The sequence below is a fragment of the Zingiber officinale genome, chromosome 9A (genome assembly GCF_018446385.1).
Source record: "Zingiber officinale cultivar Zhangliang chromosome 9A, Zo_v1.1, whole genome shotgun sequence".
NCBI classification, from domain to species: Eukaryota; Viridiplantae; Streptophyta; class Magnoliopsida; order Zingiberales; family Zingiberaceae; genus Zingiber; species Zingiber officinale.
Genome location: NC_056002.1, coordinates 63,156,136 through 63,228,224, shown reverse-complemented (window position 1 = coordinate 63,228,224; position 72,089 = coordinate 63,156,136). Strand labels below are relative to the sequence as shown.

The 72,089-nt window shown below is 34.9% G+C and overlaps 1 protein-coding gene across 2 annotated transcripts; it reads left to right on the top strand.

The window, feature by feature from the left end:
* The first annotated feature begins 15,724 nt into the window (after positions 1 to 15,724).
* LOC122018730 (RNA polymerase II C-terminal domain phosphatase-like 1) lies at positions 15,725 to 31,240 on the top strand. Of its 2 annotated transcripts, XM_042576126.1 has the most exons (18): positions 15,725 to 15,981; positions 16,079 to 16,510; positions 18,303 to 18,779; positions 19,005 to 19,215; positions 19,408 to 19,565; positions 19,650 to 19,720; positions 19,816 to 19,921; positions 20,005 to 20,088; positions 20,180 to 20,746; positions 20,826 to 20,886; positions 26,261 to 26,394; positions 26,511 to 26,564; positions 27,093 to 27,189; positions 27,589 to 27,812; positions 27,894 to 27,980; positions 28,760 to 28,825; positions 29,543 to 29,616; positions 30,508 to 31,240. In XM_042576126.1, exons 2-18 carry the CDS (start codon positions 16,253 to 16,255, stop codon positions 30,614 to 30,616), a joined length of 2,838 nt encoding a protein of 945 aa, XP_042432060.1. In that variant the 5' UTR covers positions 15,725 to 15,981; positions 16,079 to 16,252; the 3' UTR covers positions 30,617 to 31,240. The 2 variants fall into 2 exon arrangements, with proteins under 2 accessions (XP_042432060.1, XP_042432061.1); XM_042576127.1 differs by having other exon boundaries at positions 15,725 to 16,510.
* Positions 31,241 to 72,089: the final 40,849 nt, after the last annotated feature.

Sequence of the window (72,089 nt, the reverse complement as noted above, 5' to 3'; positions counted from 1 at the left end):
CTACTTACTCATCATATATTACTATGCTAACTTTAGTTTACAAAAGTATTTGTTTAACTTTGTTTTATAGGAATCAATCTGATCGGTTGACCAAATCCATGGATTAGTCGACCAAACTAGGTTGATTCAGATCAAAGATCAAATCATGCTAAAGCAAACATAGAAGCCAGACCAATCGATCGACCAAACTCAGGGATCGGTCGACCAAACAATTAATATATTAATGTAGACTTAATGGTGAATCTCGGCAAACAGGGAAACTACTCTGTTCGATAGACCAAACAAGGTGATCGGTCGACCGAACAATAAATGTTATTAATGAGGCCGTGATAGGATCTAGACGAAGAAAGAAAGCTGAGTCAATCGATAGGGAAATTTGTTGACTGAAAGGATCAGTTGACCGAACGTCTTTTCGGTCGACTGAACAAAGCTTATAAAAAGACATCGAGATCCGAGTCGACGACAATACCTTTTTATAATCCTCTGCTCGTGCCTCTGGTGTTCTATGCTTTAAACTACATGTGCAAGCTGTTACGCCAAGAAGTGTCGACGATATTTATCTTTTACTCTTTGTCACTATACTTTTATTAGTTTGCATTATTTACAAGAAGATAGTAGTGTGTTACTATCTTCCATTTTCATTTGTATGAATTACTTCTTTCTGAAGATTTCGGAAAGAAGAATTATAGTGAATTACCCTATGGTACGATCAAGGATCGCAAGTCTTAGAATATAAGTCGACATAAGCTCCAAAGTAAGTAACCACTTGAGTCACCTGTCTTTCTTTTGTTATCTTATTTTCAGTTGTCTTACTTTGATACTTGTTTATGAATCGATACAAAAAGAAAAATTTTTAATGTGATATTTCCCCCCCCCCCCCCCCCTTCTTCCCTTCCTTTCGATCTATCAATCGTAGTGGTCAGAATACGTATCCTTACCATTTAATTCATAATCAATTAGTACCCTAAAATTCAATAATGATAATAAACAATAATTGGTAATAATAATAGTGAAATAGTAGTATTTTGGAAAAAATAGAAAATAAAATAATTATTTTCTTTACTATAAAACAAAATCATAATTTGAATAATAAACTCACTTACAGTAATCCTTAGAAATTGATAAAATGATGGGAAAGGGAAAGGTGGGATCGTGAAGTACACTTCTCCTTCCTTACCAAAGTAATTCTGACGAGAATATGTTTTCCCTTATTATGAAAATTAGTAACGTTCCCTGCACGCATAGACGATGTCCATGGTGTTGTAGGTCACAACGTCAGGGACCACGTTCTAGAGGAAGATCTTGAGGATGCTACGTATCTCCTAGTAGATCAGGTTGTCCATTCCTCTTCCAAACATCACCGTCAAATCTAGTGCTCGATCTACTGATATCTGCACAAATTCAAGGCCATGTTACATAAATCAAACAAGAATTTGAAACTGAAAAGCTGAGAAATGTTCGATTGAGGAAGGGAAATCAAGGATTTGGTGCATACATGAAGGCTACAAGATCTGCGAAACTTGGTGCAAAACTTAGATCTGCCCTCTAAGACATAGATTCGGCGGTCCATCGGTGGACCACTTGATCTACATAGCTCTATAAAGTTGCATAAGATAGATCTTGCAGCCCAGTCGCCTGCCCTCCATGACACAAATCTAACAACTGGGATGCTGGATTTGCGCAGCCTCATAGAGCTTACCTCGTGTTGTCCCTGCTCGATGTCGCGCTCACGACTTTGCCTTGCCTCATGGTGAAACAGAGATTAGTTGGCAGTAGCATAGGGTTAAGGGTTGAGGAGGAAAAGGATAAAATGGGGAGTTCGCCAGATGGGGAAGCTTATAAAGGCAAATTTGCCATGAATACAGATTACCCCTAACTTAGGCAAGAATTTGTAATTCGTCACAATATTTAGGGATGAATTTCAAATTCGTAGCCAAATTCTTCCTAATTTTTTTTTGCTAAATTAATGTTTTTGCAGTGCAGAATTTTAATTTTTGTGGCAAAAATTTACGTTGAATTTAGTATTCGCCCCTAAATTTAGGAACTAGTTTCATGACAAAAATTTATTTTTTATGCTAAATTAATGTTTTTTTTACTGTGTGGGAATTTTAATTTTTAGGATAAAAATTTAGGATGAATTCAATATTCATCCCTAAATTTAGGGATGAATTTATAATTCATCATATAGTTCATCCCTAATTAGGGATGAATATTTGTCCCTAATTTTAATTTTTTTCAATGAATTTTGTAACAAAAGTTGATTCGTTACTAACTTATTATAAAAAAATTTTTTTACTATGATCTTTTTCCATCGCTAAATTAATATTTTTTTTATAGTAATAAGAGGTTGGACTAAAATTCACTGATAAACTTAGGTTTATCAGAATTAGTTCAAATTAAAACCAACACATTCATAGGAGTATAATCATGTCATCAAAACATAGTTTCATACCCTAGATAACTTCTTGTGATTTTCTAAAATTTATGCAATCTTGAATAAATTTGGTACAAACTCATTATTGTACTTAAGTCTATCATATTCACTTAACACCAAGATTAATATGTTTTTGGGACTCTTCTCACTCGGTTGAAAATTTTAAATTCTTAATATTGTATGATGATTAGTAAATTTTGATTTAAACTCATTTATTCTATTTAATCCAAATTAGGATTAATGTATTCTTGGTATCTCTTGAGTGAAATCATGTCCTCTAATCTTAGTTTCATATCCTATTTAACCCATTATGATTTTTTTAAAATTACAGTCTTATGTAATTTTATCATAATATTATTGATGAACTTAGACTTATCATCTCAATAACAATATTTATATATTCCTAATACTCTTGTGATTTTCATCATGTTTAAAATTATTAAATCTAAAACTTATATAACCAAAAAATGAGTTTTGATTAAAACTCCTAACAAACTTGGCTTATGATATGCAGCCAAAACCAAAATCAATGTATTCCGGAGACTTTTTTTTTTAACTATAACTATACTTTCTAATCTTGATTCAATATCTTATTTGGGCTACTGTGAGTTTTTTTTAAAAAAATTTGCTTTTATTCCAAGAAGACGAATAATAGTTTTTAAAAACCTTACAAAAGTAACTTTTTTTTGTTGTTGAGATTTTGAATGTATTTCTATGGTTCGGCAGGCTCACGTGCATGAGTACAGACGGAGAGATAGTTTAAAAAATATATAATTTAATAAATTTAAAAGTATAATTTGCTTAGGATATATATTTTACTGAACCACACCTCTAAATTTTGTGATTTTTTATTTTAAGTACCTAATTTTTATAATATATATTTCTGAAATGCTCTTGTTCCTCCTTTCGTGTCATCAGATTCATGAATCTAGAAAATTTAAAATTATTTTAAATTAAAATTAATTTATTATTAGAAGTCTTTTTATGTATTTATATATACAGATGTAAATTTAATAACGTAAATTAAGAATAATAAAATTTTAAACTTGTAAAGGCTTAATCAAATTTGTCACAAGTTTATTATAAAGTCTAAGATAATGATATTCACTAACCAACATCTACTACACTTCTAATTTAAAAGATACTAAATATTTAAATTTTTAAATGGTATAGATTCATTAACTAATTTCGAATTAAATTAACTGATAGATATACAAAACTCTGAATTATTTTAAATTAAAATCATGTACTCTCAAAAGTTTCCTTAATGCATTTATATCGTCGGATCTAATTCAATAGAATAAAATGAGAAAAGTGAATTTTTTAATGGATAGAATAAAAATATAGATCCATGGACATAAATATATTAAAGAAGCTTCAACAATTATATTGATTTGGATTTAAAATGATTTACAATTTTCTAAGTCCATTCATCAATTTCGAATGAAATTTATTTATGGCATGAAAGAAAGAAAAAGGGTATATCCAAAATAAGTCGTGAGATTTGAATATTATGAAAGATAGCTAAATGATAAATTCTTAAAGTTACTTCCATTATTTATTTCAGTAAAATGTCATACATTAAACATACCCTCACATAGGAGCGTATTTTTGTCGTCTAAATGGAAATTTAATTCTTGTTTATTTTTATAAATCTATTATTGGATAATAACTCATGCCCTAACTACCTCTGTAATTTATGAAAGTTGGATGGATGATTCAAATAAAATACAGTACAAATAATTCGTAGGAAATAATTAACTATATCTATTTTTTATCGAAAATTTTTAAAATGATCAAATCGTGTAGGTCATTTTTAAAATTATCAAATTATGTATCTATTTCTAATTTTACCTTTATTAGTTGATTGATTTTTTAAATCAGTCGAATCGATTTTGATGTGTACCAAAAAGTCAAAAAAATTAAATAAATCAGTCGACTCATTTATTTTTTTCATAAAAGTATATTTTAAATAAAATTGATTAATGAACTAAACGACGTCGGATTGATATGAAAATAGTTCCTATGTATTCAGCTATCTCTCATGATTATATTCAGACCTTTAAACGTCAATTTAACATTTAATACATAAGTCGATTTTGTCTAAAATAGGCTAATGGACCAAATGACCTTGGATTGACACGAAATTATTTCCAATATGTTCATCTACCTCTCCTACTTATATTCATGCCCTCAAATGTCAATTTAACTCAATATATTGAGAGCAATAATTTTTTGAACATGAATATATTTGAAAATTTTAATTCGTGTTTAAAAAATCTAGCTAATGGACAAACGACTTCAGATTAACATAAAACTAGATCCTATGTGTTTGGCTAGTTCTCCTAATTATATCTATACCCTCAAATATCAATTTGACCCAGTATATTGAGAGCAATACTTTTTTAAATATGAATTAAATTTTTTAAATATTTTTATGTTAAAAAATTATTGATTTCAATATATTGGGTCAAATAGACGTTTGAGGGTATGGATATAATCAGGAGAGGGAGACGAACATATAGGAACTAGTTTCATGTTAATCTAAGGTCATTTGATAAATCAACCGACAAAATCAGCTGATTAATCAAATGACATCAAATTGACATGAAACTAGTTCCTATGTGTTCGTCTATTTTTTTTTATTATATGCATATCCTCAAATATCAATTTGACTAGATATATTGGGAGTAATGATTTTTTTAACATGAAAATATTTGAAAATTTTAATTCATGTTAAAAAAAATCCGTCTAATAGATCAAACGACCTCATATTAACATAAAACTAGTTCCTATATGTTCGTCTACCTCTCCTAATTATATTAATGCTCTCAAATATCAATTCGACTTAATATATTGAGAGCAACGATTTTTTAAATATGAATATATTTGAAAAAGTCAATTCATGACCAAAAAATCATTACTCTCAATATATTGAGTCAAATTGATGTTTGAGGGCATATATATAATTAAGAGGACTAGAAGAACACATAAAATTTATTTCATGTCAATCTGAGTTCATTTGGTCTATTAGTTGGATTTTTGGACATGGATTATTTTTTTAAAAAATATTTTTATATTTAAAAAATTATTACTCTCAATATATTAAGTTAAATTGGCATTTAAGAGTATGTATATAACTACAAAAATACTGCCATTTAGGGACAAATTTTGCAACAAATTTTAGAAAAAAATTCGTTGGAAATTGGATTTGGGACGAAAATTGCGACAAAATAAATTCGTTGCAAATATGCCGTCGCAAAAATTTGCGACGAAAAAATATAATTTCGTTGGAAATTTTGCAACGAAATTGAAATTCGTTGCAAAATTCGTTGGAAATTTTGCAACAAAAATCAATATTTGTTGAAAATGTCAGCAGAAAATATCTCCGACGAATCCTAAATTTGTCGCAAATTAGCAACGAAAAAACGTATTCGTTGCAAACAGATTTGCGACGAATAACTATTTGTTGGAAAAGTTACAAAATACAAGATTTCCAACGAAAATATAGATTCGTTGGAAATTTCCAACGAAAATATATTTTCGTTGGATGTTTCCAACGAATCCGCATTTTCGTTGGAAATTTCCAACGAATCCACATTTTCGTTGGAAATTTCCAACGAAATTCATATTCGTTGGAAATGCCCAACGAATTTATATTTTGTTGGAAATTTCCAACGAAATTCATATTCGTTGGAAACTTCCAACAAATCTATAACTTCGTCGAAAATATCCAACGAAGTTATATTTTCGTTGGAAATTTCCAACGAATCTATATTTCGTTGGAAACTTCCAACGAAAATATAGATTCGTTGGAAATTTCCAACGAAAATACATTTTTCGTTACAGTATTTTGATAAATATGATATTTCCAACGAATCCAATTTCGTTGCAAAATTCATCCCAAATTTAAAAAAAAATATCCATACCCATCTGATTTCAATATTTTTTCCTATTAAAATTTTTTTCAAACAGATTTAACATATATATAATACACCACTAAACACAATAACACAAATATAAACAAAAAATCAACCAACATATTAATGTACAACAAAATAAATACAAACATCAATAATATAAACTCAAACACATACATCATTAAAACATGTTCCATATACAACCAAAACTAAGAGCATAAAACTAACAATACAACATAAAAAAGTTACAAGAAAACTAACAATACAACACACATCATCATCCAACAATACAAACTACAACAACATACAACTACAACTAACACTCTAAACCAAACACTATAATAAAGTTACAAGAAACATGTCATAGTATCCAAATTCCAATGTCATACAAAAACATGAAAAAGGTAGAGTAGAAGATAATCTTATGGAGATCCTTCTCAATCCAAATCCTTCTTCTACCTACATCAAAAGATAAACAAACAAAAAGAAAATCTTATAAACCAACACAAAAATAAATTGGTAAAAACTTACATATTTTTACGTCAATGCTATCATCATCTTCACCTACCAACTTCTTTCATTCTGTATGTTGCCTATTTCAAATATATTATAGTAAGAAAAACTCTTAGAACATAAATACTAATGGCTATTATTACTTAGTTCACGTACAACTACAAATAACATATAATAGAAAAAAATAAAAACATGTAAATATCATGTGTAAATAAATATAACTAACAAAGGTAAATAAAACTGAACGCCTCTCCCAGCCACGTCAAATCCAAACTTGCACATACAATAATATCAAAATTACAATAAAATAAAAAGGTCTACAAATTATCAAATATAATCTTGGGCTCAGCGGTAAAAAACTGACCCCCGGACAGCTGTGCCGCTGTAAGGCACAGACACCCCACGGCCAACCAAGGACAATGACCCTCTGATTTACAAACAGAGGTCATCCAATGCTGGCCACGGCCAGCCTACGCTGCCAGCGGCCAGCATCAGTCACCAGTGGCCAGCCGACAGTGGCCAGGTGAGGCTGCTAGTGGCCAACCTCGGTGCGTGGTCAACCTCGTCACCGGCAAGAGGGCCAGGCGCGGCCGCTCGTTACCAGGCGCGGCCGCTCGCAGCCAGGCGGTGCCACTCGCGGCCAGGCGCGGTCGCTCGCTGCCAGGCGCGGCCGCTCGCGGCCAGGCGCGGCCGCTCGCGGCCAGGCGCGGCCGCTCGCGGCCAGGCGCGGCCGCTCGCGGCCAGGCGACGCTGTCTCGCACGAAACTCGCGCAGAAATCGCGCAGACATGAGATCGAGGGAGGTGGCTTACCTGCGAGAGATGGGCGGAGAAATCGCGCAGCCGCCGTCACGCACGAAGAGAGGAAAAAAATTAGGTCAAGGAGGAGGAGAAAAGAACGGGCCGGGTTTAGATAATATTTGGGTTCTTCCAAATAATTTCCAACAACTCTAAAATTTGTTGGAAATTTCCAACGAATTTTATTTCGTTGGAAATTTCCAACGAATCAGTAGATTCGTTGGAAATTTCCAACAAATTTTAATTCGTTGGAAAATTTATAATTTCTTAAAATTACGGTTAGCTGACCTAGAGACCTCCGAATTGGATGAAATCGGTTCCTGTGTGCTCCTCTATTTATCCTGACTTCATATATGTCCTCAAATATATTTTTTACTTCATATATATTTTTTTTTATTTTTTCAATCCCCAATGTGTTGAAAAAATTAAATTCAAGTTTAAAAATTCACAAATCAAAATAAATTATCTCCGTAATTATTTTTAATTCATGGATATAATCATGAGAACCTTACGCACACCAACAAACTGATTTCCCCTAGTTCTGAACACTCAAACATCATTTTTTAAATCTACCAAGTTAAACTAAACTCCAATTTGATTTAAAACTCTAACTCTTTCATGTTCAAATTCAAATTCATCCAATTGACCTTGATGTTAAAAATTCATCTTATTTCAGAAAATATATTTGAGCTCATCTATAGAATCAGGAGACCAAGAGAAGCACATAGGAACTTGTTTCATCCGATTCCAAGGTCTCTAGGTCGGTCAAACGGATTTTTAAGCCACATCATACTTTCCAACGAATCTGAAATTCGTTGGAAATTTCCAACGAATTTCAGATTCGTTGGAAATGTTTCCAACGAATCTGCCAATTCGTTGGAAATTTTCAACGAATTTCAGATTCATTGGAAACCCTACATATTCTTAAAATCACGGTTGGCCGACCTAGAGACCTCGGAATTGGATGAAACCAGTTCCTGTGTACTCCTCTATTTGTCCTGACTTCATATATGTCCTCAAATATTTTTTTTATTTCATATATTTTTTTCCTTTATTTTTTTAATCCCCAATGTGTTAGAAAATATAAACTCAAGTTTAAAAATTCACAAATCAACATAAATTAGCTCTGTAATTATTTTTAATTCATGGATATAATCACGAGAACCTTACGAACGCCACCAAACTGATTTCCCCTCGTTCTGAGCACTCGAACATCATTTTTTAAATCTAGCAAGTTCAACTATACTCCAATTTGATTTAAAACTCTAACACTTTCAAGCTCAAATTCAATTTCATCCAATTGACCTAGATGTTAAAAATTCATCTAATTTCAAAAAAAATATTTGAGCTCATCTATAGAATCATGAGACCAAGAGGAGCACACAGGAACTTGTTTCATCTGATTCTGAGGTCTCTAGGTCGGTCAAACGGGTTTTTAAGCCATACCATACTTTGCAACGATTCTGTAATTCGTTGGAGATTTCCAACGAATTGGCAGATTCGTTGGAAATGTTTCCAACGAATCTGCCAGTTCGTTGGAAATCTCCAACGAATTACAGATTTGTTGGAAACCCTACATTTTCTTAAATCCACAGTTGACCGACCTAGAGACCTCCGAATTGGATGAAACTAGTTCATGTGTGCTCCTCTATTTGTCCTGACTTCATATATGTCCTCAAATATTTTTTTTATTTCATATATTTTTTCCTTTATTTTTTTAATCCCCAATGTGTTAGAAAATATAAACTCATGTTTAAAAATTCACAAATCAACATAAATTAGCTCCGTAATTTTTTTTAATTCATGGATATAATCACGAGAACCTTACGAACGCCACCAATCTGATTTCCCCTCGTTCTGAGCACTCGAACATCATTTTTTAAATCTAGCAGGTTCAACTATACTCCAATTTGATTTAAAACTCTAACACTTTCAAGCTTAAATTCAATTTCATCCAATTGACCTAGATGTTAAAAATTCATCTAATTTCAAAAAAAATATTTGAGCTCATCTATAGAATCATGAGACCAAGAGGAGCACACAGGAATTTGTTTCATCCGATTCCGAGGTCTCTAGGTCGGTCAAACGGGTTTTTAAGCTATACCATACTTTGCAACGAATTTATAATTCGTTGGAGATTTCCAACGAATTGGCAGATTCGTTGGAAATGTTTCCAACGAATCTGCCAGTTTGTTGGAAATCTCCAACGAATTACAGATTCGTTGGAAACCCTACATTTTCTTAAATCCACGGTTGACCGACCTAGAGACCTCCGAATTGGATGAAACTAGTTCCTGTGTGCTCCTCTATTTGTCCTGACTTCATATATGTCCTCAAATATTTTTTTATTTCATATATTTTTTCCCTTTATTTTTTTAATCCCCAATGTGTTAGAAAATATAAACTCAAATTTAAAAATTCATAAATCAACATAAATTAGCTCCGTAATTATTTTTAATTCATGGATATAATCACGAGAACCTTACGAACGCCACCAAACTGATTTCCCCTCGTTCTGAGCACTCGAACATCATTTTTTAAATCTAGCAAGTTCAACTATACTCCAATTTGATTTAAAACTCTAACACTTTCAAGCACAAATTCAATTTCATCCAATTGACCTAAATGTTAAAAATTCATCTAATTTCAAAAAAAATATTTGAGCTCATCTATAGAATCATGAGACCAAAAGGAGCACACAGGAACTTGTTTCATCCGATTCCGAGGTCTCTAGGTCGGTCAAACGGGTTTTTAAGCTATACTATACTTTGCAACGAATTTATAATTCGTTGGAGATTTCCAATGAATTGGCAGATTTGTTGGAAATGTTTCCAATGAATCTGCCAATTTGTTGGAAATCTCCAACGAATTACAGATTCGTTGGAAACCTTACATTTTCTTAAATCCACAGTTGACCGACCTAGAGACCTCCGAATTGGATAAAACCAGTTCCTGTGTGCTCCTCTATTTGTCCTGACTTCATATATGTCCTCAAATATTTTTTTTACTTCATATATTTTTTTCCTTTATTTTTTTAATCCCCAATGTGTTAGAAAATATAAACTCAAATTTAAAAATTCACAAATCAACATAAATTAGCTCCGTAATTATTTTTAATTCATGGATATAATCACGAGAACCTTAAGAACGCCACCAAACTGATTTTCCCTCGTTCTGAGCACTCGAACATCATTTTTTAAATCTAGCAAGTTCAACTATACTCCAATTTGATTTAAAACTCTAACACTTTCAAGCTCAAATTCAATTTCATCCAATTGACCTAGATGTTAAAAATTCATCTAATTTCAAAAAAAAATATTTGAGCTCATCTATAGAATCATGAGACTAAGAGGAGCACACAGGAACTTGTTTCATCCAATTCCGAGGTCTCTAGGTCGGTCAAACGGGTTTTTAAGCTATTCCATACTTTGCAACGAATTTATAATTCGTTGGAGATTTCCAACGAATCTGCCAGTTTCTTTGGAAATCTCCAACGAATTACAGATTCGTTGGAAACCCTACATTTTCTTAAATCCACGGTTAACCGACCTAGAGACCTCCGAATTGGATGAAACCAGTTCCTGTGTGCTCCTCTATTTGTCCTGACTTCATATATGTCCTCAAATATTTTTTTTTTATTTCATATATTTTTTTTCTTTATTTTTTTAATCCCCAATGTGTTAGAAAATATAAACTCAAGTTTAAAAATTCACAAATCAACATAAATTAGCTCCGTAATTATTTTTAATTCATGGATATAATCAAGAGAACCTTACGAACACCACCAAACTGATTTCCCCTCGTTCTGAGCACTCGAACATCATTTTTTCAATCTAGCAAGTTCAACTATACTCCAATTTGATTTAAAACTCTAACACTTTCAAGCTCAAATTCAATTTCATCCAATTGACCTAGATGTTAAAAATTCATCTAATTTCAAAAAAAATATTTGAGCTCATCTATAGAATCATAAGACCAAGAGGAGCACACAGGAACTTATTTCATCCGATTCCGAGGTCTCTAGGTCGGTCAAACGAGTTTTTAAGTCATACCATACTTTGCAACGAATTACAGATTCGTTGGAAACCCTACATTCTTTTAAATCCACGGTTGACCGACCTAGAGACCTCCGAATTGGATGAAATCAGTTCCTGTGTGCTCCTCTATTTGTCCTGACTTCATATATGTCCTCAAATATTTTTTTTATTTCATATATTTTTTTCCTTTATTGTTTTAATCCCCAATGTGTTAGAAAATATAAACTCAAGTTTAAAAATTCACAAATCAACATAAATTAGCTCCGTAATTATTTTTAATTCATGGATATAATCACGAGAACCTTACGAACGCCACCAAACTGATTTCCCCTCGTTCTGAGCACTCGAACATCATTTTTTAAATCTAGCAGGTTCAACTATACTCCAATTTGATTTAAAACTCTAACACTTTCAAGCTCAAATTCAATTTCATTCAATTGACCTCGATGATAAAAATTCATATTATTTCAAAAAAAATATTTGAGCTCATCTATAGAATCAGGAGACCAAGAGGAGCACATAGGAATTTGTTTCATCCGATTCCGAGGTCTCTAGATCGGTCAAACGGGTTTTTAATCGATACCATACTTTGCAACGAATCTGTAATTCGTTGGAGATTTCCAACGAATTGACAGATTCGTTGGAGATTTCCAACAAATTGGTAGATTCGTTGGAAATGGTTCCAACGAATCTGCCAATTCGTTGGAAATCTCCAACGAATTACAGATTCGTTGGAAACCTTATCCTGCAAATTTTTTTACTGTAGAATTGCGATAAATTATATATTTGTTGGGGAGTTCCAACAAATAATAGTTTCGTTGCAATATTTGCGACGAAAATACTATTCGTTGCAAATATTTGCAACGAACAAATTATTCGTTGCAAATTTTATTCTTTGTTGCTAACTTGCAACAATATTAGTGACAAAATATATTTTGTTGCTAATTTGCAACGAATTTATTTTGTTGCTAAATTCGTTGCTAATTCGGAACAATTTATTATTTTGTTGCAAATTTTGTTGGAAAGTTTGGAACAAAATTTAAATTCGTTGCAAACTGTCGTCCCTAATAAACTGTTTTTTTGTAGTATAATCAAGAGAGATATACGAACACATAGAAACTAATTTTATATCAATCCAAGATCATTTCGTCCATTAGTCGATTTTGTCCAAAATCGACTAATGGATTAAACATCCTCCTCAGATTGACATGAAACTAGTTTTTATGTATTCGTCTACATCTCTTGATTATATTTATACCCTCAAATATCAATTTGATTCAATATATTGAGAGCAATAAGTTTTTGAATCTGAATATATTTGAAAAATTCAATTTATGTTGAACAAATAATTACTCTCAATTTATTTGGTCAAATTGATGTTGAGGGTATGGAGATAATCAGGATAACTAGCCGAACATATAGGATTTAGTTTCATATCAATGTGAGGTTGTTTGGTCTATCGACCAGAATTTTTAAATATAAATTAAAATTTTCAAATATTTTCGTGTTAAAAAATTCATTACTCTCAATATATTGAGTCAAATTTATATTTGAGAATATATATATATATATATATATATATATATATATATATAATTAGGAGAGGTAGACGAATACATAAGAATCATTTTTATGTCAATCCAAGATTGTTTGATCCATCAACCGATTTTGGTCAAAACTTGTTAATGGATCAAACAACCTCGAATTAACATGAAATTAGTTCCTTTGTGTTCGTCTATCTCTTCTGATTATATCTATGCGTTCAAACGTCAATTTGACTATATTAAGAACAACAATTTTTTAAACATAAATATGTTTAAAAAATTTAATTTATGTTAAAAAAATTTAATTTATGTTAAAAAAATGACTCAATATATTAAGAACAACAATTTTTTAAACATAAATATGTTAAAAAATTTAATTTATGTTAAAAAAAATCATTGAATAGAGGTAAACAAATATATAGAAATTAGTTTCATGTCAATTCAAGGTAATTTGATTCATCAGTCGATTTTGAGCAAAATCGACTGATGGACTAAATGACCTCGGATTGACATGAAACCAATTCTTATATTTTCATTTGTCTCTCTTGACTATATAAATGTCATAAACGTCAATTTGACTTAATATATTGATAGCAATGATTTTTTGAACATAAAAAAATTTGAAAAATTAATTTATATTTAAAAATGACAGCTCTCAATATATTGGGTCAAATTGATGTTTAAGGGTATAAATATAATTAGAAGAACTAGCGAATACATAAGATATAGTTTTATATCAATCTGCGGTCATTTGATCCATCAACTAGATTTTTTTTAACACGAATTAAAATTTTCAAATATATTCATAAAAAATCATTGCTCTCAATATATTGAGTTAAATTGATATTTGATGATATGAATATAATCAGGAGAGATAGAAGAATACCTATGAACTAGTTTAATGTCAATCCGAAGTTAATTTATCTATTAGTTAATTTTGGATAAAATTAACTAATGTACTAAACGTTAATTGGCAAGGCATAGATATAATCAGGAAAGATAGTCAAATATATAGAAATTAATTTCATGTCAATCCAAAATTATTGGATCCATCAATTAATTTTATTTAAAATTAACTTTGATAAAAAAAATAAAAATTAAGGACTGATTTAAAAAAATTAATTGACCGATTTATTTAAAATTTTAATATTTTGATATAGAATAAAATTAATCCGATTGCTTAAAAAACTAGTCGATGGATAGAAATAAAATGGAAAATGAATATGGAATTTAATAATTTTAAAACACCCATAAGTGATATGGTAATTTCGGCTGATTGGTTCGGTAAGAAGCGGTACCTGTATCAACGTAAAATAAATTTGCCCCGATGAAATAAGTTTACTTATCATTTTCGCACCCCAAGCCACCTCATTGTGATTTGTGGAAATCATTGGGCACCACTACCAGGCAACAGATAACCTCATGCTGTACCAAATTGGGGGCGCACCTTCTATTTACTTTTCATCTAATGCATCCTCTTTTATTTATTTTTCAATATTTTAATTTTAATTTTTCTATAAAAAAATGAATATGTATATCATTAAAAATGCAGGCACATACACTAGTCATAATTTTTATTTCTTTGAAAATATTTCTATGGCTGCAAACGAATCCTGCTCACGGGCTTTGATTTTAAAAAAATATTTAATTTATATTTGAACTTTTCGAATTTGAATTTAAATATATTTGATAATTTTAAATAGTTAAATCGTACTTTATTTATTTTTATATAATTTTAATTTAATTATGTAACTTAAATTTATTTGGTATTGTAGTTCGATTTTGTTGGAATTAAAATTCAAATAATTCATTTTAAATCAGATTCTTACCAAAATTGTTTATATTTTTAAATTTTAAATCAGATTTTAATATCACATTATTCTATTCAGTCTGATTCATATGTCTGCTGTATATCTGATTGCTATGTTTACTTTAAAAGAGGGAATGAGGAAGGAAAAAATGTTTCAATGGAAAAAAATTAATAGGAAAATATAAAGGAAGAGAATCATGAAAGAGTCGGTGAGCTTGTGCGCTCGAGCGAGGCAACCTCGCGTGAGTGGGGCTGGCGACAACGAATGCACGATGTTGTCATATGTGCAAGGTTGATCTAATCATAAGTTATGTTTGAGAAATTTGACTAACATAGTAGTTGAAAGGGTGAAAAGGTGCTTTCCATCCAATTTGGATCTGAATACGTAAATTCATGTGGCCATTTAGTAAACAAAAGAAACAAAAATCATTCGTCAAGTAAGCAAGGGGAAGTTTCCCATTGGAAAATCCTTCCATGATTTTTTTTTTCATCCGTTTAAGTAAACAGAGCGTAAAGTTTGTCAGCCATTTTTAATGTGTGTTATTATTTACAAATAACAAAGTGGGGCACGTCACCCCTAAACTTGATAAAGACATATTCAGCAATAATTAATTAATTAATTTATTTACACCGTTTAATTAATGGTATTTGGTTTTCCCTTTAAAGCGATCGCTTTCGTTCGTCACGCTCTCTATCCATCGATCTAGCGCTAGGGTTTCAGATTCCCCATCGGTGGCTCCAACGAGTCACGAAAAGAGACGGGGAAGAACACCCAGAAACCCTCGAATCGCCTCCCTCGCCAAAACCAACCATAAATTTCTGATCCCGAACGGCGGAGCTATTAAACCCCTCTTCTTGTAATGAATCCGAGCACCGGCGTGAACATCGCCCCTCTCTCCCTGCAGGACAGATTAAAGAAAACCTTTCGTAAGAACAGATCTAACCTCTGAGAAACTCGAATTACAGATTTGCACCACTTGACAGATGAACTCGGACCTCAGAAAGTTTTGATCTTTTCTTACAGGAGTGAAGATCTGAACTAAGTTTCCCTTTTTTTAGCTGCTGAAAGATCCTGGACTCACTTTTTTCTCTATTTCGAATCCCCATACTGTTTGCTGAACCATCAGGCCTAGATCTGTTGATCTTGTTGACGAAATTTTCGTTTTGACCATCAAATTCTCATCTTGATTCTGTAAAAATGGTTAAATCGGCTGTTTACTACGAAAATTCTTTCCTTGGGGAAGCGGAAATCATTCCCCAGAACTCGAACACTGGTTCATGGATCAGGGAGATCCGGATCTCCCATCTGTCCCCTCCCAGCGAACGATGTCTGCCTCTCGCCATTCTGCACACTGTCGCTTCTGGTGGCGTCTGCTTCAAGATGGAGTCGAAGTTGCCACTGTCTAACGATTCGCCGTTGCTCTCTTTGCATGCCAGTCTTGCCACTGAGAATAAGGTAATATTCCCCAAATGGAAAAATAAAGAACACATTAAAATGTTTCTATGGCAACTGCAGGATGATTAAGAGTGAATCACGCCAGAATCACTTCTTCAAAATATTACACATATGAACTTGTTAATTACTGTTCATGCTTTTGGGGGAGGGAATATGCTGCTGAGTTCACTTTTCATGGCCTGATTAGACTCTGGCTGAATAAAATGTTGTTCTAGCAAAACTTTATTGGATTGGATTATTTCAATGAAATAATGAGATATGATAATGAAACGAAGAATTGTATCATGATTTTATTTAGTTTCTGTCTCTAAACTGGGGGAAAGGAAGAGTTCCAAAAGAAAAGTTTACTAATAAGTAATAATCACTTAAGTTCATTGTTTGATCTGTCAGGTGCTTTGTTAATTGTCTAATAGTTGCAACCAATTTTGTCTTATGTTTTGCCACAAGTTTGAAAAATCAAGTCCATTAGTTACTATAGTTAAAGGCTATCTTTATTTTGAAAAGTTATCTTTTTTAAATTCTTTTCTATTTGTTGTATGCACACTTTAAGGAGCTTTGCATGTCATTGATAAACATGAACCGATCATATATATGCTATGAGATTTAAGCATTTGTTGCTAGCATGTATCTAGAATTTTGTACATTTAACTTAAATGAGATATAAAATTTATTAGTTGTATGTAAAAGTGAAGATATAATAGCTGCTAGAGAAATTCGATCATATTCGCTGCAACTCTCTGTTCAGAATTTCTATTCTATCTAGTTTTTACCCCCTTTGAGAGGCTATCTTGAGCAATTATCATACAACTGCTTAGACCGGGTAAATCTTGCTAATGTTTATACTTCATTTCATATTAACTTTAACCTTCTTAAAGGTAGGAGGTATTGATTTAGTTTATGCCTTCCTTGGTTGTGAATTTCCTTTTATACCTATTGGATGTATATATTGTCTTGTATTAAAATTTGAAGCATGAGACGACTTGAACATACGAAGTGGATAAATTTCTCATGGTTGTGTAAACCCGAATTATGACAAGTGGTGGTTATTCAGTGAAAGCATTCTTAAATTTGATTAAAACAATGAAAAAAAAATTAAATGATAGCATTGATTTGATTGATTTGAGTTTTGTAGATCTTCATTGTCAATTGAAGATTGTCCTTGATATAGATTAAACAGTTCAAGAGATTGTTTAAAATTATTTTTTATTTCCTTATCTTGCCTAAGGCAATAATTTGTTAAAATTTGCAATCTCATCAACTTCTTCTCGCTGTATACTCCATGTGAATAAATCCATGTTATTGTTCGCTACATATAAAAAGGTTATACATAAAAAGCTATATTTTGGAAATATATTTTCATATATCTTTCCTTGATTTCAAAACCCTATATTGTTTGTTCTTCCGCCAATGCAGAAAAACAAAAGTACTGGCCTAGATGGCTGCAAATTTTACTCTTAGATTTGTGTAGAAACCTGTTGCTTTCCAAAGTAAACTTCATATGTAAGCAAGGTCTTTTTGAATGTACGTATCCTTATTCAAACTTCATATTGCTTACATAACATGTTAATATGTTTTATGGCAGTTATGCTGAAAAACTATGAAACATTACTTGTTTGTGCTTTCATTATTTTGATCAATAGACATTTAGAGACTAGCTTAATTTTCCATGTCACGCTTATGATTAATGCTTGTGAGGAGAGTAGAGGAAGACCTAAGAGACTATTCAAATTAATCAATAATGTTTACATTGCAATATTTCATATTCGTTTATTCTGTGTTTTTGTCCTTGTAGACTGCTGTTGTTCCAATTGGTGAAGCAGAGTTGCACCTGGTGGCTATGGCTTCAAAAAAAAATCCTATGCCAGTACCCTATTTCTGGGGATTTATTCTTCCATCAGGATTGTATGATTCTTCTCTTACAATGTTGAACCTAAGGTGCCTTGGTATTGTGTTTGATCTTGACGAAACACTTTTAGTTGCTAATACAATGCGCTCATTTGAGGATCGAATTGATGCACTTCAACGAAAAATAAACAATGAGACAGATCCTCAGCGTATTGCTGGCATGGTAACTGAGATCCAACGTTACCAGGAAGACAAATCTATCTTGAAACAATATGCAGAAAATGATCAGGTTGCTGAGAATGGAAAGATTCATAAGGTTCAAGCGGAGATGGTTCCCCCACTGTCTGATAGTCATCAATTGATTACACGACCAGTAATAAGATTACAAGAGAAAAACATTATCCTCACACGTGTAAATCCATCGGTATGTTTCTTATACTGCCATTGAAATCCAATTGCGCGTTCTTTACTTTAGCCCTTTCCCGACTTGAAACATTTATATAAATGATAGTAGTTAAACATGATTCATAAGCACCATTTATGCTTTGGAATGAAATCATTGTATCATTTTATTTTAAAGTCTCCTACATTCTCTGCATCAATTATATCAGTTTGATTTAAGAGCACAAATTTGCCTATTCTATTTTAGATAAGAGATACAAGTGTTCTTGTACGGTTGAGGCCTGCTTGGGAAGATCTTAGGAGCTATCTAACAGCAAAGGGTCGCAAGCGCTTTGAGGTCTATGTGTGTACAATGGCTGAACGAGATTATGCTTTGGAAATGTGGAGGCTTTTGGATCCAGAGTCTAATTTGATCAGCTCATCAAAACTCCTTGACCGCATAGTTTGTGTGAAGTCAGGTATGCTACACACATCTTGCTAGTGTATAATACATGCTTTATTATTTTAGTATGCTATCATCTGCAATCTCCTCTACAAACAATACCTGTCAAACAACTGTTTAGGGTTCTCAGCATGTATCTGTTATTTTTCTCTGTTCCCAAGGCCTAGTATGATCGATGTATTGATGTTATTTGCTTATCTTACCATAGGCTCAAGAAAGTCACTGCTTAATGTATTCCATGATGGTATATGCCATCCAAAGATGGCACTTGTAATTGATGATCGTCTGAAAGTATGGGATGAAAAAGATCAACCACGTGTTCATGTTGTTCCTGCTTTTGCCCCATATTATGCTCCTCAAGCAGAGGTATGGCGAATCCCTTATGACTAGGTGGTTTTATAAATTGTAACATCTTTTTTATGAATTAATAAGTGATTCAACCTTTCATAGACAAATATCACCATCCCAGTTTTGTGTGTTGCAAGAAATGTTGCATGTAATGTTAGAGGAGGCTTTTTCAAGTAAGTTCACTAAGTTGATCTTGTTATGCTTCCAGCTATTATACTATTTGTTCCTTCATTTATTATTTGACACGACAAGTCCTTATTTTTCTTAGGGAATTTGATGAGGGTATACTACCACGGATAGGTGAAACAACATATGAAGATGAAATGAGAGATTTTCCAGTGGCTCCAGATGTAGGCAACTTCTTGATATCCGAGGTAAACCCGGTTATGAATTTGCAATGTCAAGACTCATATTTCCTTTTTTCACTTGTATTTTAGTTTTTCTTCCTCTGGTTTAGGATGATTGTTCAACATTAAATATAAACAAAGACCAGCTAGGCTATGATGGTACAGTGGACACTGAGGCTGAGAGGAAATTGAAGGTTTCTTTTTTTTTCTCTTTTAGTTTTGAACTTCTAGTATTTCATACACAAAGGATGTTATTGTTATGTTGTCAGCTTGAATATTTTTCAGGAAGCAAGTTGCAGCCTTCAAGTTATTCAACCAGTGGTTACTAACTTTGTGCCAATGCCAGTATCTTCTATACCACATGTACTTCCTACATTTGGCACCACTTCTTTGGGAGCTATGCAAATGATGGTGCCTTTACCAAGTAATCAAGTTGCGCAGCCTGTTACAGTAGGTAGGCCTGTAGGTCAATTAACTTTTCCGGAAGCTAGCTTCCAAGGTTCTCCTGCCAGAGAAGAGGGTGAAGTTCCTGAATCCGAATTAGATCCAGACACAAGGAGAAGGCTTCTTATATTGCAACATGGTCAAGACACAAGAGAACCGACAACTACATTTCCCTTGAGCCCCCCACTTAATGTCTCAATTCCTTCTGCGCATCCACAAGGAAATTGGTTTCCATTAGAGGAAGAGATTAATCCAAGGCAACAAAGAAGGGCAGCTAAAGAATTTAGCAGAGACTCAGATCCTGCAAGATATAGGAAGCGATTTAAGCATCCATCTTTCATGCAAGGAGGAGAGAGCTCTGTTCCTTCAGATAGAGTTCTTCCTGAAACTAGAAGGTTTCCCATGCAGGTAGTCTGGTCTTGACCTGGCAAAAGTTTTGTTGAACTATACAATTCAGTCATTCATATTTACTGCTTTGATGACTCAGTTGAACAATGGGGGCAAGCGTGTGCGCTCAAATAACTCACCAAGCTTTAATTCCTTCCAAGGTATTGTACTTGTTTGAAGATTGCATTGTTAGTTCTCTGATTCATGAAATACTTGTTATATTTTGACAAAAATGATTTGATGCTACTACTGCACTTTTAGCTTCAAATGCTCTTCTTGTTGCAACTTCTGTTGATTTATCTTTCAGATAGCTTTCTACCTGTTGCAACTTTCTACTTAGAGTTAATTATCCATGCGTAAGAGTTAAGGGTATATATTTGGACATACAAGGTTGTCTAATTTAAATAAAAAAAATTTAATTTTAAGAATGTATTGCTTCTTGTTATGCCTATCTGTTCTCATTTAATAATTTTTTTACCATTTTTTGTATTTGCTTTTGAAATTACTGTATCGTTGTCATGCCTATCTATGGACCAATATGCGAGTATTAGTTGTTAGATTTGAATTTTGCTTCATGAATACTGATTTGTCTTTCCCTCCAAATAATTTTGAAGGAAAAAAGCAGGACCTTATTAGTTGGAGCAACATAGAAACCCCTAAAACGTGATTATGTAAATGTATATTTTGAAAGTGTTCACAACCATAGAGTCTAAGTTGAATTTGTTTATGTCAATGTTGCATCAGATTTGCCTTTTTTTAATCATATATTAACAAGTATTTTCTTGCACTCAGTGTCTTGTGTAGTCCTTTTCTTATAGTAACATGTGATGGTAGATTGATTGAGCATTGATCTATGTTGTGAGATAGGATCAATGTAGCCAAACTCAATTAGTATGGCTTGTTGTTGTATAGCTTGGATAGTTGAGTTCAAAGGAAGGGTAGTGATAGATGTAGGACTGACATTAAAAGGAAATTGCTGTAACCTTAAGCCTCACAGCCACTTAGGTTTTTCATGTATCCTCTACCTTTAATTATTTTTGAGACAATACATCGAAACAGGTTTCTTTTTCTCAACACAGTGAGTTAGTCATCTCCCATTGCTCGATACCTTCTCTTGGAGGGGCAGCTTGTGCTGTCCAGTCCATTTTAGAAGCACAGGCTAGGCCCAAGTTGGTGGACATTTTGAGGTTTGGATGTGGAAGCATGATTTCAGATCTTTGTTGAGGTGGGCCCAGGTTGTTACCCTGATGCTTATTTGGGCACATGGATTTGAAAGCTAAACATGCTAAGTGATGCAAGCATGTCTCTCTCATGCCAATTGCTAAGTCCCAATGGGGATGCAGGGATTTTTACTTCAAATGGGGCTTGCAGGCTGGGCTTTTGGGCCGCTCGCTGCGAGGCTGGTGTGAAACTTCCGTGGGGCCTGGCTGGTTGTCTCAGCTTCGGTGTTAGCTGGTTCATCATTTTTTCAAGTCCCGGTGGGGATACATTTTATATGGCATTTAGTTCACCAAACAGGCTAGTCTAGTCCTTTTTTCTGGATGCGCCTATTATACCAGTCAGGATTATGCCCTTTTCTTTTATGTATTATTTTGTGTGTTCCTTGCCTAACATGCATATTCATTCGTCTCTATCAAAAAAATGTCTTGCTTTAATTTCTGTTAATTGATTGAGCAATTTTTCTTCCACCTGAGTGGTGATAGACATCATAGAAATCCATTTGCTGGAAATACATTAAACCACTTATCCCAAAAGCTTAGATTAGTGAATAGTCAATCAGACTTTAGCATGGTATCAAAGCAGGAGGTGAGGGTTTGAAAACCAATCATGCATGAAGACAAAGTTCTTTAGCATGGTATTAAAGCAGGAGGTTAGGGTTTGAATAGCACCCATACATGAAGCGAAGTGCTGACAATATAAGTATATATATTGGTCCATTTCTAATCGAACACAAAAGCATCTTCCTGTCAAAAATTTACAGTCTTGACTCATCAATTAAGAAAATATCGTAAAGTGAAAGATAATCAATTTCATAGAAATCCATTTGCTGGAAATACATTAAACCACTTATCCCAAAAGCTTAGATTAGTGAATAGTCAATCAGACTTTAGCATGGTATCAAAGCAGGAGGCGAGGGTTTGAAAACCAATCATGCATGAGGACAAAGTTCTTTAGCATGGTATCAGGAGGTTAGGGTTTGAATAGTACCCATACATGAAGCGAAGTGCTGACAATATAAGTATATATATTGGTCCATTTCTAATGGAACACAAAAGCATCTTCCTGTCAAAAATTTACAGTCTTGACTCATCAATTAAGAAAATATTGTAAAGTGAAAGATAATCAATTTCATGGGATTTTAACCTCTTTTAAGTGATTACAAGACCATTTTTTTATTAAAACAATGACCAAATCTCTAACAAATCTCTCTCTTTTTAATTTAAAAAAATTTAAACATCTAATATTAAACCTCATTAAAATTCTAAAAAAACTAAAACCACCTAAAATTTAGTGGAAACCCTAGTTTTTTCTCCTTGAGCAAGGAGAATTTGACTCCATGTAAATTGTTGGCTTTGTCTTTGATTGTTTTTTCAAAGAATTAACAATGATTGTCTCACAAAGTTTGCTAAGCATTATTTTATATTTATACTTTCTTGGGTTACCTCTCCAATGCATGAGAAACTAATAGATCTTCATCTTTGCTTTGCTTCTTTCTTTTTGGTCATCTCTTCTAATGAGTCAGGAAACACTACCTCTCTTCTAAAGTTAGAGATATTATTTGTAGCTCCCTTGTGACAAAGTCAATTTGTAAAGATGGAGGCTTGAATGTTGCTCAATAATTTAACATACTCTAGTTTGAAAATTGACTAACGTTTAAATAAGTTGTTAAATTAAATAAACATACAATAGAATCAACTATTCTACAGTAATAATAATAATGAAAGCTAATGCATTGGTAGAACTTAAGGGAATTTTAAACGTAATGAATAAGCATATCCTAAAACATATATTTGTTAATAATTATTACTTAACTCAGTACTTTTCCTAATAGTGACATGAGTTTTCTATTGGACCAATAAGACTGTTTGGTTTAGAATTCCCTTTCCCTTTGAGTATTATAATTGTTTTTTTAACCTTTTAAGTGTGTTTTTTTTCATTCAAGTGATTTATTTTTTTTACAGTCAAGACATATGAGGTCAAGTCATCAAAGGAATCTTCTATCGTTAGGTCATTAACAGTGTCCTTTAATGTGAAATATATGATGAAGTCAATAACGGTGTTTATAAGGTTTCAATTATAGGATCATGAATTTTAGTTTGGGTGGAAGCTTTGGATGTTGTTACCTTTTAATAATTACTTCACTATCAAGATTGGCATTGTGTGTTTTTGATTCATGATGTTAGATGTTTAATAATCTCTCTAAAATGTTCTTATGATCAAGATTATATTCAATCCTTTTGGCTTTCTAATTCAGATCCTCTACTGAAGTAAATGAAAATAAGTTGCATTCCTTTATATTTCTAGTCTAAATCCATTAATGAATTTAACAGTCAAACTAAGTAAAACAAGGTTCTTTTGTAATATCACAATGACTACATAAATTTATAAATTGTAATAGGTATTTTGCTGCACTTAAGTATGATCTTTGTATCTTGATAAATTCATTATATAGTTGATCATCAAAGTACAGAGGAATTTATCCTTCTTTAAGTTCACGTTTCATTTTCGAACCAATGTTTGATGGCTTCTTGTCCTTACCGATCGCTAATGGCCTAGCACATTGCCAATATTTTCTAATGGATCCAGTAGTCTGAATTGAGTGAATAATACTCGTTCAATTGAGGTCATGCATTGATAGTAATACGAAGTCTTATTTCAATTAACTAATTAAGTGAAAATGGCTTTTGTTCTAATATGTCTAGGCTTATAACAATTATTATTTTTAGTAATGTGATTTGAGTTTTCTTTGCACATAAGATGAAGTGATAGTGGGTAGGATTTCTATAATCCATGCAGCTATATGTGCATAAAGGGTGGTATTCCTCAAAGTTACTTTGATGGTCCATTAAATATATAAAATTAAACTATTAACTTAATAAATAAAACAATTCGCAGATAGAAAGAAATTATATCGAGTCTGCAAACAAACGTAATGTTGAAGATGTCACAATATTTTTTAGTCTCCATCAATAGATCCCATACAACAATTCCGGTAAAGAAGGCCCTCAACTTTTTTTTCCCTACATATTTCTTTTTTTAAAAACAATCGAATTGGATTAACTCAATTTTGAACTGGATATCTAACTTTTATCCATCCTAGACATGATGTGTACGATACTTGCCTCTATTATGATTGCATCATGAGATTGCTTGAGCAGAAGGATGGGCTAGAGGTGCTTAACTTTGGTTTGGTGGGGATGACAAAGTGAGTCATAGTGTGGTCGGGTGATGAGATCACTACTACAAAGGCCACCAACCTGAGCAATTGCAAGATTGTGGGTGGGTGAATGGTAATTGTGGAAATTGTGTGCTGGTGAGGAAGCTTTGTGCAGGTTGAATAACATCAAAGATGGGGCTTTCAAAGTTTTGAATAGCAGACCTTCCACTGTTACAGGCGATGCATGCAATGGCCTCATCACATGGTTGAGTGGTTCTATAACTGGATTGTGTGCCCATCAAGAAAACTCACTGTGAGAGCATGTGTATTTACTGACACTGGTTGGTTGTAGGCTGTTAGTGGACAGTGAAGCATGTGGGCAACAAGTGTTTTTGCTGATTGGTAGTGCTAGAAGTAAGTCACGACGAGGTTGGGGCGACCATGTGACAAGAAATATCTTTTTGCATAGGTGTTGAGGGCTTAATGAATGAGTTGGTAGCATTGGAGAGTTGAAAGGCAAAGGTGTAAAAATGAAGGGGGTGAAAGAATGAGATTCAAGGAAAAGTATTGAACCCAAAATAAATTTTGCTCTAACACTACTTAATGCAGCACAAGTAAATCATACCTCCAAAAACTCTTTAACTTTCGACTCAACAAAAAGGAAGATATTATGAAAATGAAAAATGCTCAATTTTATAAGATCTTAACCCCTTTTATCAAGTGACCATAATACTAATTCTTTGTAAAATATTATCCTAGCTTATTCCAACAAATCTCTAGTATTTTTTGAATCTAATCATCTTTTAACATTTAAAACAACTATTAAAACTCAACATTTAAACAATTGTTAAAACTCAATTAAATTACAGAAGTTTAAAACAAAATTCTAAAGGAAATTCCTAAAATTTGTCCCCAAATTTTTGACTTTGTTACTCTCCTAGTAGATCAAAACTTTTAGGATAAGTGGTTATCCAATGAACTTTATCATAGCTCTTGTTGTTTTTGTAGCTGAAATTGTTTGACTGTCAAAGTTTGCTCTGCTTCCCAAAGATCATTTTGTTTGTGGTCTTTCCTGTTTCTGTATGATAACCAAGTTGGTGAGATTCTTCTTGGAATTAATTGGCCATGCTGTGTTAATCAAACTTGCAATATTGAAGGTGAGGAGATGCCGGTGGGACAAAATACTTCAAGTCACAAGGATGCCCAATTTGAGCATAGACAAGCTACCATAGAGCAACCAGAATCTCCTGCTAGAGTTTTACAAGAAATAGCAACAAAATGTGGAAATAAGGTATTTCTGAATGACTTAAGTACCTTCTTATTTTAATATTCAATGTGTTGAAAAGAAGATATTGTAATGTTAAATTTTGATATCAATGTTAACTATTCTTTACCTAATTTGTCTAGATGGAGTTTCGGACCACCCTTTGTGATACGACAGAACTGCAGTTCGCTATTGAGGTATTGAGAATGTGGTCAACAATGTTGTTTTTGATATCCAAATGCCTCTTTTCTTTTCATTCATATCCTCTTGCACTAATTCCATTTGGGTAAGCATGATCCACATGAAGATTCAGGATATCTATTTTGGTGCTCTTTTATCTTCTAGTAGGGGCAAGTTGTTCCATTTGATTTTTTATCATGCATTTGTTAGCATGATTCCTACCTTAAGATTTAGGAAATTGATTTTGGTAATATTATCATCTTCTAGTAGGGGTATTGTTCCATATAATTTTGCCTCTATTAGGCCTTGGTTTTATCTCTTTTAGGATACAGTTTGGCTTCACATGTGAATTATTGATGGCAGTTGATATGTACAACCACCAATGGTAGCCTAAGATCAATGTCGCCATTGTTGCCAATATGGTTGAAGAGAGAAAATTGATTTTGTATAATATGCATTTATGACTGAAGGATTTTATTGATGATTCTTTGTTTTTTTCCTAAATATCTCGAGATGGTAATAATTTGTGTTAATTTTCTTTCCAGGTTTGGTTTGTTGGGGAAAAGTTAGGCGATGCGGTTGGAAAAACAAGGAAGGAAGCTCTACATCGAGCTGCTGAGATATCCCTTAGACATTTGGCTGGTACATCTTTTGCCACAGTAGCTATATTGCTATTATTAAAATCAAACTTAGAGTTAATAAACAAGGGCATTCAATTTCCTGATTTCTTTCCAGATCATAATACCTTCAAATCCAAATAGATATATCTATCAGTATCTGTTGTTTCCTTTTTGTTCCCTTTTCATGAAGCCGCCCTTTTTTTAGAGTGAATTTTATTAGCCTTTTGAAATTCTATTTGTTAATGCAATTTCCTTTTATTTTTGATTTATTCTCTAACCTATGCCCTGTAAGAAGTTGGTTAAGTCACACAAATTGTTTCTGAAATTATTTACACTTCTTTTCTATTTTACTCTTTTGTAGTTTTCATATGTTAAAGAATTCTTTATGTGCATGTAATGACATCAGTATTTTTTGTTCCAGAGAAATACTTGTCGACTGGCGCTAATATTGCCCAAGGAGATATATATAAATTCTCTGAAAGCAAAGAAAATGGTGTTATAAATGATTCAGGTTCTTTTGGCTTTCTGTCGTGCCCCAGAAATGATGTTGTGCCAGTAGAAAGTACTTCAGAAGATTCTCGTACGATGGATCAGAGATCACTGGGTACACAACGACCATCTTTTGTCACTTCACTAAAAGAACTAGTATGTATCACCACTTTTGATGGTATTTCTCTGCATATTCCAGTATTTCCTCTCATATATTTCATTGATCTTTTTGTTCAGTGTGTTATGGAAGGTTTTAGCCTTGTTTTTAAAGATGAATCTCTACCTTCAAATGGTGCTGTTAATAAAGGGGAAGTCTCGGCACAGGTGATTCTCCAACCTTTAACTTCATACTTTATATGCTAGTCTGAGGTAAATAAGTAATGGATTAATTATTCACCTGCATTGTCATAATGACTACCATCTTATGTCAACTGCAAATCACATAGTAAATACACTTTATCTCTGTTCATTATCTTTATCCCTTCTATCCCTCTTCACTTTTTTTGTGGTTCGATGAGGGCTAGAAGATAAGGTGAGACTGACTTTCTTACTGACTTGTTTCTTCGGATATCTTTCATAAAATTAAGTCAGATCTGCTGCATATCATTTCTGAGGTTGTAGTATTGGCAAGGTATAAGTGGGAATGTGAACCATTTTATTTGTCCGAGGCTATTAAACTCATAAATTTCTAGTCGAACATTTTCTGAATCTATACTCTTCTAATTGTTATGGTTTTGGGATACATCCTTTACGAGTTCATGCATTAAATTGTTATTATGGGATTGACCAAAATGATTCTTTTTCTGGGTCTTGGTAGCTAGGAAGAACGATATCTATCAGATCTGTGTGAACTATCTGGGCCATTTTGTTACTATCTGTGACCTGTGATAGAGTGGACCCAAATCTTCAGGGTACACAGTAAACGATGTTTTTATTGTAAACTTTGATTCCTGTGTGAACTATCGGGCCATTTTATGGCATAACTTGAAGGGTGACATTTATTTTCAAAATCTTCTTCAATCACGATTTATAGACAATTTTCTAAAGGTTTGTGTGTTTGTGAAACAAGCGTGTTTGAGTTCAAATGTGATTACTTGTTTCAGGTAGAAATAGCTGGTCAGATATTGGGAAGAGGAGTTGGAACAACCTGGCATGAAGCTAAGATCCAGGTATTATACTTGCTTTTTCTTCATCTCATGCATTGTGATATAAAGACAGTAATGTCACATAGGATGAAACCACACAACTTGATGATATTGCTGAGGTGGAAATATTACTGCAAAATCCTAACACATTCTTGGATAACAGTTTCTTGTTCTTCCAAGGATCAATTGGTTCAATTCTTCATTTCTTCAGCATTTAACGTGCTATTAGCTTAATGACAACGAGTGCCTGCTTATAACTACTGTTGTTTACCAGTACATCTAAGAAAATTTAAGTTATTTACATAATTAGACAGAGTTGATGATTTTATCAGGGTTCAATTTTTTTTTGGTCGAGTCTGATTAAACATAATCCTGATGGCTAACCTTCTATTGGTTGGTAGCATTTGACCTGTCTAGTTCTTGTTCAACTAATTGTATAGATAAAACTAGTCTCTTGTTTAAGCACCCAACCTTGTCACTCTAATCATGTCTAGGCCATGTGGGATTAGTTTCAGTATGTATATGGATAACATACTTAATACCCTTTTAAGTTGCTGATATGGACTGGCGAGTTGGGGATAAGGTCTCCTATCATAACCACGGAAGATTTACCTCTTGGTATGTATTAATAGGACTAATTTGCTAGTATGGGCAGGTGTTTGCATGAGATAATACTCTAGTTTTTTTTTTTCATTACTGTACATTTGTGTTTCCGATCTTATGATTGCATCTTTCCTATAGGCTGCTGAGGAAGCCCTTGGTATGTTGAAGTCCATGCTTGGTCAATTTACTCGTAAATTATCTAGTTCACCAAGGTGAGAAATAATATTTTATGTTGCTGATTCTAGATTTTTTTTTTTTTAACTTTAGTTATTGAAAATTTTAATAAGATATTAGGGTTGGGTTTATTTCATATTGGGTTCCCAAAAAAGATGCTAACTCATTTGCACCTATCTCCAGCAAAGGAAGGTGGCGATAGAGTTACAACCTTAGTGGGACAAGGCTAATTGAAGCAGCCTTTTTTTATGCTAGGGGAAGGTGGTGTTGCAACTCCGAGGTGGGTTCGTCCAGTATAGGCATAGTTGTTGCCATTGATGCAATTCGTTGGTCCAGTCTTATCTCATAGTAGGGTAGATAATATGTCTCGGCTGTCATTGGCAAGTGGTGATAGCAACCAGCGACTTTCTTAATCCTAGTATGGGCGAAGGGCGACAAACAGTGTTCAAATAGATTCTTCAATAGGTGCTTCAATTGTGATTGTTGTTGAATTGAAAGTGTAGTCTAAGGCTCGATATGGCGATTCTACATAAGCAATGAGATGATGAGCAGTGCAGGGGAGGGGGATAATTAGGACTTGTTAGAGGAAGGATAGTTCGGTGAAGCTTCTTCCATCAATGCGGGGTTTTAGAGGAAGGTCTATTGTCTTATCCTGCATTGCAAGAGATGTTGTTTTCGCAACTTGAACCGTGGCTACCAAGTTACACAATAACAATTTTACCGTTGCGTTAAGGGTCTCCATGTATAACAATATAATGTTCAACTATATTAAATATTATATCAAGTATGCTTAAACTTGAAAAAACAAAGTTCTGCAAAATAAAGGCTCTATTGCTGGTAATTGTTCTTTCCTTTTTTTCAGTGACAAGACCATATTTTTCAACTATTAGCTTCCTCACCCTTTTTCTTTTATTTCATTGTGATGTTAGGTCGCTATCTACAGCTCTGCAGAGGCGCTTCAGGCCGGAGTTTTCTCGGTCATTTCAGCAACTTCCATCTTTTGGGAGATATTCTAAAAATGGAACTTCTGTACCATGACTAAACTACATCGTCGGTGATTTCATAGCCTATCCGCTGTAGGAAGCTTGCTTCGGAGGACGCATAACGAGCTGGCTCATCGAGGATACCAATAGAGCTAATTCTTGGCCATCCTGGGTGGCATACTTATCGCTAAGGACCATGTGTATGTACATCTCATTGTTGAGTGTATTTTGTCTCCCACCTTCGTATTTGGGATCGGTCGGCTGCTTGAATCACGGCAACAAGGTTGAAAGTGTTGTAGTATCATCCTGTCATTAACAATGTTCCCTAATGGTTGGTAGATTGTGATACGAACTACAGTTCGGGAGCATCTGAGAGATTCCCCATTTTCTGCTTTTAGGTTTATGCTTGTTTTACTTTTATTTTGAAGTTGCGTGGCATGCTCAGATAGATACGGTTTATCGACACCTGGTAACTGCCCTTGTGTGGCTCCCTGAATGTGTTCGAGGATTATGAAGAGTTGGCCAGAATCGTTATGGAGTTTGAATCGAGTTTGATCGATTGAGAGTTGATGGAAGTTTTATAGTATACTACTAAGAGCTGTATTTCTATGGCCTACCTATCAAGTGCTTCTGTAATCTACTTGTACCTTTGAAATGTTAATAGTTCATTCTTTCTAAATTTAGTTTTTTTTTTCTTTCCTTGTTTCTTTATTGGGGTTTAAATACTTTTCAAGATTTGTTTTGTCTTATGTTTATGCATTTTTCTTTGATATATTTAGAACATTAAATTCCATAATACTAAGACATCAAAGAATTTCCTTTACTCAAAATGACCGAGTTCTTGTTGAAAGCTCAATTTAATGTGTGGTCCAATTTATAACTTCATATCCTTTTTTAATGTTAAAAAGAATACTTATCCGAATGTGTTTTTATTGTAATTGAATACATTTTAAATTAGTCGATCAATAGATATGTGCATCTAAAACTGTTATATAAATTATTAATTTTAAAATTCTTATTAAGAATGTAATTTTTAACATGATAGATTATGTAATAAATTTTTGAATCTCAGAGTGAAGTCCACTGAATATTAATAAAAATAATGATAGATCCATTATTATTTTAAGGGTCCTCGTGGAGCCCACACGATATTAATAGATCACCATTGATAGATTACATTGTCAGCATTTTCTTTTGCCGGATTAATAGTGTAGTAGCCGTTAGCTATAATTATGTAGTAGTTATACACTATTTTCCAATAATTTTGACAAAGTCAAAGTGATTTCAATCCAGTTCACGTAATTTTGATAAAATTAGTAAAAAAGTTTTATCTATAAGTATTTTGAGTATAATATTTTTGGCATGTTGACGATGCGGTGGTTGTATAAAGTTCCGTTTGCTAACTAAATTGTCTACTTAGCTCAAGTACCGCTTTCCTCTATCTTCTGCTCGGCTTGCAAGAGACTGGATTTGCTGCTCTTCTTGGTGCTCTATCCACTGATTCTATTGCTGCTGCTTCATTGAAGTGCCTAAGACAGGCAGCTTCTTCCACCGCCGCCAGCTGACTATTACCGAATTAAGGTATTATCTGACCGCCGCTGCTAGCTTTTCTGACCTTCTGCCCATGGAGCCTTTAGATCTGGAAGGATTGAATGGCATGAAGAAGACTGCGAAAGGCCCAGACAACTGGTTGAGGCAAGGCTCACATCTCTTATCTACGAGAAATCGGCAGGTAGGCGATAGGCTACGGATTCGATGTATGAGAACCTTCCCTGAATTCACAGAAGGAATCATGATCATAATTAGCGGTTCGTTCGCCTGAGATGACAATCTATCTCAGTCAGATGTCCCGATCTTTCCTAGCGATCCGGACTCCCGGGTCAAATCACTCAATAAAGCGCTCGAGTCAATGGTGAATTCAAAAAAAATAATTTAGTTTTAATATGTTATAGTAGTTTTGATGCAGCTGCTACGTTTAGTAATTATGTCATAGTTGCAATAACAAGAAAAAAAATAATTTTTTTTTCTTCAAAAAGTGCCCTTTTATATTAAAAAGGATAATTATAATTGTTCTTTTTCCCCCCTAAACATACGCATTCGTTTTTGAGCATGTTCCAAAACATATGATCTTGGTTGAAAATAAAGTTACCTGACTATGTAAAAGATACTATTTTTTTTTATTTGCCCCGGAGTAAGGTGCATCATTCCACTGTGGTATTCCAAGAAGAGTAAGTTGGGATAGAATATCACAATCAGCTAGGTAGTCACGAAACTCATGGCTAAGGTATTCTCCACCTCGATCGGATCGAAGTATCTTAATACTCTTGCCAAGCTGGTTCTGTACTTCATTCTTGAATTCTTTGAACTTTTCAAAGGATTCAGACTTATGTGTCATCAAGTACACATAACCATATCTACTGAAGTCATCAGTAAATGTGATGAAGTATCTATAACCGCCTCTAGCAGCAACATTGAAAGGGCCACATACATCACTATGTATGAGTCCTAACAAATCAGTTGCTCTCTCGCTATGCCGACTAAAGGGAGTCTTGGTCATCTTGCCTCGTTGGCATGACTCGCATATCTCATATGATTCAAAATCAAATGAGTCCAGCAAATCATCCTTATGGAGCTGGGATAAGCGCTTGTCATTTATATGACCTAAGCGACAGTGCGAGAGATAGGTTTGGTTCAGGGCATTTGACTTGAACCTCTTGGTATTTATATTATAGATAGGGCTCTCAAGGTCTAGAATATAGAGTCCGTTTTTCAGAGGTGCACTACAATAGAACATTTCGTTTAAATAGACGGAACAATATTTGTTCTTTATTATAAACGAAAAACCTTTCTTGTCCAAACAAGAAACAGATATAATGTTCTTAGTTAAAGCAGGCACATAACAATAATCATCTAATTCTAGTACAAGCCCAGAGGGCAGAGATAGATGATAAGTTCCTACAGCAATAGCAGCAACCCGTGCTCCATTGCCTACTCGTAGGTCTATCTCACCCTTCGTCAATGCCCTGCTATTTCTCAGCGCTTGTACATTAGTACAAGCACATCCGGTATCTAATACTCACGATGAAGAAATAGAGAGGTTGACTTCTATAACATGTATACCTGAAGTAGAAATCTTATTTCTCTTCTTCGTAAGATCTTCCAGGTATTCTTTGGAGTTCCTCTTCCAGTGCCTTGCTTGTCCTTGATATAGGTGACAAAGATGTTTAACCATATCGTAAGCGCCCATCAACTCATGTTGCTTCTGAAGCTCAGAGTTCATGGTCGCGAGCATAAGACAGGACACATCTAATGCGTCATCTTGATGCTTCTTGTAAGCATCTCGGTCTGCTCGCGTGGTAGTGGCAGGAGGAGCCTCCGGAATGGGCTGCTCCAGAACGTACAGTTTACGTTCTTGGGTGAGAACTATTCTCAGGTTCCTGTACCAGTCCAGGAAATTTGCTCCGTTGAGCTTGTCTTTCTTAAGGACAGATCGCAGAGAGAAGGTGTTCGTATTCGATGTCATGGTAATCTACAACAGAAATAAATGCAGAAATAAATATCATATTCTTAATCATTTAATTATGCCTTTAACTAAATGATGCTCCCACTGAATTCTATAATTCATGTGGGACAAGATCCACATCATACTAACCCTTGAGTTAACTTTGGCTAATATGCCAAGACTTAGTATGATCGGTATGTAACGATTACCAATTACATCTCTATGCAACTCTTGTTTATAGGATCAAAATCCGTATTTATATTAAAACTCAAGTTAGCTTTGGCTAATACGCCCGAGAGTTAATATATATGTGATTTTGACCTATCTTTCCAACCGTTGGAAGAATGACTATAGTTATACTCGATCCAACCGAGTTAACTAGGAATACTCAATCTAATTGAGTTGTACTCACCCATGCGTTGATAGGCGGGACCAAGATTGTCCCTCCGTACCCTACCAAGATAGTATGTGTTGCTCTGCTTTGGCAGATTCAACAACAACATGCGATCGAGGTAGTGGTAGGTATCACGACATGGTAGGCATTACGAGTTGACGTGATTTAGATCTAATCTAAACGATGATGCGTATCATATACTCGATAGATCTAATCTAATCGAAGGGTGCATCATGTGCACGACTTAGATCTAATCTAATCGTAAGGTACTAATTAATTACTTAATTAACTAGCATGCATCACATACACACAAAACAATTAATTAAATAATTAATCAAATAATTTTGTGATTATGTCATGGCCCTACTACGATTTTCTCAAGCCAATGAGAAGATCAGATGGTCAACCTAAGGTCAATAGCTTCTCAAGTTCCTTCCTTTTGACCACCTTGTGTTGCTCGCGCCCTCCTCGTAACTCCGTCTCGAGTGGACCTTCCACCGCTTCAAAATTTACATTACATTTTGAAACTCGAGTTACATTCGAGTCTAAATTTAATTTACAACAAGAATAAAAGAGAAAGGCACGACGCGCAGGTCGCGGAAAAATAAAAACATACAACACGTACATCACATCACGGCACGCAGGCCGTATTATGAATTACAACACAAATTATCCAATCAAATTGGGTCTTTGGGCCATGACTATCACAAAAATAATATATAATTCAAAATTATATATTTCTATAATTTTCTATAATTTTTATATAATTTTTTTTATAATTTTTACGAGTACAATTTCCCGGCGGTTCCGTTTAGCGGTTTTCGGGCGCAATCGCGGAACGAATCCCCTTGCGGGGCCAGGGGCAGCGCCCCTACCCGCGATCTAACCATTGCGAGGGTTCCATTGCGATCTAACAGCGCCTTAGCCCGCTGTCCCAAAAGGTTTTGGGGCGAAACTTGGCCGTTTTGGAAAAATCTTCACGGTAGCGGAAGCCTACAAGCGTCGAAACACTTGTGCTTCGCTTCTACGAGAAAATTACCCATAAAAACTCTAAAAAACCTAAATTTACAGAATATTACAGAACTGAAAAGTTTTTCATAAAACACAAAATAAACTCGTATTCGTCTTTGCACGTGTCTCTGATACCACTGTTGGGTTTTTCGGGCCGCGAAAACCGCTTTTTCGCGTCGCGAAAACCCCGAAACCCCCTAGCCATTGGATCCGTGCGAAGAAAACTTTCGAAAATACGAGTACGAGTTTCAAACTATGATCTACAGTAGATCTACAAAGGAAAAACATTTTATACCTTCGATGCGTGCCCTTCGCGAATCCCGCTCGTCCAAGGTACGCCGGATCTCGTGATTGTCAACGTAGACAATCCTCTAGAAGTATCCACACGAACAAGATGTGTTCTCTAACACACAAGGATGGAGAAGAGAGCACCACAAGTGTGCTAGCACTCTCTAGGGCTCTCGGGTAGGATTGGAAGAAGAAGAAAGGAAAAGAAGAGAACACACTCCTCTAAAATCTCTATGTGACTTTCACTAACCTTTCTTCTTGGATTAGATTCACTCTCCTTTCTTCTCCCTTGCTTGAAACCCACGACCAAGAGAAGAGAAGGAGTAAGAAGAGAGCTTAGGAGGAGGAAGATCACTTGAATGAGAGTTACTCTTGCAAAATGAAACTCTTTTCATCTAATTAAGTGGTTTGTAACCTCCATGGGATACCAAGAGTCACAACTCTTGGTAACTCCCATGAGGTGGCACTTCACTTAAGTAACCATGATAATGTGGAGCATCATCATTGGTCCACTTAATGCCAACTCACCAATGAGGTGACATAAAGTCAAGTCAAACTTGACTCTTCATCTTCCTCTCAAGTCAAGTCAAACTTGACTTAATCTCTCTCATGGTTGATCTAATCCAACCATTTAATTCAAGCCAATTTAATATAATGAATCTAATTCATTTAATTAAATTGATTCAATGAGTCATAATCTAAATTAGACTCATTGAACACATGAATCAACTTGAGTCCAACTCAATTAGCCCAATTAGGATTACTCTTAATCCAATTTGATTCATCAAATGAATCTAATCCTCTTGGTTCATCATATGAACCTAATCTCCATCCACTTGTTCTTTGTGTGTGACCCAATAGGTTCTTGTAACGTTGGCAATGCCCCTAAACTCATTTAGAAACATAAGTAATGAGCGGTATCTAGCAATACATCATTACTACCCAAGTTACAAGAATGTTGAGATCCAACATCACCTTGTGACTACTAATTGTGACTCCTCACAATATATGACAAGTGTCCTTCTATCCTAGACATCTAGATTGATCAATGTGAGGCATAGACCATGTCATCCTCTAATCAATCTAAATCTTGAACTCCAAGTAGACTCACTCAATCAAATGAGCTCAATATCTCATATTGACTCATTTGGGCATGGCCATGCACTTCGTGGTCTCACTCTATCAAGAATACCGATGTCTCTCCCGTCATATAGGAGGGATAGATCCCATCTACATCACTCACATCCCTCCGCATAATTTGTTACATACCCAGTAATCGCCTTTATAGTCCACCCAGTTACGGGTGACGTTTGACGAAACTAAAGTACATAACTCCTTATATAGGGAACCATGATGACTTCAGGTCTAAGGACTAGTAGTCATACTAATAGCCACATGAGAAAGTATATGACACTCATATAACGATCCATGATACTTTCTCATGGCGGGTCATTCAGTATACATTCTCCAATGTATACCCATGTGTCAACTTGATATCTCTATATCCATGACTTGTGAGATCAAGTCATCGAGTTGACCTACATGCTAGTCTTATTGCATTAACATTGTCCCTGAATGTTAATACTCGACTAGGAATGATTAAGAGTAGTGTTCCCTATATCATCTCACTATCGGTTCAACTAACCGATTGATATAGGTGAGAACCTTCTACTCAAGGACGTTATTATACTTAGTTTATTTGGCACCAATACAAGTAAGTATAATAACCAAAAACCAAATGCCTTTATTTATATAGAATATGATACAACAAGTCCAAAATACAATCATCAAATGATTGGCTCTAGAGCTCTAGCTAACAATATGCAGGCCTGGCTTTGACTTTTGGGGGCGTTTGGGAGAAAAGAGAAAACTGATCCTATGTAGAACGTAAATTTGACTATAGTGTAATAGAAAAATTTAAAAATTAATATATTTCATTTAAAATATAGTAAATTTCATACAAAATTTATTTCTTATGATTCTTCAAAAAATGCAACACCATACATAATATGTTTCCTAAGTTTCTCCAAAAAATATAATACCTACAAATAAAAAAATAAGTATGAAATAATCATTGAAAAAATCTATATCTTCTAGCATTTTGAGAAGTAAAATCATCAATACGATCTTCAAAATCAAAATTTTCTAACACCTCATTTTCGATATATAAAATTGTCAAGCCATTTATATTCAAATCATTATTATCATTTTCTCTCAATTCTTCCCACTTGTTGATTGCATGATTATTTAATTCTTCTTGATTACTCGATTGTTGTTCATTTGTTACATGATCATTTAATTCTTCTTGACTTTCTTCTTGTAATTCATCAACTGAATTTTCAATTGAAGAGCTAGCTTTAAAAAACTTACGAAGAACATCTTTGTGAGAATTAATAATCCGTTCCACTCTTTTTCTTTTGTTTCTTTTCTAACTTCAAGATTGATATTTTTTTAGAAACATGTTTGTATCATAAATTTTAAGTGTAAAAATAAAACACACAAAACTAGCAACAAAGCTAACAATGAAACAAACACAAGCAGTGAAAATAATAGTCAAAGAACAATAAAGTCTGGTTTGTGCTTGAAGCAATTGATATAACTTATTCTATGATGATTAAAATTGGAATGATTTATTTAAACTCTTTCAAATCTGTAAGAAAAATCATAAAATATTGACTCCAATACAATATTAAAAATCAATATTGAATATTGACAATAAGAAAAAAATATAGATGAGTAGGTAACTTACGTTGTAAGTTTATATATTGATGAATGATGATTTTGATGAAACTAAAATTAATAATTTTTTTTAATTTAATTAGAAGATATTCAAAGAAGAAGAAAGGAAAAAAATTTAACAGTCAGGATTCATACTTTACTCTTTAGAGTCTTATGTCTTCCGTAAATAAATTAATGAAGAAAGAATGGTACAAGAAATAAAATATTGAAAAGAGAAAAATTGATCATTTACTTTCCTTCTTTTTAAGATTTTTTTCTTAAATTTTAATAGAAAAAATAAATTTTTTTTTGACCTTTATTAAAACAATTAACAATATATATATATTTTGGACCTTTATTAAAATAATCCAATCAAATATATTTTTTAGATTTTTATTAAAACAATCTAAGTATATATAATATATATTATATATGCATGTCAAATTTGGGGCCCCTAAAAATCGAGGGTCCTTGGCCATCGACCCCGGTGACAGAGGCAGGATCTCCTGGACCACTTTTTGTGGCTCAGGGGATGTGCCACTCGTATTTGCAGCCGGATCGTAATTGCGATCCGACTGCAATTGGTTGTGATCTCTTCTAGGGTTCATAGTCCCCATCAGATTATAGTTTGGTTCGGAGCGGGCGGTTGGAGGCCGCTCGGAGGACACCCTCGCTCGGCACCTAGTAACCTGGCCACTTTATCCACCACCGGAGGCCTTCAGGCGGCTTCCGGTCGCCCACTCTGAACCAAACTATAACTTGATGGGGACGATGAACCCAAGAAAGGATCGCAACCAATTGCAGCCGGATCGCGGTCACGATCCGACCCCAAATACGAGTGACACATCCCTTAGATTACAAAAAAGTGGTCCAAGAGACCTGCTCTCCCGGTGACATGTCTTAGGGTCGGCCCTGGATCTTAGCAATGTACATATTATAATGGATGAAGAATTGGAAGGGAAGCACAAGACAAAAGCCATGGGCATCACTAAGGAGGTGATGACCTTCGTCAAGAATGTCTCCATGCATCCGAAGACATGGTTGGATTTTTCATTGTTGGCTGATGAGGAAGAATCTGACGATTTTGACATGTCAGTTGCTCAGAAAGAACATGCTTGGATAGTAGAGCGCTTGCACTGAGATTACATCTATGAGGCTTGAACGTTTCCCAAGTCATATGAGCGAAGGATGCTTTCGAAAAATCTATCTTGTGTTTTTGCACCCAAGCCTCAATAAGCATGATTCTTAACAAAAATAGAAATAGAGAAGCTAGGAGTAGATGCCTTCCATTGGAAAATTGATGACACTCCACTTCCACCTAAAGAGAAGATCACGCGACAAAAGGATCTGCATGAAATCTCACTTTCTGAAACTAAGCTTCAAGCTGCATGCTAAACTAGTTGTTAATGAAACATCAAAAATAAACAAGCAAACCGTTTGTTATCCAAGAAAAAACATTGCATTATACATCTTATCTGATCTTGGATACGAGTGGGCTTTGAATCCCATTCTTGAGCATGGTGTTGGTGAGCATAACAGACTTAAGTTTAAAGAAATTTGAGGAAGAGTTCTTTTCAATTCGGGGTGACTGATAGAGGAAGATCTAAGAACATGACCAACCCATGTTATCTAACACAACCATGCTCCTTCCTGTACCTTGACAAGGAACAATCAAAGCTGCCAACAGAGAATATGGTCAGCTTGTGCCCCCTAACACGGGTGTGCTTTATTTTGCACTTTGATGAGCAGCGACCGAGGTTACCAGTGAAGAACATGTCAAGCCCGTGCCCGTTGACACATTTTGTGGCTCGATGAGAAGCAGTTGAATTTTCTAGCAGGTAATACAACCAATTCATGTTCCCTAGCACGATAGTGCTTCAGAGCATGGCCATATGTCTTTGTCACAGGTCCTATGGACCAAGTCACCAAACGACCTATTTTCATTATTTTAGGCTTAGTTTCATTTTCTTTGCAGTCTAAGGGTTTTTAGGCTATTTAAACACTTGTTTAGGTTGATGTTAAATTCTCTTTTGATTTTGAAATAAAACTCTTTTTGTTTAAACCTAGGCTCCTCAATTTGTTTATCAAATTCTCTACATCTTTCTTTTCAATTCCTCTGAGGAAATCAGCCCCTAAATCAATCTCTATTCTTCCCCGCATCACTCATGGCCAAGTTTAATTCGAGTCAACCCAGGTCATATCCGAGTTAAGTCCAACTAGCCGGATCTAAGACCAGGCTGGACTCAGGTGAAGTCATTGTGATGTAATTATAATTGCTTCACATTTAGATGTGCTTTGGAATATAACTATTTATGAATATTTTGGATAAATATTTATATGCAATGTTGATGGTAAATTTTATTCTCAATTGGTGTATATATTATAAATGTGTACAAGTTCAATAAAAATCTGAGTTGCATTATATCTGTACAGGTTCAACAAATTGTTAATATGGACCTGAAAAATTGGAATAGAATGAAAAAGAGGAGACATGATACGAGATCTTCCTTGGTGGGTCATTTAATAGATAATGCAGCTAAGGCACATCATTCTCAACAAAATTCTCAGCACGTGCCTCTGAGTCCTAGGGCCCTTTCTCATGATGGAACCACAAAAATAAAGGATGGGCTTGTTAATCCTTCTCATGCACAATAAGAGTTGATCATTCCCTCTCCAATGACAATGAATATTGAACTACTTGACTCGCATAAATTCTGATTTATTGATGATGATCAACCACTCAACTTTGGTTCATCTTATCTTGTGAAGATAAATGACAACACTACTGAGTCTAGCAAAGAGTATATTGAGGAAACTCATTAGGTTTGTGAGGTGGAGATGGAGGTCTCTAAGGCTTGATCCTTTTTCTGACCTCTTTGAATAATGGGTTTATTGATGGTATTTATTACTTGATTTTTATTCCTAATCTTATTTGCATGAATTTAATGATAGAATTTAAAGATATCACTATCTTCTCTTAGAATATAAGGGGAGCTTACAATGTCAGGGCCAGAAGGCACATCAAAGAGGTTATTCAAAAATATCATCCTACCTTTATTGTTCTTATGAAGATGCATCTTCAATTTGAAAGGACTAAAGCTTTCTGGAATAAGGTTAATTACAAGCCAGTAGCTATTGTTGAGGCTCGTGGCCAAGTTGGTGGTCTCTAAATTTTAGCTCAAAATTTGATCAGCTAAGTGGTGATACTCATAGATATCTCTCCTTATTCTGTGACTTTTAACATTTTTGTTGGTACTAAAAAAATGGGCATGCATAGGTGTGCATGCAAGTCCCGTTCGTTCAAATTATATTACTTCTTAAAAACACATTTGCAACCAGAGTTTGGATATTCATTTTCCTTGGGTCCTTTTAGGAGATTTTAACGAAATTCTGGTTCTCAGGGATCAAAGAGGTGGTGTCTTTTGCCAATTGAGAGTTGATGCCTTTGAGAATGTTTTAGAGCATTGTAACCTTGTTGATATGCACACTATCAGAGATAGATTTACCTGGCACATGACTTGTAGAGGGAATAGAACCATTTCTAAAAAACTTGATAGAGGACTGACCAATATTCAGTGGCGTCTAGCCTCCTGAAGCTTTTATCGAGGTTCTTAGTTGGGTCTACTCAGACCATACTTCCATTCTCTTTCGCTTAGCAGGCTTGCCTCAAGCTCGACGCCCCAAGCCTTTCAGGTTTAAAAGCTACATGAATTGTGCAGAGTGATTATTATTGTGATAAAAGACGAATACGTTCGTCCCTAGCGCCCTCCGTCAATTCGTCTCAGGGCCAACACAGAGGAGGTAAATCACGGACGGCTATTAGCCTTTGGAATAGTGACTAGCAGATAAGAGAGATATTGATGCCAAATTAAAGTGATTCAAAAGAAGCTAGAAATGATAGACTCATTTGTTCATGTTCACCTTGAACAGACTCTTAGCATGAATATAACCTAGTGTTATTTCAGGAAGAGCTTCATTGGTTTCAGAAGTCTAAAGAGCTGTGGGTTAAACATGGTGATAGAAATACTACCTTCTTCTTTGCACAAATAGTTATTGGGATAAAACATAATAAAATTCATGCTCTCAATCTCCCTAATGACATTTGGTGTTCAGATAAAACAATTCTTTAAGAGGAAGCCCTCAAGTTTTTAAAATCTTTGTTCTATTCTTTCCATCAAAGTAATTATCAACAATTTGTGATCCCTAATATGCCTTCACTTGATAAGCATAATAAAACTTTGCGTGCAGATCCTGTTAGTAAGGAGAAAGTATCCAAGGTGTTAAATTCTAGAAAGCCTTATAAAGCACCAAGGCCAGATGGATTTTAGTGTATCTTTTTCGATTAATATTGGCATATTCTGGAAGATGATATTTGGAAGCTTGAGTGCCTTTTCTATGAGTACCCCAACAATTGTAGAAACTCTTATTGCACTTATCCCTAAAGTTCATAATATTAATATTAGGATCGAAGGAATTTAGATATCTCTATAATAATATGATATTATCTATTTTGGATCTAAGTCTTTATGATTTTATTTTTGGACTTTACTCAAAAGGTCTTATACTAATGGAGATATCTTTCCCTTATAAGCCCATGATCTTTTCGATATTTTTTAACATGGGACTTTATTTCTAACCTTGCAACCTCAACAATCCCCCCTCAAATGAAAGACCACAAGCCCCCCCCCCCCCCCCAAGCTAAAAGTCTATTCGTTTGATGTCTGTTCCTCAACCCACCTCATACCGATAGAGATATATTTCTCTTATAAGCCCATGATCTTTTTTATATGATTTCAATGTGGGAATTTATTTGCAATCTTGTAACCCCAATAATCCCCCCTTAAATGAAAAATCACATCCCCCTCTCAAGTGGAAATTCTATCTGTTTGACGTTTGATTCTTGACCCACTAAGTCTTTCTACCTTTTGGTCCAACTGATCTACTAGGTATTCCCACCCCTCAGTCCACCCAACCTACTATAACTTTCTTGTCCCTCAATCCAATTGACTTACTAGGTCTTCCTTACCTAGCTGCAACTAGAGCTTCTCTGCTTGGCTGTCCACATGACTTTCTACCTGGTGTCTGATCTTCTTGATCTGGACATGAGAACTCTCACTTCCTTTATTCGAAGTCAATATTCTATTCACATGACTCTATTAGACAATAACTCTTATGCATAGTTAGCAGTTAGACCTTTTGATTGTCCGAGCTTTGATACCAATTGTTAGGATCGAAAGAATTTAAATATCTTCACAATAATATGACATTGTCAACTTTGGGCCTAAGCCCTCATGGTTTTATTTTTAGGCTTTACCCAAAATATCTCATATCAATGGATATATCTTTCCCTTATAATCACATGATATTTTCCATATATTTTCAATGTGAAATTTTATTTACAACCTTATAACCCAACATATAACCTAGATAATTTTAAGGAATTCTACCCCATTAGTTTGTGTAATGTAATTTATAAAATTATTACTAAGGTAATGGTTTTAAGATTGAAGCCCCTTCTTGATGATATTATGGGCACTTTTCAAAGTATTTTTCTTCCTAGGAGGGGTAATTCAGATTATGCTATTATTCTCCAAGAAATTGTTCATAATATGCATAAATTTAAGAAGAAAAAAAGGTCATGTTGCTTTTTAAAATAGATCTGGAAAGGACTTATGCTCATGTGGATTGAGGCTATTTGGAATCATGTTTAAAGGATTTTAGCTTCCCTTCTATAACAGTCAAATTAATCATGCACTATGTTTCTTCATCTTCTTTGTCCATTTTATTTAATGGAAAAATGCTTCCAAATTTCTCACCTACAAAAGGGCTTAGACAAGTGGACCCTCTCTCTCCCTATCTTTTGGTAATTTGTATATGGAGAAGCTATCATTAACTATTAATAATGACGTTGTTATGAGAAGATGGATCTCTACCAAGGTCTCTAAAAATGGGCCCAGTGTCTCTTATTTATTTTTCGCTGATTATATCCTCCTATTCACTAAAGTAAAAAATTCTCAATTTAGAATGATGACTATTCTTTTTAAGAATTTTAGTGGAACTTCAACATTGAAAGGTAATGTGACTAAACCCAGGGCTTACTATTCTTCTAGTGTGTCAAGACAAAAAGTGGAACATCTAACTATTATATGTTCCATCCTTAGTACTACTAACTTGGGCATTGTGTTTTCCAATTCTTAAAGGGAGAATCAAGAAGTAGGACTTTGCTTTTGTTATAGATAAAATGTAGGCTCATCTAGTAGCTTAGAAGCATAGGTGTTTAAATAAAACTGGGAGAATAGCTTTGACATCCTCAGTTCTTTCCTCAATTCCCACATATTATATGCAGGTTTTTTTGGCTTCTCCAAAATATTTGTACTTTGATTGACCAAGTCACCCGTGATTTTATTTGTAAGGGGAATAGCAGTAAGGGCATGCATCTTATTGGATGGGATAAACTAATCCAGAAAAATAAAAAATGGTGGGCTCAAAATTTGTAGAGCTAGGGAGGCTAATATGACCCTCCTTGAAAAGCTAGTATGAGATATGCAGCATAAGACAAAGAAGCTATGAGTCCATAATGGTGTTTTCCATTATGGTGATCAGGATAGAGGTTCTCATGTATGAAACTCAATTTTAAAAGCCAAACTTGTTCTTAGGAAGGGCTATAGCATGTGCGTTAGAGTAGGTGACTGTCTTTTCTAGTACCATTCGTGGACACTACTTGAATCATTGTATAATTAGTGTCCTATGTTGATATCCAGGATTTTAATCTCAGAGTTATAGATATTGGGTGTAATGATGGTTGGGATCTGGATAAGGTGATAACTCCTATGACTCAAGCAATAAGGGAGGATTATTCATAACATGCGGGTTCATTTTAATGGTCAAGTTCCAGATGTTTTATCATGGGAGGAAGACACTAATGGTTCTTATTCATTGAAATCATGTTATTCTTGGCTTTTAAAATATTCTAATGTTGCGTCCTTTAATCAAGAGATGTGGAGTTGGATATGGAACCTAAAAGCACCTGAGAAAGTAAAAATTCTTTTCTAGCTATCTTGCCATGATGTTGTCCCAACTTTTAAACTTCTGCATCATAGGAGAATTTGTAACTCAGCGTCCTATCAAAGATGTATGATGAATGTTGAAAGTTTTTTGCACTGTGTTCGTGACTGCTCAACGTCAAAAAATTTATGGATTGCTCTTGGTCTTTACTGTGATAGCTTTAGCATGTAGCAAGATGTGGTTGCTTGGCCGAGAGATGGATCACATGGTCCCAATAAATTTCTTTTCATGGCTGGTGTGTGGTGGGCTTAGCTTGGAGGGTCCGAAACATTATTTGTATTGGCAAGGAAAATATTCCCATGTACACTCTTTTATCAACTGTCCATAACTTTGCTATCACTCTTCAAGTTTGTTACTTGGGTACTAGAAATGATATTATGCAGGAGCAGTGGGTACATTGACATTCTCTTGACACTGAGCACACAATTCTTAATGTGGATGGTAGCTGCATAGGCAACTCGGGTATATATAGTAGGTTTTGGAGGTGTTATTCGCAACTCTCATGGTGCTTGAATTTTAGGGTTTGCTAATTCTATTGGTTCTTTTAATATCCTTCATGCAGATCTAGTAGCTATTTTACTGTAGATTATTCTAAATGCATGGATACGAATTAAAATGATAAACAGTAAATGTTTATATCGATCTCTTGCAGATCTGCAATCGGCATCGACAAAACTCACTGTCGGATGAGATTTGCAATCGGCATCGACAAAACTCACTATCAGAAGAGCGATCACAGGATTAGAAAGTTCTCTGCAATTTCACGAACCAAATCCCACCGCCTCAGATATTCTCCTTCCTCTCTCTACGTTGCACCCCCTGATGATCCTTGGACGTACTATTTATAAAGGGAAATGACTTAGGGGTATGATGGTCTTTTCCATCAAGAGTAGTGGGGAACGTGGGCATGTTACCACGTCCCCACTTTCTCCATTTCCTACATCTCCCACTCGTCCAAGGTAAGTCACTAAGACTAGTTCATTCAGGTAAGTCAAAAAGACTTAATAAGTCACATAGACTATTTGAAAGTTTAGTCACATAGACCATATTAGAACATTCAATCCATACTTAGAGAAAATGATTCGTGCGACATCAAGCACACTGAGCGATAGTTGCTAAGAATATTGTTACACCTTTACTTAGCCGCTCTTTGAGCAATCAATGTCAATAAAGTTGTTACACTTTACTTAGCTGCTCAAATAAATTAGAGACATACTCTTCATGACACATAACCTTTTTCCTGGTGACACATAGCCTTTATCCAAGATCCATCCAATTTTCAAGTGGCTCACAACCATTATCTTGGAGATATTCATGTCTTGTTATTTACCCAGATTAAATAATTTTTGTTTACATCAATATGAACATCTCTAATCCCTTATAATAACCATTATGTCAAGAGCATGTTCCATATCCAATAATCACATTCATTTCTATACATAACAGAAAGAGGTCGACCAGTGAATAACATCAAAAGATGTAAATATATTTAATCTTCCTTTTTAGCTAGAATCTATTTATTTTAATCAGTCGCTTTCCTAATTATGCTCCATAGATCGAATCATCCATAGTCATAGGATACACGCTAAAGTAGCAGACACTGATTAAAACTTCAAGTAAACAGCTAAATAATCACTAAGGTAAAAACTGAGATTAACTTATAATCTCAAAGGTCTCACATAGTAGAGAAACAGAGATCCATTCTCCTACTACCTTTATTGTCGCAATAGCACATGTGGTATGAATCATATGTTACGATGTTATTCTCTTTACTAAAAAGAGTGCATGTTGTCTTCAAATTTAACATCGTACAGATTTTGATCTAGACATACCTAATGTTTAATTTTGAATTTAACAAATGAATTCTAATATGGCCTTTAACAGGTTCAGTAAATGGTGTGTTCATTTACTTCGATCATTATTAACACATAAATGATCTCATCTTGACATAATTATCAAGGCGACCTCAACTTATGAACCTGTCTCTAATTTAAGCTACATAAGATATTCCATAAGTAACGATTTTACCCCTATTTGTACTTAACAAACAAAGATGATTGTCCATGTGAGTGGACCAATCTCCACCTGCCAACATGCTCACCGAGATCTTATATGAATGTAACAAATACAACATATACACTGGATAAATTATGGTAAATGACACAATCAAATCACAAAGTCTGATTGTTATTTCAATATTGTTACATTCTATGAAGTCTCAAAGACTTTACATATTCTTTAAATGACTCTTTAGTCATTGACTTAGTAAAAGGATCTGCAAGCATAGTACGTGTAGGGACATACTCGAGAATTACTTTTCTTTTAACCACAATATCCCTCACAAAATTATATTTAATTTCTATATATGCTTATCTTTGCTATGATATTTAGAATCCTTAGAAAAAGCTATTACAGCTTGACTGACACAGTAGACAGTTACTGGACTCCCACTATCCTTAGTAATTTTCAGATGTTTCAGGAACCTTCTCAACCAGACTGCTTCTTGCACAGCCGCTGAACATGCCACATATTCAGATTCCATAGTCGACAAAGCTACACAAGCTTGTTTCTTGTTGTTCCAGGAGATGGCGCCACCATTCAGCAAGAATGCATAGCCTGATGTAGATTTTCTTGTTGGTTGCTACTCGAAATATCTTACCGGTTCCCCTGTACAAAAATTTTATACAAGTCTTGAACCTTTCCTAACAACCTATTGTGCTCTTTAGAAATTAAATTTGGAATCGGAAATATAACTTAACATTATTGATTCCAAATTCAACTTATCTATTCTTAGAGGATTAGACTTGGATCGCCAACGATGCTTAACATTATTGATCCAAATCCACTCATGTTACAAATTTGACTAAATATTTATTTCAGAGATCGGCTCCCAGGTCAAACATGGCAAGACACTAGGCCTTCTTGGGTATGGGAACATCCATCACTGCCTCGACAAAGCTTTTCAAAGAAATTCAATATTTAATCTCCTTATAGTAACCTTAGGTTTAAACAAAAAGAACAATCAAATCACAAGTTCGGAAAAAAACAAAAGAAATATAAATTCGAATCACAAATCTGAAACCTAGAATTACTAGCCTCTTGTGTCTGGTATTTCAAGATCTAAACAAAAATATGAACTAGTTATGATGCGAAAACTAATAACTAGTTATACCTTTTGTGTTAGAGTGTATACTAAAAGCCTAGCTTTTGATATAAACATTTATCTAGAAATAAGAATCACATTGGTCAAATATCTACATTTATGATAAATGTAGTTGTTCAATTAATTTATATTGTAGATAACATGGTGTGTGGTGTCACAAACAGAGGATCATGTTATCAGTATCTTATAAATTATAAACAGTAGCTCACGACCATAATGGAAAGGAACAAACCATTGGAAGGTCGTAGTGTAATTAGGTATCAGTTTATCTTGACTGTATAATTACACTAGTACACTCAGAGTGTATTGAGTAGGACCATTTGAGGTCGTTTCTTTTATACTGACTTTATAAAGAAACAAAGACCTCGGTTATTATGGAAGTGTGTGCTCTTAATCCTAATACAATAACAAGCACATATATTTGATATTTATTTCTTTAATTTATCAATGGGTGAGATTTAGTTCGATAAATCAATAAGCCCGATAAGTTGGGAAATGGTATCACTTATAGTGTGTGTTGTTGATTATAAAAGGAAACTGTGTCCTAGAGATACTAGGTTGATAATGTCCTCAAGAGGAGCTCATAAGGATTGTCATGTTAAACCCTGCAGGTGGACTTAGTCCGACATGATAATAAGGTTGAGTGGTACTACTCTTGGACTAAGATATTAATTAAATGAGTTGTCAGTAACTCACTTAATTAGTGGACATTCGATATCTTAAACACAGGGAGACTAACACACTCATAATAAGAAGGAGCCCAAAAATGTAATTTGGGATTGGTGCGGTAGTTCAATAATAGTTCTCTAGTGGAATGAATTATTATTGATAAAATTAAGTTGTGTGTTCGGGGCGAACACGGGATGCTTAATTTTATCAGGAGACCAAAACCAATTCCTCCTTTCGGTCCCTATCATAGCCTCTTATTTATAGAGTACTATACTCACCTATACCCACCTTCATACCCATGAGAAAGGGGCCGGCCAAGCTAGCTTGTGGTTCAAGCTAGGGCCGACCAAGCCTTGGTTCATGGGTGGCCGACCCTAGCTTGAACCCAAGCTTAGGTGGCCGACCCCCATTAAATTAAAAATAATTTTAATTTTAATTTTTATTATGTGGAAGATATAATTTATTACAGAGAATTAAAATTAAAATATCTCTCTTTAAAAAGATCTATAAAAAGATTAAAAGAAAGAGATTAGATCTCTTTCCTTATTTGTAGATTGGAAAGATATTTTATTTTTTCTCTCTGAAAAATTATTCACATGTTGAAAATTAAAATTATAGAAATTTCTTTTTATCAACCATGAAGGGATTTTAAAAGGAAATTTTATTTTTTAAAAAATTTCCACAGACAAAAAAGGAAGTTTTAATTGTTGATTAAAATTATCCTAATTGCTCTACATGAGGTGGCCGGCCACATACAATTAATTAGGAAAATTTATTTAATTTTTTTTAATTAATTGTTGTCAAGGAAAGTTAAGGAAATTTTATTATAAATAAATTTCCTTATTTGCCAAAGCCAAGGAATATAAAAGAAGGGGTAGGGGTGCCTTCATGGTGAACAACCTCTATTATTTTTCTCCCTCTTTTCTTTGGTGTGGTGGCCGGCCCTTCCCTTTCTCTCTTCTCCTCTTGTTGGCCGAAACCTATCTTCTTGGTGGAGCTTTTGTTTGTGGCCGGATCAAGGAAGGAGAAGAAGGAGAGAAAGCAAGTCTCATCTCTAGCATCCCTTGGAGCATTGGTGGTGGCCGAAATTATTCATCCTTGAAGAATATTATTGTGGCCGGCCATCCTCTTCCTTTCTTCCTCTTTTGTGGTGGCCGAAACTTATCTCTTGCTTGGAGTTCTTGTGGTGGCCGGATACTACTTGGAGAAGAAGAAGAAGAAGGAGAGAAAGCTTGTATCCCTTGGAGCTTGGTTGGTGTTTTGTTCTTCGTCCTTGGTGAAGCTTCTTTGTGTTGGCCGAACCTAGCTAGGAGAAGAAGAAGGTGCTTGGTGGTTTCTCATCTCGGAAGATCGTTGCCCACACAACGTCCGAGGTTAGAAGAGGAATACGGTAGAAGATCAAGAGGTTTTTCTACAAGGTATAACTAGTAATTTTTCTTTCCGCATCATACTAGTTATTTATGGAAATAATACCAAATACAAGAGGCTTACGATTCTAGAATTTCGAATATGTTTTTCGATGTTGTGTTCTTTTGTTTTTTCTTTTCCTTGTGATTTGATTGTTCTTTTCAGTTAACCTAAAGTTATTTTAGGAAATTAAATATTAGCTTTCTATAAAAGGTTTTGTTTAGTCGGTGGTGGTTGCTCCCATATCCAAGAAGGCCGTGTGCCTCGCCACGTCAGTACTGGGAACTAATTATGGAAATTAATATTTAATGGAATTAATAACTTAAGGTGATTTGGGTCGAACGTGTTAAGTTCCGCAGGAGATCCAAGTCAAAACCTAAAAGAACAAATAGATTAAGTTTTGGATCAAACGTGTTAAGTTCCGCAGGCGATCCAAAATTTAATTTAAAAGAACACATGGTAGCTAGGAAAAGGTTCAGACCTTTGTACAAAATTTTTGTACAGTGGAACCTCTAGGTTTTCCGAGTAGCAACCAACAATTGGTATCAGAGCTAGAGTTTTGCCTCTGTGTATTTGGTATTAGTTTAATTATGCACATGTCATACATAATTTAGACAGGATAATAGTAGGATGTGCTAACTTTGTGGATGCAGGATCCAACTATTATGGCTTTTAGTTATTATGTGTGTGATTGGACCCTTGGACATGTCAAGGGCATTTATATGTGTGTGCATGATTGTGTTATAAAATACAGCAGGAGCTGTATTTAGTTTTATTAGGATTTTATTTTTGATCTAGATACATGTACATTCCTTTTATGGAATATAGGATCAAAATGTAAAATTCTATTTATGTCGCGGATCGAATCTTGCAAAGCGTGGAACCTTCTAAGGACCAGAGGCGCAGCGGAACTAGGAGCAAGATGGATGCGACAGCTAGACCCTGTGGCGGTGGCCAAATATGGCAGCAGCTTGGGATGACAACACACGGAGGACAACTAGAGATAAAAGCCATAATAGTTTAAAATTAGATTTTCTATTTATTGCTTTTATATTGTGCTGTGTGTGCATGTTAGTATACATGACTAGTAGGCTAGCATAGTTAAAATTCCTCGTTTATAAATAACTAAGTGGGAGAGGGATTTTTAAATAAATCCCATGGTCTCCATTACTGGTTTGTAAGTGATGCAAACAAGCTTGCGCGTTGGCTCTGAGTGCCTTCCTCCATAACGGATGAGCTTGTTTGTGGATCACTAGAACAGACTTCCATTTTTGGATGACTATAGGAAGTTAATTAAGAGCGTGTGATCTTCCCCAACGGAAGGGGCATAATCTTATTAATGGACTTAGTGTCAAGTAATGGTATACACTTAGACACATTTAATAGTATCCTCCCCAACGGAGTCACTACTATCACTTGTGTGACCAAAGGGAAACCAACTATTGATTTGTCATAAAACTAGATTGGCAATATAATAAAATTAATAAACCCCTCTTACAAATGTTTGAATTTGTATACGTTCACACTAACGTGACATACAAGATTCATGGTGTTTGAGGTAATTTTATTTGTCAAAAGGTTATATTGACAAGATAGTCAATGGGTAAAACCCTCCTCTTACAAATGATGAATTTGTATACGTCCACACTAACGTGGCATGCAAAATTCACGGTGTTTGAGGTGTTGGTGAATTTAAATAATATTGTTTGAGGAATCAATGTTATTTTAAATTCAAAGAGTTTTGACCAAATATTTGATCAAAGACAAATCAACTATTAATTTTATTCGTCATAAAGTAAAGTTGACGAGATAATAAAATTAATGAATAAAATCTCCTCTTCGATTTTGTATACACAAAATTATGGAGATTTTAAGGAGTTGATCTTGACCAAATATTTTTGTGATTCTTAGGATGTTTGTCAATCTCTAGTAGTCATACTATAGAAAAAGACTTAGTAGTCCCAATTGTAATGATTGGAAATAGGACTTGGACTTTAAGGTAGACTGTCTTCTTAGAACTAAGAACAATTTAGGTGTATTTAATTCATTAGTTGAAACATGTCTAGTGGTGTTATCTACCAGAACCTGGAGTGTAGATACAAGATGCCATTAATCATGTCTGCAATTCATTGCAGGGTTCCAGGAAACCCGACAACTAAATAAAAGGTAAATCACCGTCTACATGGGCACTACTGTAAAAGTGGTAGCTGTTGCAGTGGGAGATGTTTATCTTTTGATAAGAATAAAATATGGATTTTAAGTAATTGTCTTTACGTACCAAGTTTAGAAAGAACCTAATTTCAGTTTCTAAACTATTATAGATATTGTGTCTATTTTGATAACAAAGTTGTTATCAAGAAAAATAGGGAAGTTATCTATTCTGGTATGATGGTTGACAATTTATAATCCAATAACTCCCACGATGCAACAAATGAAAATTAGTAACACATCTTCTAATTTTAAGAGAAAGCAACATTCGGAAATGAACCAATTATATCTTTGGCATCTAAAAGCTAGGTTATACTTGAGTAGGATTCATTGGTAGCTAATGAACTTTTGGGTTCATTGGTAGTGGAAATATTTCCAACCTGCGAGTCTTACTTGGAAGGAAAATAACCAAGAAGCTTTTAAGTCCAAGGGGTATGGAGTCAAAGATATGTTGAAATCGGTTCATTCTGATTTGTGTGATCCTATGACTATCCAGACAAGAGGTAGTATTGAATATTTTGTCTATTTTATAGACAACTATTCAAGATACAAATAAATTTACTTAATGTACCACAAGACTAAGTACTTTGATTAGTTCAAAGAGTACAAGGTTGATGCGGAGAAATGTTAAAGTAAAAGTCACTATGGAAGATCGTAGTGGCAAGTACCTCTTGAGAGATTTTAGGAGTCACTTATCAGTAGTTGGATTTCAATCCCAACTAACTGCATCTGGTACACCCCAAATAGAATGGTGTAGTAGAAAGAAGGTAAAGGACTCTTATGGAATAATTAGATAGATGATGAGTTATTCAGAAAATTACCAAATTTGTTTTAAGGATAAAACTCTGAAAACGAAAGTGAACATAGTACCCTCCAAGTTAGAACTCTCTACTCATATAGAATTGCTGAATAGGCGTAAGCCTATTTTGAAGCATATTCGGATTCGGGTAATCCAGCACATATGTTAAAGAGAGATAATAATAAGTTGGATAGGAGTTCACTTGTTTGTAAGTTATCTTAGATAAACAAAAGTAGGTTTATAGTCTTAAAAATCAGAAGGTCATTGTTAGCATCAATGACTGATTTTAAAAGGACTATATAATGAACCACGTGCTCATAAGTAAATTTGTTCTTAAGGAAATAATAAAAGACATGTCTAATCTAGTACCAACTGTACAAGATGAGATATCATAAGAAAACTGCAACACGTATCACAAATGATACACAATTACAGAAAATGCCTTGTCGTAGTGGGAGGGTTGTTAAGCAACCTTAAAAGATTCATGTTTTGGGAGAGTTTTTGAACTCGATCCCTGAAGGACATGAACCTGATCTCCGGACATATGACGAAGCACTCCAAGATAAATATGCAGCATCTTGGCAAAGAGTAATGAATAAAAGAATTAGAATATATGTATTCTAATAAAATCTGGAAGCTTGTAGAATCACCAAGTGGTGTAAAAGCCTTTGGGTGTAAAAGGTCTATAATAGGAAAAAAGAGGGATAGACAGGGAGGTAGAAACCTTCAAAGCAAGGCTTGATGAAAAAGGAAACTTTTTTCACTGGTAGCCATGCTTAAGTCTATCCGGATTCTTTTATCTATTTGACAAGTGGATGTCAAGACAACATTCCTTAATGGAAGTCTTGAAGAAAGCATCCATATAAAGCAACCAGAAGGGTTCATTGCGAAGGGCTAAGAGCATCTTGTGTAAAGCTCAATCAGTCTATGGACTGAGGCAAAGCTTCAAGGTCTTGGAACATCCGGTTTATCAAAGTAATTCAGACCTATGGATTTATTTAGTAACCGGGTAAGTCTTGTGTATACAAAAGGTGTGATGGAAGCGTGGTGGTATTTCTTGTACTATACGTAGATAACATTTTTGGTAGTTGGAAACAATATCAAAATGTTGTCAGAAGTAAGGGTATGGTTGTCCAAACAATTCGATATAAAGGACTTGGGAGAATGAATATATTATTGAGATCAAAGTAATAAGGGATCGCAAGAAAAGAATATTTTACTTATCCCAAGCTTCATACATCGGAAAAATCCTTGCTCGTTTTAAAGCATGCAAAACTCCAAGAAAGGTTTCTTACCTTTTCAGGATAGAGTAACTTTATCTAAAGATATGACTCTGTAGACATCAAAGGAGATAAAGGAAATAAAGGCAGTTCTTTATGCTTCGGCTGTCGGAAGCCTAATGAATGCTATGCACGAGATAAGAAATCTGTTTTGCCAAGGACATAGTTGGCAGATATCAAAATAACTCTGGACAAGGACAGTGGACTGCAGTAAAGCATATATTGAAGTACCTTAGAGGCACTAGAGATTATATGCTAGCTTACAAGGCAGTTAATTTGGTCCTTGTGGGTTGCATGGATTTTGACTTACAATCGGATAGGGACAATAATAAGTCAACCTCGGGGTTTTGTGTTTACTTTAGGAGGTAAAGTCATAACTATGGAAGAGTGATAAGCATAGGTGTTTTTCTGGACTCCACCATAGAAGCTTAGTATATGGCAAGCCTCTGAGGTAGCTATAAAAGCTGAATGACTCAATAATCTCAAGATAGACTTAGATATGATTTCTGGTTTGTCCAAAGATTATTACAATTTATTGTAATAATATTGGTGCAGTAGCAAACTCGAAGAAACCATAAGTCTATAAAGGCAAGTAAACACAATAGAGCGCAAGTACCACCCAATACGAGAAATCGTATAAACGAGGAGAAGTTGTTGCTGCCTAGATTGCATCAGGTGATGACCTATAGATCCTTCCACCGAGGTCCTTAAGGCAAGAGCTTTTGATGGACATGTTGAAGGGTTAGGAATCAGATGTATGGCAGCAGATATAGCAGCTTAGTCTTTTAGTATAAGTGGGAGATTGTTAGAGTGTATACTAAAAGCCTAGCTTTTGGTATAAACATTTATCTAAAAATAAGAATCACATTGGTTAAATATCTACATTTACGATAAATGTAGTTGTTCAATTAATTTATATTGTAGATAACATGGTGTGTGGTGTCACAAACAGAGGATCATGTTATCAGTATCTTATAAATTATAAACAGTAGCTCACGACCATAATGGAAAGGAACAAACCATTGGAAGGTCGTAGTGTAATTAGGTATCAGTTTATCTTGACTGTATAATTACACTAGTACACTCAGAGTGTATTGAGTAGGACCATTTGAGGTCGTTTCTTTTATACTGACTTTATAAAGAAACAAAGACCTCGGTTATTATGGAAGTGTGTGCTCTTAATCCTAATATAATAACAAGCACATATATTTGATATTTATTTCTTTAATTTATCAATGGGTGAGATTTAGTTCGATAAATCAATAAGCCCGATAAGTTGGGAAATGGTATCACTTATAGTGTGTGTTGTTGATTATAAAAGGAAACTGTGTCCTAGAGATACTAGGTTGATAATGTCCTCAAGAGGAGCTCATAAGGATTGTCATGTTAAACCCTGCAGGTGGACTTAGTCCGACATGATAATAAGGTTGAGTGGTACTACTCTTGGACTAAGATATTAATTAAATGAGTTGTCAGTAACTCACTTAATTAGTGGACATTCGATATCTTAAACACAGGGAGACTAACACTCATAATAAGAAGGAGCCCAAAATGTAATTAGCGATTGATGCGGTAGTTCAATAATAGTTCTCTAGTGGAATGAATTATTATTGATAAAATTAAGTTGTGTGTTCGGGGCGAACACGGGATGCTTAATTTTATCGGGAGACCAAAACCAATTCCTCCTCTCGGTCCCTATCGTAGCCTCTTATTTATAGAGTACTATACCCACCTATACCCACCTTCATACCCATGAGAAAGGGGCCGGCCAAGCTAGCTTGTGGTTCAAGCTAGGGCCGACCAAGCCTTGGTTCATGGGTGGCCGGCCCTAGCTTGAACCCAAGCTTAGGTGGCCGACCCCCATTAAATTAAAAAGAATTTTAATTTTAATTTTTATTATGTGGAAGATATAATTTATTACAGAGAATTAAAATTAAAATATCTCTCTTTAAAATAAAAAGATTAAAAGAAAGAGATTAGATCTCTTTCCTTATTTGTAGATTGGAAAGATATTTTATTTTTTCTCTCTGAAAAATTATTCACATGTTGAAAATTAAAATTATAGAAATTTCTTTTTATCAACCATGAAGGGATTTTAAAAGGAAATTTTATTTTTTAAAATTTCCAAAGACAAAAAAGGAAGTTTTAATTGTTGATTAAAATTATCCTAATTGCTCTACATGAGGTGGTCGGCCACATACAATTAATTAGGAAAATTTATTTAATTTTTTTTTAATTAATTGTTATCAAGGAAAGTTAAGGAAATTTTATTATAAATAAATTTCCTTATTTGCCAAAGCCAAGGAATATAAAAGAAGGGGTAGGGGTGCCTTCATAGTGAACAACCTCTATTATTTTTCTCCCTCTTTTCTTTGGTGTGGTGGCCGACCCTTCCCTTTCTCTCTTCTCCTCTTGTTGGCCGAAACCTATCTTCTTGGTGGAGCTTTTGTTTGTGGCCGGATCAAGGAAGGAGAAGAAGGAGAGAAAGCAAGTCTCATCTCTAGCATCCCTTGGAGCATTGGTGGTGGCCGAAATTATTCATCCTTGAAGAAAATTATTGTGGCCGGCCATCCTCTTCCTTTCTTCCTCTTTTGTGGTGGCCGAAACTTATCTCTTGCTTGGAGTTCTTGTGGTGGCCGGATACTACTTGGAGAAGAAGAAGAAGAAGGAGAGAAAGCTTGTATCCCTTGGAGCTTGGTTGGTGTTTTGTTCTTCGTCCTTGGTGAAGCTTCTTCTTGTGTGGCCGAACCTAGCTAGGAGAAGAAGAAGGTGCTTGGTGGTTTCTCATCTCGGAAGATCGTTGCCCACACAACGTCCGAGGTTAGAAGAGGAATACGGTAGAAGATCAAGAGGTTTTTCTACAAGGTATAACTAGTAATTTTTCTTTCCGCATCATACTAGTTATTTATGGAAATAATACCAAATACAAGAGGCTTACGATTCTAGAATTTCGAATATGTTTTTCGATGTTGTGTTCTTTTGTTTTTTCTTTTCCTTGTGATTTGATTGTTCTTTTCGGTTAACCTAAAGTTATTTTAGGAAATTAAATATTAGCTTTCTATAAAAGGTTTTGTCTAGTCGGTGGTGGTTGCTCCCATATCCAAGAAGGCCGTGTGCCTCGCCACGTCAGTACTGGGAACCAATTATGGAAATTAATATTTAATGAAATTAATAACTTAAGGTGATTTGGGTCGAACGTGTTAAGTTCCGCAGGAGATCCAAGTGAAAACCTAAAAGAACAAATAGATTAAGTTTTGGATCAAACGTGTTAAGTTCCGCAGGCGATCCAAAATTTAATTTAAAAGAACACATGGTAGCTAGGAAAAGATTCAGACCTTTGTACAAAATTTTTGTACAGTGGAACCTCTAGGTTTTCCGAGTAGCAACCAACATTTTGTAGCTTATAGACCTCACGATCTTCTATCATATTCCTCTTCTTATCTCGGATGTCGTGTGGGCGACGATCTACCGAGACGAGAATCCACCCAAGCTTCCTTCTTCTCCAAGCAAGTTTCGGCCAATCAACAAACTCCTTGAGATGAAGAACTTCGGCTACCAACCAAGCTCCAAGGGATGATATGAAACAAAGCCTCCTATCTCTCCTTCTTCCTCTAACAAGATCCGGCTACCACCAAGCTCCTTGAGATGAAGATGCCGCCGACCACACAAGGAAGAAGAATAGGAGAGGAAGAGGAAGAGAAGGGTCGGCCACACTACCAAGGAATAGAAGAGAGGAATACTAGATTATGTGTTGTTGTGAGGTAAGGCACCTCTATCCTCTCTTTTATATTCCTTGGTCTTGGCAAATAAGGAAAGTTTTAATAAAAACTTCCTTATTCTCCTTGACAATGAAAGGAAAGTTTAATAAAAAATTCCCTTTTAAACTATATATGGCCGGCCACCTTAATCCATCCAAACAAGGAAAGTTTTAATACAAAATTAAAACTTCCTAATTTGTTTCCGGAAATAAAAATTTCTCTTTTAAAAAGTCCCTTCATGGTTGGTTATAAAAGGAAACTTTTATAAATTAAAATATCTCTATTAAGACATGTGGATGATTACAATAAGGAAAATTTTCTCAAAATTAAAATCTTCATTTCAATCTACAAATAAGGAAAGATATCAAATATTTTTTCTTAATCTTTTGTAGAAATATAAAAGGAAAGATTTAAATTTTAAAACTATCTTTTAAAATCATGAGAATGGTTACAAAAAAGGAAACTTTTATCAAAAATTAAAATATTACTTTTAACTACAAATAAGGAAAGATATCAAACCTTTCTCTTAATCTTTTGTAGAAAACTTATAAAGAAAAGATTTAAATTTTAAACTCTCTTTTAAAACCATGACTTCCACATAAGAAAGATTTAAAAAAAATAAAATTCTTTTAATTTATTGTGGTCGACCACCTAAGCTTGGGTTCAAGCTAAAGCCGACCACCTAATGAAACCAACTCACCTTGGTTTGGCCGACCCTAGCTTGGGCTCCAAGCTAGGCTTGGTCGACCACCTTAAGGTGGGTAAGAAGGTGGGTATAGGTGAGTATAATACTTTATAAATAAGAGGCTACGACAGAGACCGAGAGGAGGAATTGGTTTTGGTCTCCCGATGAACTTGAGCTTCCCGTGTTCGCCCTGAACACCCAACTCGAGTTCATCAATAATATCTCATTCCACTAAAGAGTTATTATTGAACTACCGCACCAATCTCATATTACTATATGAGCTCCTTCTTATCATGAGTGTGTAAGTCTCTCTGTGTTTAAGATATCGAATATCCACTAATTAAATGAGTTACTGACAACTCATTTAATTAATATCTAATTCCAAGAGTAGTACTACTCAACCTTATTGTCATGTCGGACTAAGTCCACCTGCAGGGTTTAACATGACAATCCTTATGAGCTCCTCTTGGGGACATTATCAACCTAGATTACTAGGACACAGTTTCATTTTATAATCAACAACACATCATATAAATAATATCATTTCCCAACTTATCGGGCCTATTGATTTATCGAACTAAATCGCACCCTTTGATAAATCAAAGGAATGAATATTAAGTTTATGTGCTTGTTATTATATCATGATTAAGAGCACACACTTCCATAATAACAAAAGTCTTATTCTTTTATTCAGTCAGTATAAAAAGAACTTACCTGAAATGGTCCAGCTCAATACACTCTGAGTGTACTAGTGTAATTTTATAGTCAAGATAAATTAATACCAAATTACACTACGACTATTCCAATGGTTTGTTCCTATCCATCTTAGTCGTGAGCAATTGTTTATAATTTATAAAGAATTGATAACATAATCTTCTATGTGTGACACCACATACCATATTATCTATAATATAAATTAATTGAACAACTACACTTAGCTTATAAATATAGATATTTGACCAATATGATTCTTCTTTCTAAGTAAATATTTATACAAAAAGCTAGGCTTTTAGTATACATTCCAACATTTCTATCATCCAGGTCCCCAACCCAATCCGCATTTGAATAACCTTTCAGACTCATATATGATCCTTGAAAATAGAGACAATAATCTGCTGTTGCCTTAAGATATCTGAATATCTTTTTTACCGCATTCAAGTGTCTCGGTTCTAGGTTTGACTGGAAGCGACTGACCAAGCCCACAACATAGCTGATATTGGGACATGTACAAAACATAGTGTACATCAAACTACCAATAACACTGGCATATGATTTTTTTATTCATCTTAGCTATTTCCTCTGGAGTTTTAGGACACATAGTACCTTTCGCAATAGGTGTATGCTCTACGTTGCAATTTGACATGCTAAAATGATGTAACATCTTATTTGTATAAGACTCTTGTGACAGACTCAAAAGTCTTTTAGGACGATCTTTTATGATCTTCACTCCAAAGATGTATTCAGCTTCTCTCATATCTGTTGTATCAAATTGTGATGACAACCACTTTTTGACTTCATTCACATATCCTATGTCATTTCCAGCTATCAGCATATCATCAACATATAATGATAAAATAACATACTTTTCTTTTTCCCTTTTCAGGAAAACACAATGATCCTCATTGATCATCTCAAAACCATAAGATAAAACAACTTCGTTAAATTTTATGTTCCATTGTCTTGACGTTTGCTTTAGCCCATATATAGACTTTCTAAGTCTATATACTTTCTGCTCTTGGCCTTCAGCAATGAAACCTTCTAGCTTAACCATATAGATTTCTTCGTCAAGATCACCGTTAAGGAAAGTGATTTTTACATCCATTTGATGTAATTCCAAGTCATAATTGTTGGTACAATATTCTCTAGGTCAAGGTTGACCTAGTTGACTGAGCTTAAATTGATTCAAGCTCGAGTCTTGATGTATGGGTTTCGATGTTTGACAATACATGAAGATTGCAGGTGCAATTGTTCATGTGGAGAGATTGTGAAGGAGAGTCAAGTAGGTCAAGGTTGACTGTATACTTTGTTGGTTAAACCTAGGAAAACGTACCGGTTCCACTGTACAAAAATTTTTGTACAAGTGTCGAACCTTTCCTTAAATAACCTATTGTGTTCTTTAGAAGTTAAATAAGGAATCACAGACGGAACTTAACATCATTGATTCTAAATTTAACTTATCTGTTCTTAATGGTTTAGATTTGAATCGCAAGCGGAACTTAACACTATTGATTCAAATCTACCTAGGTTATTAATTCCATAAATATTAATTTCCAAAATTGGCTTCCAGGACTGCATGGCGAGGCACATGACCTTCTTGGATATGGGAGCAACCACCACCGCCTAGGCAAAGCCTTTTAAAGAAAGCTAATATTTATTTCCTTAAATAACTCTAGGTTAACCAAAAGGAACAATCGAAACACAAGTCTGAAAAAGAAGAAAACACAAACTCGAAAAACTAGATCTAATTGCCTCTTGTATTTAGAATTCTTACAAAGAGTAAAACTAGCATGATGCGGAAAATCATTGCTAATTATACCTTCTCTTTGTATGCTAATGACCTCAAGATCTTCTGCCGTATTCCTTGCCTCGCCTTGGACATCGTGTGGGCGACGATCCTCCAAGATGAACACCACCCAAAAGCTTCCTCCTTCTTCTTCTAAAATCCGGCCACCACCACCACCAAGGAGAAGAGAGTAAAGGGAGAGGAAGAAGGGAGAGGGCCGGCCACACCAAGAGATCACCCAAGCAAAAGAATAAGAGTTGTGTCTCATGAAGCCCCCTCACCCCTTCTTTTATATTAGTTGCCCAAGGCAAATAAGGAAAAACCTTTTACAAAAAATAAAATCATCCAAGAGTTTTTCCTTTTCCCTTTTTATTTTTCCTTTTCTTTCCTCTTGATTGAATCAATCACCAATCAATGGTTATGATCAATCCTATTTGGTTTAGGATTGAATTTGGTTTAATCCTATTGGCTGGCCCTTGCTTGGGCACCAAGCAAGGTGGCCGGCCACAATTAAAAGGAAAGGAAAAATAATTTTTTAAAAAATTTTACAAGAAGAAATCCTCTTAAAATTTATAAGCTCTCTTTCCTAAAGTATGAGTTAAAAAAGGAAAGTTTCTAAAAATTAAAACCATGTTTTAAAATTTAAAAACTCTCTTATAAAATTTCCTTTTTTAACATGGTGATAGAAAATTTAAATTTTAAAACTTCTTTTTCTTTTTTTTCCTAAACCATGAGGATAGTTAAAAAAAGGAAAGTTTTAAAATCTTTTAAACTCTCTATTTAAACATTTGGCCTAATTCAAATAAGGAAAGTTTTAAAAATTAAAATCTCTCTTTTAAAACTTATAGTTTTCTACAAAGAGAAGATTTTAAAAATTCAAAACAACCCTCCCTTTTTGAATTATTATGGCCGGCCCCTATAAGCTTGGTCACCAAGCTATAGGGCCGGCCCCTTTCAAGAGGATGTGGTCGGCCATTGCTTGGTCACTAAGCAATGGTCCGGCCCCCTTCTTGGACACCAAGAAGAGCCTTATATTTGAATGGACTTGAGGCTATAATGAGGCTACGACAGGGACTTAGAGGAGAAATTGGTTTTGGCCTTCCGATGAGCTTGAGTATCCCGTGTTCGCCCCGAACACACAACTCAAGTTCATCGATAATAACTCACTCCACTAGAGAGTTATTACCGCACTACCGCACCAATCCCAAATTACATTATGGGCTCATTCTTATCATGAGTGTGTTAGTCTCCCTGTGTTTAAGATTACGAATGCCCACTAATTAAGTAAGTTACTGACAACTCACTTAATTAATATCTAGCATCAAGAGTAGTACCACTCAACTTCATTGTCATGTCGGACTAGGTCCACCTGCAGGGTTTAACATGACAATCCTTATGAGCTCCTCTTGGGGGCATTCTCAACCTAGATAACTAGGACACAGATTCCTTCTATAATAAACAACACACACTATAAGTAATATCATTTACCAACTTATCGGGCATATTAATTTATCGAGCTAAACCTCACCCTTTGATAAATCAAAGAAATAAATATTAAATATATGTGCTTGTTATTATATTAGGATTAAGAGCACACACTTCCATAATAACTAAGGTTTAGTTCTTTTACTAAGTCAGTACAAAAAGAACATACCTAAATGATCCTACTCAATACACTTAAAGTATATTAGTGTAATTTATTAGTCAAGATAAACTCATACTTAATTACACTACGACTATATTGATAGTTTGTTCCTTTCTATCTTAGTCGCAAGCAATTGTTTATAATTTATAGAGAACTGACAACATGATCTTCTGAGTGTGACACCACATTCCATGTTGTCTACTATATAAATTAATTGAACAATTACATTTAATAAATAAATGCAGATATTGACCAATGTGATTTTTTTATTTTAACAAATAAATGTTTACAAAAGCTAGGCTTTTAGTATACACTCTAACATACTTGACTGGAAAGTCCTGGTGAGTGAAGCCAGGTGAGAAAGTCTTGGTGAGTGAAGTCAGGCAGATGATAAGTCCTAGTGAGTGAAGCTAGGCAGAAGGAAAGTCCTAGTGAGTGAAGCTAGGCAGAAGGAAAGTCCTGGTGAGTGAAGCCAAGCAGAAGGAAAGTCCTGGTGAGTGAAGCCAATCAGATGAGAAGTCCTAGTGAGTGAAGCTAGGCAGAAGGAAAGTCCTGGTGAGTGAAGCCAGACAGATGTTTGTTGAAGTGTATACTAAAAGCCTATCTTTTGTAATCATTCATTTTTGAAATAAAAGAATCACATTGGTCAATATTTGTATTTATTTGTTAAGTGTAATTGTTCAATTAATTTATATAGTAGTTAACATGGAGTGTGGTGTCATACTCAGAAGATCATGTTGTCGGTTCTTTATAAATTATAAATAGTTGCTCGCGACTAAGATGGAAAGGAACAAACCATTAGAATAGTTGTAGTGTAATTAAGTATTAGTTTATCTTGACTAATAAATTATACTGATACACTCTAAGTGTATTGAGTAGGACCATTTAGGTAAGTTCTTTTTGTACTGACTTAGTAAAAGAACTAGACCTTAGTTATTATGGAAGTGTGTGCTCTTAATCCTAATATAATAACAAGCACATATATTTAATACTTATTTCTTTAATTTATCAATGGGTGAGATTTAGTTCGATAAATCAATAGGCCCGATAAGTTGGGAAATAATATTACTTATAGTGTGTGTTGTTGATTATAGAAGGAAACTGTGTCCTAGAGAGTTAGGTTGATGATGCCCCCAAGAGGAGCTCATAAGGATTGCCATGTTAAACCCTGCAGGTGGACTTAGTCCGACATGATGATAAAGTTGAGTGGTACTACTCTTGGAACTAGATATTAATTAAGTGAGTTGTTAGTAACTCATTTGAATTAATGGACATTCGATATCTTAAACACAGGGAGACTAACACACTCATAATAAGAAGGAGCCTAAAATGTAATTTGGGATTGGTGCGGTAGTTCAATAATAGTTATTTAGTGGAATGAATTATTATTGATGAAATTAAGTTATGTGTTCGGGGCGAACACGGGATGCTTAATTTCATTGAGAGACAAAATCCAATTCCTCCTCTCGGTCCTTATCATAGCCTCTTAATTATAGAGTACTATACCCACCTATACCCACCTTCTTACCCATCCTATAGGAGCCGGCCAAGCTAGCTTGGAGTCCAAGCTAGGGCCGGCTAAAGGCATGGTTCATGGGTTCATGAGGTGGCCGGCCCTAGCTTGAACCCAAGCTTAGGTGGTCGGCCCTATTAAAATAAAAAGTAATTTTATTTTTTAAAATGTTCTTATGTGGATTCCATGGTTTTAAAAGAGAGTTTAAAATTTAAATCTTTCCTTTTATAGCTTTCTACAAAAGATTAAGAAAAGATTTGAAATCTTTCCTTATTTGTAGATTGAAAGGTAGATTTTAATTTTGAGAAAACTTTCTTTTTTAATCATGTTCATGATTTAAAAGAGAGTTTAAAAATTAAATATTCTCTTAGTTTCTACAAAAGATTAAGAAAAGATTTGATATCTTTCCTTATTTATAGATTAAAAGGAGATTTTAATTTTTAGAGATAACTTTCCTTTTTGAAAATCATCCACATGTTTAAAAGAAAGATTTTAATTTATAAAATTTCATTTTTACAAACCACCATGAAGGGAAAAATTATTGGAGAATTTTTTTTTAAATTTTCAAAAATAAATTAGGAAGTTTTAATTCTTGTGTGAATTAAATTTTTCTTTGATTGGGATTAGAATAGTGGTCGGCCATATAGTTTGAGAAAAGGAAATTGATTTTTAAATCAATTAAATTTTCTTTTTCATGGCAAAGGAATTAAGGAGGTTTTTATTAAAATTTCCTTATTTGTCAAGACCAAAGAATATAAAAGAAGGGGAAGAGGTGCCTTCATGGGTGATAACCTCTATTCTATTTTTCTCCTCTCTTTTTCTCCTTGGGTGTGGTCGGCCCCTCCTCTTTCTCTCTTCCCTTGTGGCCAAAACCTCTTCATTGGTGGAGTTGCTTTGGTGGTCGAATCAAGAAAGGAGAAGAAGGAGAGAAAGGAAGCCTAGTCTCTAGCATCCCTTGGGCATTGGTGGTGGCTGAACCTATCCATCAAGAAGGACTCTTGGTGGCCGAAACCTAGAAGGAAGAAGAAGGTGCTTGGTGGTTCTCATCTCGGAAGATCGTTACCCACACAACGTCCGAGGTTAGAAGAGGAATACGGTAGAAGATCAAGAGGTCATTAAAGTTCACAAAGAAAGATATTACTAGTATTTATTTTCTGCATCATGCTAGTTTATTTTTCTTTGTATGAATTCCAAACACAAGAGGCATTAGATCTAGTTTTCGAATTTATTTTTTGAGTTTATGTTTTCTTTGTTTTTCAAATTTGTGATTCGATTGTTCTTTTTGGTTAACCTAGAGTTATTTAAGAAAATTAAATATTAGCTTTCCTTAAAAGACTTTGTCTAGATGGTGGTGGTTGCTCCCATATCCAAGAAGGCCATGTGCCTCGCCATGTAGTCCTGGAAGCCATTTTGGAAATTAATATTTAATAGAATTAATGACATAGGTGGATTTGAATCAATAGTGTTAAGTTCCGCTTGCGATTCAAATCTAAACCAATAAAAACAGATAAGTTAAATTTGGAATCAATGATGTTAAGTTCCGTCTGCAATTCTTAATTTAACTTCTAAAGAACATAATAGGTTATTTAAGGAAAGGTTCGACACTTGTACAAAATTTTTTTGTACAGTGAGACCGGTATGATTTTTCTAGGACTAACCAACAATGTTAAGTACTAGTGAGTGAAGCTAGGCAGAAGGGAAGTCCTGGTGAGTGATGCCAGGCAAAGGAAATCCAGATGGGTCAAGGTTGACCAGACATCTGGTGAAAGTCCAAGTAGGTCAAAGAGATTGACCGGATGCTTGGCATGAGGAGAAAAGTCCAAGTGGATCAAAGAGATTAATCAGACACTTGGTGAGGGAGTCCTAGCAGGTCAAGGGTGATCGGATGCTAGGCATGATGTACCAACAGGTCATGGTTAACTGGATGTTGGTTTAGGGGACTTTGGACTTGGTTTTGGGCAAAAACCATGAGCTGGATCGATCAGTCGATCGATTGGCTCATGCCCAATCGATCGGCTGATCGATTGGGCGAGTCCCCGTGACAAGCCTCCTCCCAATCGATCAGTGGATCGATTGGGAGAAGCTCGCGATCGCACAGAATAGCTCTAGATCGATCGACCGATCGATTCAGAGCCTCCAATCGATCGGGCGATCGATTGGGAGCAGCGATTCTGTGTGATAAGCCCTGGATCGATCAGCCGATCTATCCAGGCAATTCTTGAGAGCACAGAGGAGCTCTGGATCGATCGGTCAATCGATCCAAAGCCTCCTCAATCGATTAGGAGCAATCCAATCGATTGGGATTCGACCGTTGGCGAGCGTTTCTCTCGGTAGAACTTCCACGGCTTCGATCTTTCTCTAGTGCGATCTTCACAGCTACTCCACAGAGTTCTCACTGCCAGATCTTGAAGATTCTTGGAGGCATTTCCAAGTCAAGAGGTGGATCTACAGTAAGAAGAAGAAGCTAGGGTTAGGATTTCTTGAGTAAACCGTGTAAGCTTTCCCTTGTATTTGCTTCTCTTTGTATCTTGTTGTATTGAGAGTGTTGTAGGGCTTCTCCACCTTCAGTAGTTACCATAAAGGAGTGTTTTTATAGTGGAGGGTGCGTGAGTGTGTGGATCCTTGGACTAGTCACCTCTTCTTGAGGTGGATATCAAGTAAAATCTCGAGTTAGCGTTGTGTGTTTGTTTCTTGTATTTCCGTTGCACATCATTTCAAAGAAGCGAGCAACGACGAGCACGAGATCGCGCTGAGCTATTCACCCCCCCTCTAGCTACATTTTCGGTCCCAACAAGTGGTATCAGATCAAGGTTGCTCTTCACCGGAATCATCGCCGGAAGGGCTAAAAAGCTAGAGGGTGAAGAAGTTGAAGCAAATTCATCAAAGTTAAAGAATTCAAGAAGCTCAACTTCAAGATGGAATTCCAAGATGGATTCGGATTCGATACGAGGATGCCTCCACCATTCACAATGATGAGCTTCGATCTTTGGAGATCAAGGATCGAAAAATTCTTGATGGTGGAGATAGAGTAATGGTTTGCTCTAATGGAAGGCTTCGAAACTCCAACAAATTCAAAGGGCAAACTTCCCAAGAGGAGTAAGTGGAGCCAAGAACAAATTCAAAGGAGCGAGGCCAATGATAAAATGACCAAGCTTTTGGTCAATCTATTGCCTAGCCACATTTTGGAGCAAATTGGAGAATTCAAGGATGCCAAGGAGCTTTGGAGCAAATTGGCAACGATTCATGAGATCTCCTCCACTGTACCAGATCAAGAAGAATCCAAAGAGGTTGACTCATTGGATCAAAATCAAGAGGACTCCGAAGTTGAGAGATGCTCAACTTCCCAAGAAGAAGTCCAAGAAGCTTCATTTTCAAAGGAATGCAACGAAAAGGACAAAGAGGGAGCATACTCTTTGTTCCATGTACAAGATGACAATGAAGAAGCCTCCACCTCTGGGATTGAGGGGGAGCGACCTTTGTTGACATCGGATCAAGAAGAAGGAGAAGCTTCTACATCCGGGTCAAATGGAGAAGAAGACAGTGCATCCTCCAAAGATCAAGAAACATCAAATGGAGGATCAAGTGTCATCCCTACATGTGAAGGTAAAAATATTTCCATTAAAAATAAAAATCACATCATATGTTTTGAATGTAGGGAACATGGGCACTACAAGATCAAGTGCCCTAAATTGACCAAGAAAAAGGGCTAAGTGGCACCAAAGGGCAAGGAGAAGCCCAAGGAGACCACTCCCGGAATAAAGAAGAGCAAGGAGCACATTGTGTGCTTCTCTTGCAATCAAAAATGACATTATAGAAGTCAATGTCCTAAGGGGAAGAAGGCGGTCAAGCCTAAGGGAGGAAGCATGAGTAAAGGGGGAGCCTCTAAGGTAAAACGAAATGTATCATTTATTGAGCCTACCCCTTTAAATAATGGTAAAAATCATGCTAATTCCAATTTTTATCATTTTAATGCTATTTACCATAAAAATAGGAAGCATGATACCATTAAAGAAAAACATATGGCTCTTCATGCTAAAACTATCACACCTAGGTTTAGGAAGGTAGGTAAAAGTTTAGGCAATAACACTAAGGACCATAGTTATAAGCCTAGAAACAAAAATGCTCAAGGATTTAAGGAAAAATCAAAATCTAGGAATTTATGGGAAGAAAATCAAGTCTTGAGGTCAAGACTTGATAAAATGGAAAAGACCCTAAAAAGGATGGAAAGTATCCTAAAAGGGCAAAGTGAGCAAAACCTAGGTCTAGCACAACAAGGATCATCCAAGGGCCATAGGGGTTTGGGATACAAACCTAAAACCAAAAGGGATGTGCCTTCTTACCATATGGTTCCATATAATTATGAAACCAACCTTAGGTCAAATGGTTAAGTCAAAAATACAAGGGAAGTTATCCTTAGAAGTATTTTTGCAACAACAAACGTGACTAAGACTTCTAAGAAGTCTAAGAAAGTCACTAGGAAGATCACAAGGGAAGAAATCCCTAGAGTTGATATAGAAAAAGTGGCCAAGGCTTCTAAGAAGCCTAACAAAGTCACTAAGAAGGTATCTAGGGAAGTTATCCCTAGTGAGTACCTAGAGCATCCAAGGAGCTCCAATAGGTTTTGGGTTCCTAGGAGCATTTTCTCTACCCCTTAGATGGGATAGAGAGTGTCAACTCTGATTAGAAGGGTAGTTAACCTAACTTTGATAAAGTTGACACTTGGAGAGCATTTTCAAGGTTATTATTAACCTTTGAAAATGAAAAGGATTATTGGTTTACTCTTGGAAAGAGTAAGATGTGTCATAATGTGAGAAGTTTGATTTTAAAATAGAATTGGCACATTCGGGAAAATCATAAGAACTACCAAGTTAGGATTGTGGTATGTTCTTAGGAAGTTAAAGGAAAATCTAAGCCTTAATTTTTTGTTACTCTTGAAAGAGTAAATTGTGTCAAAATTTGAGGAATATACTTAATTTAAATTGGCACAAAATTTATAAAAGCAAAAGAAGTGTCAAATTGGGTTTTAACATTTTCAATCTTGGGTAATTTAGTTTTAAACTTTAAAATTAGCTAAGGTTTAAGGATACTTAGATAATTATTCTAGGTATTTTATTTATGCGAATTTATCATGCTTTGTTTGTTCATCATATGTCATGACATCATATTTATTCTTGCACTCATGCCTTATTATGAAAAACATAAAAAATACCATGTCATGTCATACATACATCATGTAGTCATAGAAAATTTTATTTTGAAGATTATTTATCTTTGATGTATGTCATAACGCATCATGCATTATTTTAATTCCTTTCAAACTAAGGACAAATGACATTCATTAACAAGTAACATCCTTGGTGGATGTTTCTAACCTCAAAATGCCTAGATAGATATGCATGATCCCTAAATTAGGGCAAAACCAAAGTTTACATCTCACTAAAGAACTATAAGGTGACTTGTATGTGTTTTCATACACATTAGATGCAAGTGAGATGTTAGGATGATGAACAAAACTCAAGATGTTGATTTAGTGCATTTTTATGAGTTTTAGGTTCATCAAAATACATAGTTATGTGTTTTCCAATCATTAGGAAAGCTAATGTATAAGTCATGTGCATTGAGCCCAAAGAATATGGTTGGATATTGGTTTTGAAAATGTTTTTAAATATGCTTTGAAAAACCTTGATGAAGACTATCTTTTGATAGTAATCATCATTGAATAGTTGAACACAAACTTGGAAGAAAACACTAAACTTTTTACAAGTTTTCAAGTTTGTGTCAATCTTGGAAAATAGAAAGTAATTTAATAGAAAACTATTTTTCCTTGATAGTATATTCCCTAAGGAATGCCTACATGAATTTTCATGATTTTTCATTTTTTGTAGAATTTTAGGGGAGTTTCTGAAATTCACTGAAATAAATTTTCAGTTTTTCAGAGCTCCAATCGATCACCCGATCGATTGGAGTGCCTCAATTGATCGGACGATCGATTGAGAGGAGTTTTCCTGCTAGCAGAAGCTCGCTGGATCGATCAGCCGATCGATCCACGCAGTCTGAATCGATCAGTGGATCGATTCAGCAGGGTTTAATCGATTGGGACCCAACTCCAATCGATTGGGGATGCTGATTTTGGCTGGGAAAGCTTATGTTCAACATTCTAAACCATTTTTAGGCTATAAAACCTTTCCTAACCCCTCAAAACACATGTGTATACATTTAGGGAAAGGTTTCATGATGAAAACAAGGATGGATTGATTAAGGAAGACTAAGTAGAGGTTTAAGTTGAGCTTGGTTTTCAATATTGAATTTTTGAACCTCAAAACTTCTAAATTTGGGGTTCCTGTATGTTTAGGGATTCCAAGTCATTGTTGGTGCAATGACAGAAGTTATGTGCATGTCTTTAGGGGGAGTTACTCTTTAAGGACATGAAAATCTATTTTTCATACACCTTGGAAGGTGGTTAACCTTCTTTAGCGAAAATGCTCAAGGTTGGACATTTGAATGTAATGGAGAGTGGATATCTTCATTATTCAAGTAGTGTATGCTCACGGATGAGCATTTGATGACAATGAAGGGTATGAAACCTTCATTTGACTCGTGTGTGAATATACCAAGTGGTATATGCTCAAGGATGAGCGTTAGGAATAATGAAGGGTATAGGACCTTCGTTATTATGTTGTGAACAACGAGTGAAGTTGTGAACAACGTTGGGTAACTCTTCAGGGGGAGAGTTTTTGATGTGTGCCAATAGGAGAGAATGTAGGATTTTAAGTTAGGCCTTCATTACCTAAGAGGGAGTTTTGACCTCTAGAAAAGGAGGAGAATGAAGGGAATCCTCATTCATATATTGACATGAAGGAGGTTGAGGCTATGAGATTAACCTAACTTAAAGGAGGTATTGTCAAACATCAAAAAGGGGG

Coding starts and splice junctions, on each gene's coding strand:
- LOC122018730 (XM_042576126.1), top strand. CDS start 16,253: ATGGTTAAATCGGCTGTTTACTACGAAAATTCTTTCCTTGGGGAAGCG. Junction 16,511..18,302: donor GTCTTGCCACTGAGAATAAG/GTAATATTCCCC, acceptor TTGTCCTTGTAG/ACTGCTGTTGTTCCAATTGG. Junction 27,190..27,588: donor ATCCCTTAGACATTTGGCTG/GTACATCTTTTG, acceptor TTTTTGTTCCAG/AGAAATACTTGTCGACTGGC.